Consider the following 72,089-nt stretch of genomic DNA (forward strand, 5'->3'; position numbering starts at 1 on the left):
ATTTCATTCTAGCTGTTGTTACGTTACATTCGGTGGCGGCAGTCAAACAACTGAGCGCAGGGTGGGGTCAGCAATGGACTCTGCCTGGATCTTAACCTCATCACCTATTCCTTGGTGCTGTTTTATTAGTCTAGATCAGGTTTTGGGGGGCATCTGCCAAATGCGCTAAATATCGTAACTTTTTTTCGGGGCTTGCTTTTGAGGTCTTAGGCAGCCTTCAGTGCCTATGCTGCCAGGGGAGCCCAACCTAAGACCGCATCTCGGTCTGGTGAGCCTTTCACCTAATCTCTGATGGGCGGGAAGTGGAAGGCCTCTGTGAGTTGTGGCATATCTGGAATGCACAGGCACACACTCCACGCCCTCCTGCGCTCACTGACCCACTCTGGTGACAGATCTGGGCAGGACTTCTAGTGGCTCGAGCCCCAGTGCCAGAATGATTCCTCTCACTCCTGTGGAGAGCCAGGGCTTGCTTGGCAGGCTCTGGCAAGCCGAAGGGAGGAAGCAGGCGTACAGACCGACCAGCAGACTGTAAACAGGTGACGCCGAAAAACACAAACATTTAGCATACAAACTGAAGCATTTTGCAGAATATCAAAGCGATATCCACATGCAGCAGGCCCCCCTTGAACCAACCGGGACTCCCTGCACAGAGCACAAGGTCGCCATGGAAAAATGGCGAGTGCCCCCAAAATGTGATGCTTGCCTACAAGATTGTACCCCATAAAACTACCGAGCACAGCCTATTCAGTGCGCACCACAAACTGAGTTGTTATTAGGTGCTTTTAATATTTAATGAAACTACCTATCTGTGGGGTTTCCATTTTATTGAGCTTTGCAAAAGGAAAGGCTGACGTGCCCGTGCTATGATCCAAATCTGAAAACCGCAGATTATACACAGATCTGAACTATACAGCAGGTGGGTGGAGCCTTCTAAACTAACTTACTAAAAAGCAGCAAACCATGACCTGCAGGTTACACAGAGGTCTCTGCAGTGCACACATTAACCAACCAAGCTATCCTACTAGGAGTTCAACCTGGGCCCTGTAAGTGGCACAAATATCTCTGGAGTTAGAAGAGAACCGGCCATAGGAGGTCACCAGGGAGCGTGACTGGGCTGTACTTGAAGGCCATGCTCCAATCCTGATGCCTTGGGTTTTGTTTTTCGCAAGCGAATGAAATCAAATTCTAATTTGCGGGTGAACAAAAACAATACAGAGTTTGCTTGTTCCTCTAATATGGCGGACTTCTCTGGCTTCACGTGGCTGCTGTAGAGAGATCAGAGTTTTGTCTAGTGGCAGTTTGACTCATCTAAGGTAGTGCAGAGTAGGCGCAGAGGGTTAATATGCCAGCTGCAAAGAACGTGTACTATACAGAACAGTATTTTATGGACAATGCTCAGTGGGTTTCTGCTGTTGTCCTAGAGATTCTTTTGTTACTGTGCAGTTCATAAGCTACAATCATGATCTAGCACAGTAAGCTATGAACTGCCATCAAAGCGCTAGATGCAAACAGCGCGGTACAGATTAGAAGTTATGTGTTTTTTCTTAGTCTTTTACTATCCTAATTTTACTAAAACGTGTTTGCATAGGTAGAATTTAGAATTACATAGTTATTAGTAAAGTCAACTCAAACCACTGTGTTACACTGCATAAGTTGCATTAGTGGCATTAGCCATTTTAGACAATTTATTCCAAAAGTGCTACTATGCTTTCATTTTTTCCAAACTTTTCTTAGATCAAGTATTACATTTGGCTTTCAGCAGTAGCAGTCGAGGATGTCGATTAAGCCCATCATGGAAGTGGGTGGAGCCAGTGGAGGAAGTGGGTGGAGCCAGGAGAAATGGGTGTGGCCTCCCCCAAAAAAGGAGAGCACCTGCACTTAATATTTTACAAATTAAGCACTGGTGTCAAGGGCTTAGCACACCCTTTCTACAACTCAAGAGAGTTTAGTAGGCCACACTAGAGTAGGTAGTGCATACACCACACCTCACTAGTAATGTCGTCAAGGCCAGGAACCAGTGGGTCCCTGCCAGAAGCCAGTGGGCTTCTAGCCTCCAAGTATGACAAACTCCCATTCTTGGAATTGAGAGCATTGTGTAGTACTAGGAAGTTGAAGACAGGCGAGAGTGCAAACACCCAACGCCTCATAGAGGTACTCCTCCTAGATGATCTCAGGAAGACCTCAGGGTGTGATGGGGTAGGTAGAGTGGGTGGGGCAGCTGATGAGGAAGGGCCTAGGGGTTCAGACACCCCTGACCTGACCTCTGGAGCTGGCCAGGAGGATGACCATGATCCTAACCTGGAGGATGCAACTCCTCCTGAAGAGGAGAAAGATGGCCATGAGGGCCCTCTCTTTACTCCAACTGGAAGAGTTGGGAGTGTGCCTAGAAGGTCCAGATCTCCTTATCAGGAGTCTAACCATTCTGACACCTCCATAGGGACCTCTATTTCCTCTCATAGGAGGGAAACCTCTCAGGAGAGGAGGGAGAGACTGCTCCAGTACGAGGAAGCTCAGCTTAAGATCAGAAGAGAGCAGATCAGCCTAGAGCTCCAAAGAGCTAGACAAAAGATGAGACTAGAGTCCCATGGTGGCAGCAACATCCCTATTGTTATGGAGAGGTCTCATGACCATAGAAACCTAAACAAGATTGTCCCTCCCTACCAGAGTGGAGATGATACCACAAATGGATTACTGCACTGGAAAGGGCCTGTAAAGTAAGAGGGTCCCCCAGGAGCAGTAGGCAGCAATCTTGTGGCTCTCCTTTGCAGACAAAAGCAGAGATAAGCTCCTCACTGTAAGAGAAGAGGATGCTGATGGTTACCAAAGGGCGAAGAGTGCACTGATTGATGGGTTTGGCCTAACCACTGAACAATATAGGTTAAAGTTCAGGGATACCCAAAAGGCACAGAATCAAGATTGGGTGGACTTTGCAGATTGTGCCAAAGGCTCTGGAGGGCTGGTTGCTTGGCAGCAAGGCGTATTATTTCAAAGGAGTATACAACTTGATTATGAGGGAGCAGATCCTTAATAATTGTCAAAATCAGCTGTTGCATCAGTACCTGGTGGACTCTGATCTGACCTCTCCCAAAGAATTGGGAAAGAAGGCAGACAAATGGGTCAGAACCAGGGTGAAGCAGAAGGTTCAAATAACTCTGACAAGGGTGGGGAGAAGGGTAAAGACCAGAAGTCTTCACAAGGTCCCCAAAAATCTTCTTCGGGGGGGGGGGGGAGTCCCAATCTAACAAAGGAAAAGGCCAAAAGAAACCATGGTGCAAGATATGTAAGCAGAAAACACATTGGACTAGTGATTTCACCAAACCCAAAGACTCTAATCCAGCCACAATTGCCCCTAAGGCAACTGTTCCCTCTAGTACAGCTACAAGTGGTGGTGGTAATACTCAGAATAAGGGTGTAGTAGGGTTAACCCTGGGATCTGAGATGGACTCTGGCCTAGTCAGAGTTCCAACTCAGGCTGTCCTGATCTGTGATGGAGGCATGGACATGTCCCCCTTTGTGAGTCCCAGTAACTTAGGCAAATACAGACAGCAGCCTTTGATTTATGGAAAATAGGCGTTAGCATTCAGGGACACAGGAGCAAGTGTCACAATGGTGACAAAAGATCTTGTGGATCCTGGGCAGATTATACTTGGTGAAATGTACCAAGGGACAAATGCTAGCAATGTCAGGACAAATCATTCCTTGGCAGTTGTGAATTTCTCCTGGGGAGGGGTAACTGGCCTCAAAAAGGTTGTGGTAAGTGCAGACCTCCCTGTTGAATGCTTGCTTGGCAATGATCTAGAAACTTTAGCTTGGGCTGAATTGGAGCTCAGGACACATGCAGCAATGCTAGGGATCCCTGCACATGTATTTGCTGTGACCAGATCACAGGCCAAAATGTCTAAAACTGAACAGGCCCTGGATTCTGGAGGAGGAGCAGTAGGGTTAAGGCAGTGCATTCCCCCTGACTCAGAATACAGATCAGCCTCCTGAGGGAGATGATCTTGAAACTGAAGAGGGAACTGTCTCTGAGGAGCTTGAACCTGACCAGGTTGAGTTCTTGGGGACAGGGGGCCCTTCCAGGGCAGATCTGAGCCAGGAGCAGCAAACCTGTCCCTCTCTTGAACCCCTCAGAAAGCAAGCTGCTGATGAGGCTGCTGGGAATGCTAGTGGCACCCATAAAATGTATTGGGATGATGAACTCCTATATTCAGAGAGGAGAGACCCCAAGCCTGGTGCTTCCAGGAGGTTGGTAATACCTTTGAAGTTTAGGGGCTTATTGACACTAGCCCGTGATATTCCCCTAGCAGGACACCTGGGCCAAAACAAGACTTGGGACAGAATTGTTCCTCACTTTCATTGGCCCCACATGTCTGAAGACACTAAGGAGTTTTGTTGCTCCTGTGTAACCTGTCAAGCCAGTGGAAAGGCAGGTGGAACCACAAAGGCCCCCCTGATACCACTACCTGTGGTGGGGTTTCCCTTTGAGAGGGTGGTGATTGACATAGTTGGTCCCATGGATCCTCAGACGGCATCTGGGCACAGATTTATCCTGGTGGTGGTGGTGGACCATGCCACCAGTTACCCAGAAGCCATTCCACTTAGGACCACTACAGCCCCTGTGGTGGCAAGGGACCTCTTGGGTATATTCTCAAGAGTGTGTTTTCCTAAGGAGGTAGTATCTGGCAGGGGTACACACTTCATGTCTAGTTACTTGACTGCAATGTGGAAGGAGTGTGGAGTGAATTATAAATTCACCACACCCTATCACCCACAATGCAATGGTTTGGTTGAAAGGTTCAACAAAACCTTAAAGGGCATGATTAAAGGTCTCCCAGAAAAGCTTAGGCGCAGATGGGACATCCTTTTGCCCTGCCTTTTATTTGCCTACAGGGAGGTGCCTCAAAAGGGGGTTGCTTACAGCCCTTTTGAACTTTTGTTTGGCCATCCTGTTAGGGGTCCTTTGTGTCTGGTGAAGGAGGGATGGGAGTTACCTCTCAAACCCCCTAAACAGGACATAGTGGGCTATGTACTTGGTCTCCACTCCAGGATGGCTGAGTATATGAAAAAGGCAACTAAAAACCTTGAGGCTAGCCAGGAATTACAAAATGCCTGGCATGACCAAAAGGCTGTGCTGACTGTTTACCAGCCAGGGCAGAAGGTGTGGGTGTTGGAGCCTGTGGCCCCAGCAGCCCACCAAGATAAATGGAGTGGCCCCCATACAATTGTTGAACAGAAGGGGGAGGTTACCTAATTGGTAGACCTTGGAACCCCCAGGAGTCCCCATAAGGTATTTCATGTCAACAGACTAAAACCACGGTTTTCCAGCCAAGATTTTGACAGAACTTTGAACTTCATTGTATCATCCCAGTGGCAACGTTGCTATTAAAAGATTTAATTGCACAGTAAAAGGATTGATTCAGCTTGTGTGTAATGGAATACACAATTGCATGCAAGAATTGAGGAGAATTATGTGCTATTATAGAATAACTCTGCATAATGCCACAGGTTATAGTCCTTTTCCAAAATGAAAGGTAGGAAAAGATATTTTAAGGCCAATCCAGGATGAATGAAGAAAGCTGGCATTATATGTTAGGATCTGGAGAAGGTTAAAAAATGCACAAGGGGAATGCAAAGATTTTTTTCCAAGTTTTTAAAATTAATTTTCCATACATGCAATCCCGTAACTGAGAGAATAAAAGCATGGTTATACATAAGCATCAATCACGAAGGCTGATGCAACTGTAAGTATCCACAAGAGCATTAGACCTATGAGGTGAATCAGGTGAATCAGGGCTCTACAAGATGGCCGGCCAATCATCAAATTGTACTGCATGTAGTGTACTAGGGAAATCTAGAAGTTATTGTAGCAACTGGTTCTGTCCATTTCATACATCAGGATCTTTCACAATTGACTACCCCATTTTTCTTTTTTACTGTTACTTTGAGCCAGTCTCACCATCAGTCTCATTCATGGTACATTCACAGTAATTGGACTGAGCGTGCCAATTGCCAGTGTCTGCCTTATAATATAAGGCTGCTGCTGCACAGGTAGGGCAAGAGACTCTGGGCTGTTTACATGTGAGCACAAATGTGGGCTGCACATCTTACCATTGTGCACCACCCAGTATCTGCAAACAGGTGGCATTTGGCAAAAGAGACTCTTCAAGAATTGGTACTCACTTTGGGTAGGACTTGGGAGGAGGAATCGCCATCATCCACAAAGACTCCATCAAAATCTCAACGAACACCGACGACACCCTCCCCACCGCCGAGCACATGCACTTCCAGATCCACACCGACCCCAACACCACCCTCAGAGGAACTCTCATCTACAGACCTCCCGGACCCCGCCCACAGTTCAGCGAAACCATCGCCGACCTCATCAGCACCCACGCCCTCGCTTCCACGGACTACATCCTCCTCGGGGACCTGAACTTTCACCTCGAGAACAACAACGACACCAACTCCACCGCCCTGATCTTTAACCTCGCCAACCTCGGATTCAAACAGCTTGTAACGACACCTACTCACGCCGCTGGACACACGCTCGACCCCATCTTCTCTGCAAGCCCCCACATCTCCTTCAACCACACCACCGAACCACACTGGACCGACCACAGATGCGTCCACTTCACCTTCAGAAAACCCACCACACACCACCGCACCCAACAGCTACCACGCCGCTGCTGGGGCAAGGTCACCGAGGACCAACTGATTACCGCCCTCGCCCGGAGACCACCCACCGACCCAGACACCACCGCGACCAACCTCACACAGTGGATCAACGACTGCGCCAACACCCTCGCCCCTCTCAAGACCTCTACAACCAACCACACCAACAAGAAAGCCGCCTGGTTCACTGAGGACCTCCGGATCTCCAAGCACACCTGTCGAAAGCTGGAGAAGAAATGTCTCCACGACCGAACACCAGACAACCACACAGCCCTCAAGAGCGCCACCCGCAGACACCACCAACTCATCAGGACCGCCAAGAAGACCGCCTTCAAGGACCGTCTAGACAACAACGCACACAACATCAAAGAGCTCTTCAGCATCGTGAAAGAACTCTCCAACCCCAGCTCCAACACCAACGACATCCCGCCATCTCAAGACCTGTGCGACTCCCTGGCCACCTTCTTCCACCACAAGATCACCGACATTCACGACAGCTTCAACTCCGACCCCCCCACCACCCCTGCGACTACCACTCGCACCAGTCGCCTGACCGTCTGGTCCAGCGTCAGCGACGAAGACACCATCAAAACCATGAACTCCATCCACTCCGGATCCCCATCGGACCCCTGCCCTCACCACGTCTTCAACAAAGCCAGCACAACCATCGCGCCCCACCTCCGGAAAACAATCAACTGTTCCTTCGAGACAGCAACCTTCCCAGAAAGCTGGAAGCACGCCGAGATCAACGCCCTTCTAAAGAAGCCCAAGGCGGACCCCAAGGACCTCAAGATCTTCCGGCCCATCTAGCTGCTCCCTTTCCCGGCAAAAGTGACCGAGAAGATTGTCAACAAACAGCTGACCCGCTACCTCGAAGTCAACAACATCCTGGACCCTTCCCAATCCGGTTTTCGCAGCAACCACAGCACCGAGACCGCCCTCATCGCTGCCACTGACGACATCCGGACCCTGATGGACAAAGGAGAAACAGCCGCCCTCATCCTTCTGGACCTTTCAGCAGCCTTTGACACGGTCTGCCACCGCACCCTATCAGCACGCCTCCATGACGCCGGTATCCAAGAGAAGGCCCTGGCCTGGACCACATCCTTCCTCTCCGGCAGAACCCAGAGCGTCCGCCTCCCACCCTTCCGCTCCAAAACCACCGAGATAATCTGCGGCGTCCCACAGGGATCCTCCCTCAGCCCGACGCTGTTCAATATCTACATGGCCCCCTCGCCCACGTCGCACGACAACACAACCTCAACATCATCTCCTACGCCGACGACACCCAGCTGATCATATCCCTCACCGAAGATCCCCACACCGCCAAAGCTAACCTCCACAGAGGAATGAAGGCCGTAGCCGACTGGATGAAGGACAGCAGACTGAAGCTGAACTCAGACAAAATGGAGGTCCTCATTCTCGGACCAACCCCATCAGCCTGGGACGACTCTTGGTGGCCCACGTCACTAGGCAAAGCCCCGGAACCCACGGACCACGTACGCAACCTGGGGGACATCCTCGACTCCACCCTCTCCATGACCAGGCAAGTCAATGCCGTCTCCGCGTCCTGCTTCAACACCCTCCGTATGCTCCACAGGATCTTCAAATGGATCCCCCTCGACATGAGAAAAACCGTCACCCAGGCCCTCATCACCAACAGACTCGACTACGGGAACGCCCTCTACTCAGGAACTACAAACAAGCTCCTGAGACGACTCCAACGCATCCAGAACGCCTTGGCCCGACTCATCCTCGACGTCCCCTGCCGCAGCCACATCACACTCCACCTGAGAGGCCTGCACTGGCTCCCCGTCTACAAAAGGATCACCTTCAAGCTCCTCATCCACGCACACAAAGCACTGCACAACACCGGACCCACCTACCTCAACAACCGACTCAGCTTCCACACCCCCACCCGAAGCCTCCGCTCAGCCAACCTCGCCCTCGCCACAGTCCCCCGCATCTGAAAAAGTACCGCCGGCTGCAGATCTTTCTCCTACCTCGCCGCCAAGACCTGGAACACTCTCCCCACCATCCTACGACAGACCCAGGACCTGCTGGCCTTCAGAAGACTCTTCAAGACCTGGCTCTTCGACCAGTAGCACCCCCCCCCCCCCCCCTAGCGCCTTGAGACCTTCTCGGGTATGTAGCGCGCTTTACAAATGCAGTGATTGATTGATTGATTGATAATATGAATGGGCATTCATAATGTAGTTCTGTAATGCTTATTGAGGCTTTGTGATGATTACACTGTCTACATATTATAGGGGAAACCTGCACTAAAATTCAGTTTCACACCACTTTGGCCTACAGAGTTCAGCAAGATCCCAAACTAGGGTAGAACATGCACCCTGAGTATGAATTTCCAGTCTACATGTACACCTTATGGCACTTTTAGATTTGCCACATTTGTCTGGCTCAGCTCAGGATGTGGTTCAAGACTTTTGTTCCCACTACTGGGCCAAGTCAAATATTCTGCTCCTAAGCAGAGGAATCAAAGGTCTCCCCACACAATATAGCAATTATCAGTGCTTGACCCAGTTACTGGGAAAGGAAGGAGTGAGGATGAAATCTGCATCTGTTAATTAGCTTGTTGCACTGCACCTGGGCTAATACAGCCCAGGCACAATTGAACAACGGAGGAAGGCCACACCACTGAAGTCAATATAAGAGGGGATCTTCTTTGAACTTTTAGTGGAAAGGGATCCGGCAGCTGTTGCATCAAGGGGCGGAGCTCAGGGTAATTCTTTCCATAGACAACTAGAAGTTGCCAACTTGGTTTGTCCCAAAATGCTGTGCAGGAGGGTCGGGACAGGAGTGGAGGGATGATGTGGCATCCTAAGATTGGCCAGGGATGCATGGCTCCTAACACTTTCCAACCCCCCTTAAAAGGCCCTGCACAAGTGATAGGCACATTAGAAAACCCTGAACCTGGGAGCAACTACGGAGAAAGAATTCCCAGCTGAAAGGAGAAGTCACCTTATATCCTTCAAGGTAGAACTTTAAGGATTTAACTCCAGGAGACCCCCAGGACTAGGATGGATCTCCAGGTCCAGTAGAGCTGACCCCCTTATTCCTCCTGAGGAACAGCTGCTGGGGGACTCTGCATGGCTACTGTGAAACTTTTGTGGACTGGCCGTTGCCATCGCTGCCACCCAGGTGCTCTTCAAGAAGCCAAGAGGCCCTGGGGAGTGTGGCCAGGAGGGTGTTCTTCTGGCTGGTTGTGGAGGGACAGCGCAAGATGTCTCCCCCTCCATCCACTAGCAAGCAAAGAGTACCAAGAGCCAGCTTCTACCCGCTTGGAGCACGCTGAAATTACCAAAACAGCTCCAGTGGTGGCTGATACCCTCCACGATAGCGTGTGACACACTCACCCGGCAACACGCTTTTCCTCCGTTTTTTGGGTAAGGGATCCAACGGATCGAGATTTAATCGCTTTGCGACTAAGGCGTACAGATTAGGACGCGTGTTTGTTAGGACCAGGTTTTCACACTAAACCCAGTTTGATCTAGATAATAACGATCAAAATCTGAGAGGGGTCTTTCAGATGGTCCTACGCAATACATGGTCAAATAACTGGGGTTTTAATACACTTAACAGTGCACTCATGTTCCACCTATCAGATTAGACACTATAAGACCCACCAGCCTGGGCTTAATGCACAAGTATAAGATTATGCATAGAATAATTATATTAAGGAACTTTCCACTATTTAATTTCTAGGAACTTCTTATCTCTCCGTAGAGATTTAAATCCCTCCAATCCCACAGATCCATTGATTGATGGGTAAGTCCCCCCTTAGATTTTGTTTTAAATTAACCATATGATATACAGGACAGACTATTAATTATAGGCTTTTTTCTTCTTTTCTTGTGGGCTTTCTCCAACTAGTAATAGTAAAATATCCAGCTTTAAAGATCTGAACCAATAGTCGATATATTCAACAGTTGATATTATTAATGAGCAGTCATGGCATCAGTGACCGCATGAATCCTTAATAAGGTAAATATTTGGCTTCAAACACAAATGTGCCAAATAGTTGAACTAGACACTGAAATATAGTCACTGGGAGCTAAGGTACATAAAATGCATGGGTTACTATCATATCTTTTAATCATCCCTTGACCCTCTTCAATTCACATTCCCAGCAAACCAACGCCCTTTCAGTCCCTGCTCATTCTTTCTTCTTCACTAAACTTTTTCCTTTCAAGCATCTGCTGAACTTTTTCCCTGTGACACTGTGAATATGTAGAACAACTATTCACTGTATATAATGTATATTTTAGTAGGACTGTTATTATGTAACCCCCCAAAAAGATTTCCCTAATTTTTAAAGAATAAATTCCCTTTCACCTTTTTCAATTTTTCAGGTTTCATATTTTACATGGCTACCTGATGAAGGCATAAGGCCGAAACGCGTGTAGCATTACATTATTAGCCATGAGATAAATGAATATGAATGTCCTTGTTTCTATTTATGTATTCCTGTAATTAATATTAAGAATATTCATGTCTGATTAAAGAGACACTATCTGTATAGAGTAAATGAAATTATTTTATACAATTCATGGAACTAATTGACAATTGTTTGCAATTGATTGACTGTACATTATCATTAATCTCGATTGAACAGTTACTAATTGAATGTAATTAGCATCATTAGACAGACCAGTACAACTGTAAATGAATGTCGATAACATACAAATCAACACTTGATCTAAAACGTATGTTATATATATTATTGTTGGGTGTCTCTTTATATTAGAGAAAATAATAGAAAAAAATCTTTTTATCAAAAAAATGAATGAACAAACCTTTTTTATATAAAAAATCAATAAAATATGAGTCTTTGATCAATTAAGTTTTGGGTGTTTACATAATTGTTTGTGATGACTTGGTAGTCCACTATTCATTGTGTTTCCTATATGGCTTTTTCACATATGTTATGTAGACCCTGATATAGAAACGTTATTAGGGGTACCCCTTTTTGTACAAACTCAAAGAGATGTTTACCAAAGGAGATGGATAGATAACCCAAGAGATATTTGCTTACAGTTTAGGCATTTCTGGAGCTAAAACTTTTCCTCTTAGGTTCTGGAATGCAAAGACTTTTACTGTGGGTCTTACAGCATTGTTCAGCCTGAGTGTAAAAGAAAAACCTTGACACAGGTGTCTTTGAATTTCAAATGCCTTATCAATTATCCTGCCTCTAACAGTGCAATGTTTACCATTATAATGAAGACTTGTGGTACTATTTTCACTGACTCAAATGTTGCTAGCTTGAATCAAGAGATGGGACTGATTGTGTTACTGTGTTGACACCCTGACAAAGTCAGTAGGTCACCCCCTAATATAGGTGGGGGTATTGTGGTTATAGGATTGAGGACCCACTAGGAGTGTATTGTGATATAAAGGTGTCACCAAAGGTACTTCCATCTACGTGATGTACATATTTGCAATTTAATGCATATTAATTAATAGTGTGTTTAATAGAAGTACTTTTCATTTTTAAAAGAAAAAGCAAAGACTGAACAATAATTTAGTCAGTGTTGTTGTATGCCAGTAAATTGGGATTATTATCCCACACCACCTTCCCTGAGGTGGCCTTTAACTGTCCTGCATTGGTTCTCCGAGACAGGCAAGTGCTATAATACGGTACTTGGTTCCCAGTAAAAAGACAACTGCACACTTGGGACTTTGATGGGTATCGGAAGGGATGTTGGAAATGGCAGGGCTGTGGAAGGAAGCAATAAAGACATTGTGTAATGGTTGGAACCCTTGCAACTGGTTTTATCTATGGAAATTGTTTTAAGTCATATTTTTTTTTAATGTAGGTGGTGTATGTATGTTCCTATTGTTTTTATAAAGGGGGCAATGTGCAATGTTAGTGCATGTGGTGTATTGTATTGTAGCTATGGACCGTTTCAATGCTGGTTTCCCCATAAGGATTAGTTTGCTAGAAGGGGTGGTAGGTAGAATGTGGAACAGCTGCCTGGCAGTGTTGTAAGAGAAGTGCAGGGAGGCTATGCAGGCAGTGGGCAGATGGGAAATGTGTTTTAGGGTGGGTTTATCAAGAAGTACAGTAAGGAATACTTCCATTTGGAATTAGAGTTGTTACAGCACTACTATAAATGTCATAGCATCCAGGAAGGACGGATCACTGACGGTCACTGTTTTTATGGAACTTATAGGGAAACAATTGATGTTGGGCACCGAGATAGGCCTTTGCTCTCCGTTTGACTCACCCTCCCCACGTCCCCCCGCTGCACCGCGTGAGGTGAAGACTTTGGTCCTCTTTTATACTTTTATACTTTAGTTTTATTTAGTTCTAAGAGTCGTTCTTCAGTCAAAAAGCACTTTGAACAAACATTTCAGGACTGTCACTGTCCTTTTGTTAACTCTTGTTTGAATTTAATATTTTTTTTTGTAGACTGTCACTATATCTAAGCAGCAAAAATCTAGTGTTACCCGAGGTCACCTCTGTCTTATAATGTGTTTTTGCTTGTGAACCGAGCATCTATCCTACCAGTGTTGCCTCCTAACTGAATTTTTACCAGCCTGACCTGTATTTTCATATCCATGTCATTAAAACAAATTTGGAAGAAGTTGTGACATTTTGTATTTTTCCCTTTTTGAAACCCAATCCCAAAACAGCAAATATGTGAAAAATCACTTAAAAGTATTCAACAGCTGTTTACTTTTTTTCTCACTTGTTTTTATTAGCATTTTCCATAGCAATACACAAAACGCCAATACAAATAAACATAGCAGCAGAATTGGATACAAAGACAATTTGCTGAAACATGATGCTGATGAGACTCCTCGAGTAGCCCCCACCCAATGGAGGCTCGTCATCCCAAAAGACAATAAGAATATTCAATCTAATCTAGACTCAGAGGGTCAGGCCCGGACTACCAGCCCACTACACACGTAAATCCCCAGTGTGCACCCCACAGGAGTGTCACCGTACTCGTCGATCCTCTGTATTCATAGCTAAGTTGGCCCCTGTGACAGCACTCGGTGCGACCGTGGTTTGCAATCATGCATCTCAGTCACTTCACCATCTTACCTCAAAGTTCAAGATCTCGCTCTGCATTCTCATCCGTCCGCACTCACTTCAGCTGATGATCCTCGGCTACAGACCATTTACTCAAATCTGGCAACCATTTGCGCTGCGCTGGGGGTGCTGGGCTATCCAGTGTGTTACTAAGAATCTCTGTGCCAACACCAGCCCCAGCAATACAAATCGATATCCCATTTTTCTCCCCACCTTCGGGAGCGGTCTAGTTTATAGCCCATGATCTCCTCGAGCGTCCGCAGCACTCTGACCCAGTAAACCTTTAACTGTGGACAACTCTACGTCATATGGAGAAAATGTGCCGGGGACGTCTTACATCTAGGACATTCATCTGCATGATCAGGGAAAATCCTATGCAACCGCTGCGGCGTAAGATACGTTCGGTGTATGTAAGAAAACTGTGTTATTTTAAAACGCGCATTACTAGCAGTGTCCACCTAGGTGCAGGTTTGTGAGACTCCTCCAGTTCCTCAGGAAAGGTTGACCAGATCTCCCAGGCTGTACGGAATAATTTGGCATACTGGAAAAAGTGACCCGGAGCTACACTGACTAGGGTGGTTGCATCCACTATCGTAAGAAGGACCCCATTCCAGTAAAAGTCACATGCCGCCCAACAGCCATCCTCCAACCACTGAGACACATCCATCAAGGACTGTATTTGTCGTAAAGGCGTAAACCACCAAAGGGGGAAAAGACAAGCATATGGTGCCCTACGCAAAACTCGACGTACCACCTGCTCCAAGGCTACAGCCACCTGTTTCACTATGTGAGGGCCCTCCAGCACACCAACGCCACACATCAACAGCTTGGAGAGCTCACTGTCATCCACTAAGCCAGCCAACAGGCGTTTCTCATCATTGGTGCCCGTGGCACACCACAGGGCCACGTACTGTAGAAGGCCTTCCAGATAATAAAGCTGGAGGCCCGGGAGTCACAGCCCATCTTCATCAGGGTCTGATTTCAAAATATCCAATTCAACCCGGCTCCTCTTGCCAACCCACACCAAGGACACCAGCAAGCTGTCGAGCTCCGCAAACATAGTCCTCTGCAAGTCTCATAAAGAATTCTGCATCATAAATAGACATCAGGGCAAAATGACCATCTTGCTCATGGCGACCTTGCCCATCAATGAAAAAGTTAGTGCGTTCCATAACCGAACCGAAGTTCGTAGACCCTCTATCCTCCTCCCCATATTCAGGGTATATTGGGGTCACCGAGCTGTGTGCAATCTGCTTGCCCAAGTATGAAAATTCTCTGACTCCTAAGGCAGACCCACCTCAGGAAGTTCCCACCTTGGACGCCCCAACAGGCCAGTTAGCAGGAAGAGCACCGTCTTGAGTGTATTGACCCACAAACCAGATGCCCTGCCAAAGTACTCCAACATTGCCAGCTATACCAGAATCGAATCACCCGGTCTGCACAGATATAGGGGAGTGTTGTCAGCATAAATTGACACCATATGCCTCACGGTCCCGACGCGTATACCCCCATTCCGCCAAGTCCTGCTTTAGGCATACAGCCAGGGGCTCCATTGCCAGTGCAAAAAGGATTGGGAGCAGGGGGCATCCCTGCCATGTACCTCTCTCCGCACAGAAGGCCTCAGATATCACTCCGCCCATCCGTACCTGTGCCGTGGGTGCAGTATATAGAAGGTGCACCCAGGATTAGAACTCCAGCCCCACATGCAGCAACACTTCCCACAGGTACTCCCAACCCAAGGTGTCGGGCCTCAGGCCCACATGGTAGAAATAACGGATACAGACACTGGGTGGTATAGTACAGTAACTGGCCACGAGCACGTGCACCCGGGCCCTTTTATTGGCAGGGTCAGGTCACTCGTGACACCCATGATGGATGGGTGGGGGTGCAAGTGTATCCAGCCCTCAAGGGAGTGGCTGGGAATGCAGATGCCTGCCAAACACTAGAACGTGTCCTGCAGGACACTACAGTGTCGAAGGCCTTCTCGGAGTCTAGTGCCACCAGAGCTGCTTCGAACCCAGTCCCCTGAGTCGAGTGCATCATGTGTACAAAGGTGTAAGATTCATATGGGTACCACTCCCCAGCATGAACCCACAATGATCACCCCCTACCAGGGTCGACACTATCAGCCGCAGCGGCATAGCTAGTATCTTGGAGAGGATTTTTGTGTTCATATTCAGCACAGACAGGGGCCGATAACACACCGGAGCTGGCTTAGAAAGCACCACAATGAGTATCTTGTACATGGGTGCCGGTAGAGAGCTTCAGCTCCTAGCTTCCAGGAGCATTTTGAGGAGTTTGGGGATCAGTAAAGCAAAAGAAGTCTGATAATGCTCCACTGGCAGGCCATCAGGTCCCGGGCTTTTGCTATGGGCCAAGTCTCGTAAGGCTGCACTGAGCTCCTCCAACCAGAACTCCCCCTACAGGAGCTCTCTCTTTGCTCCTCCGTGAGGCGGGGCAGTGCCATTATGCCCAAGATGGTACCTACTGCTCGGTCCACAAAGGTGTTTGATACACACCGCCAGATGATCCCGCTATAGAGCGTTAATGCCCAGTTGACTGACCACCAGTGATCCGGCAAACCTGGAAAAGAATCAATGGTGGGGGCCTTTCCCGTTCAAGGAGCCACGCCATTGGGCGTCCGGATTTGTCCCCCTCTCGATGTAGACGCTGTCGGTATTTTTTCCGGGTATAACGATCCAGCTGTTTAATTTATATATTATTAAAACAAACATTAGGATAATTGCCATGCTACAAAATAACAGTGCGAATTGTACTTAAATTCACCTTCTGCACGTTGCCTTTCCTTAATAGCAAATATACACAACCACACGTGGCCTGTATTTATTCTCAGGAAGGTGGAAGCCCTGCTCTGTTTGTATTTTGATTTTATTTGCCAGTGGTTTGAGCTCACATTAATCTTTTAGGCTCCCACGCTCATCTTTGGCGCTGGTGAGTAACCGCTGTCTGAGGTTGTTAGGTGCCATGTTCAAGTTATCTCTGGGGGGCTGGCGGGTGTCTTTCAGCACGCCCCCCATCAGCTCCCAGCTCTGGAGGTAAATCTGACAGCTGGCGTCATTAAAGGCGTGCACGGTTGTAGTGACGTAATTCCCTGCGTCAGCGCGTGCCGTTGGCGTCTCCCAGCAGGGTGCCGAAGACGTGTAGCTCCCTGGGCTGAATGTTTCAGCGTGAGTGGCAGAGTAGTCAGGGCCGCTTTTGGTGCCACGGCTTACAAAGCCGTTTTTGGCACAAAGATGGCATATTTCCTTTTTAATTAATACTTACCGGGCAGTTCCAGGGAACGTATACTTTAGCTAAATGTCATGTTACCGTCTCCGACAGTTTCCCTTTTTCCCTGGCGTGAGGTTCCACAGCTAAAGCCTCCAAACACGGTGAGAAGGTGAGAGTGGGCGTTAGCAGGCACCAGCGAACCAAGCAGCAATGCTATGCCTGCTATCGTAATATTGCTAAATTTGACCAGTGTTTAACTGCCTGTCCGGTATTTCCAAGCCGAGACAGTTGAGAAGCAGGAAAACTGATATATTCTGGTATGTTTCCCCTTCGAAATATAAACGTAAAACGGCAAGATAGAAATATGTCGGAAAGAATGCGAACGCTGTACAGACTCTTAGAGTTTTTAAAGCAAACGGAGACAGAATTGCAGTGCTAAAAGAAACGGAACAACATTGATTTTAAACCCAGTGTAATTCAAGTACTGGCTCCTGGCTCTTCTGGATCACCAAAACAAGCTCGAATGGCGGTATGTTTCGCTGTCAAACGAGGCAATCATAAGTGTGTATTTAGGCACAATTGGGTTAAAAAAACAAGTTTATTTAGATATTTGTCCATAAAACATTCTAAAACAAGCATTGGCATAGCCAATAGGTCTCGCCTTTGGGACCTTATAAGTGTTTAGCCATGCAACGGTTGCATAACTAAATACTTATAAGGTCCCAAAAGCGAGACCTATTGGCTATGCAAAGCGGCCGTGCGGCCGCGAAAGTGAAAGTAATCGCGGTAAAGCGTGGCGCGCGTGCCCTCGCACATGCACTGTAGCTCTAGGCTGGCCTGGTAGCACTTTTTGGAGCCCTCTCAATAAGTCTCGCCAGACCAGCGCATGTGCTGGGTCAGGCGAGACCTAAAAACACACTTGGCAATAAAACATTTAAGAGGGACCCCTGCTGGCTACTACGGGATCAATTAGCACTTCTGGAAGGAGAGTTAACTTGCTGGCCTTAGAGTGCCACCTTTTTTATTAGTGAACTAGATGCTGGGAAAAAAAACAAAAATAGCTTTTCTTTGGTGCATGGGGAGTGTTACAACCGGGAAAATAAAATGTTACTTGGAGGGCTTTAAATCATCCAGACAGGCCTAATTTTTCAATACCTGCACGGAGCACTTGCTGATCCCACCACCAATGAGTTGGGCGTCTTAGAGTAAAGAAGTAGCTTCTGTTTATTACTTCAGGAGTTCCACAGAGTGCCGACCACGCTGCCTTTCACAGTCTTTGTTGCAACACTGAAGGGTGCTACAGGATGCAAAATGCCAGCAAGGGCACGTGCCAGCTGGGGCTGCTCCAACACCCTGCAGCATAAAACCGCATGCCCACAAATCTACCCTTCCTGATTATTTCATTCTTGAAGATTCTTTTTTGCGCCTGCTTTCTCCCTATTCACTGCTTATTAGGTCTCGCCTGACCCAGCGCATGTGCTGGTCTGGCGAGACTTATTGAGAGGGCCCCAAAAAGTGCTACCAGGCCAGCCTAGAGCTACAGTGCATGTGCGCGGGCGCGCGCGCCACTTTTACCGCGATTACTTTCACTTTAGCGGCCGCACGGCCGCTTTGATGTTTGATTGCGATCACTTTCGCAGCCGCTTGGCATAGCCAAAAGGTCTCGCTTTTGGGACCTTATAAGTGTTTAGTTATGCAATTGTTGCATGGCTAAACACTTATAAGGTCCCAAAGGCGAGACCTATTGGCTATGCCAATGCTTGTCTATCTTTCTCTTTGTCCTTCTTCCCCTTTTTTCTGATTCTCTCTCTCTCTTTCTCTTGTTCCGGGTCAAAGTCTCATGGTAAAACATAAGTTCCAAGTTCCAGAAAGGAGTGCAGGTGCCATACGCCTGCAACACTTGCACAGATGAAACACCATCTAGGTTGCCTGGTTTTAAGACCTCACGTTACGCTCCCGACATAACTTCTGAAATGAAGCCTGTATACTTTTGCCCTGATGAGGGCTGAGACTTGCATATGGGTGAATTTGGGACCTGTGGAAGGATGCCGCACATAGATCCCTACCCAATTTTGCTCTAGGGTTTTACTTCAAGGAGTGGGAGGTTGAGTGAGTGAATTCATGAGTTCAGTCTGTGTCGGGAAGAATTCTTTAGTGATACCACATGGAGGCAAAATAGAAGCATTTCATAGTTTAAACAAGTTAAGGAATAAGCAACCGAGTTAACGTATAGGTGTATCGTTTTTGTGGACTGAGGTGTCTTAGGGAGAACAGTAGTAGTTGGAGGTACCAATAGGAGGGAGCGCGCGCAAAGGAATATTTCAGTATAAAATTCCTATTCTGAAAAAGGCACGCTTCACTGCATTTACCACTTCACAGGCTCAAAGATTGGTGAGTTAGAAGAGAGAATTCTGAAAAGTTGAGACAAAAGAGCAGAACAAACATTTAAGACAACCCCCCTACTTATTCCTTTGGCCTTACTGTTAACATCTATAGTTAAAAATATTGTCTTACAATGCCATGGTTAAAACCTAAGCATACCTTTAGTAATTTATCTGCAATGTCTGCATTAGTGTTGGTATTGCTGAATGCATAAAAGATCAGGTGCCAGAACTGCAGGATGTCTAGTTGCCAATGCAAACATTGCTTTGTACCAGAAAGAAATCGATGGAAATTGTTTGCTATTAGTACGATGTCATCAGTACTTAATTTGTAAAAAAAAATATATATATAGATGTTTAAAGTGTAAACTATGTATATATATATTGTGCAGGGTTTCGTAGTGTTTCTTAGGAAATCAGGTTGCCATTGCTGAATGCCACAATTAAATACCAAGGCTGCCCATAGTGATTCCACCTAATGCCGCTTTCTCTGACCACCCTACCCTTCATCTTTTTTTTTTTTTTCTTAAAGTTCAAAAGCCTTTATTTCAGCATTCCACAATCATACATTCTCACGCCTACAACCTCACGGGCCGGCTATAATAGACATTTTACCGAAGTAACCATCCACCCTGTACACAGCCAACTACCGACAACCCGGAGGTCCGGCGGCAAGCAAATATATACCTTTCTAAATGTCAGTCATGTGAAATGCATTACAATCCCGGGCCTTGAGATGAGTGTTTGTCCATTAGGCACATCTGCTCCATGTGCCACCAGCTATCAACCCTTCATCTTTCACTATCTCACTTGTAGGCTCTTCATCATTGAAGCTTTTTTTTACTTTTGTTTACCTGTCTTTCCTTCCTCTCTTTTCTGCCTCTCTCTCTCTTGCTCTGGGTCAAAGTCTGATAATGAAAATTGGTCCCACTCCCCCAAAATGAGTGCTAGTCCTTGCAGTTGCCACCACCTGCAAAAATTGGACACCGAAGTTCAATGCCACCTACTCAAGCATACTTTTTGATGCTGGGCAAGCCGCACTATGTCCAAGTACTTTAAAAATCAACTGACAACAATGTTGTGGGTGCTTAGAAACAGTCTGAGGCACTATTTATGTAACTCAGCACCTTTTTTCACCACAAAATCAAGAGCATCTACGACAACTTCGACAGACAACCAACACACTGAACCCTCACCAACCACCCCGACACCCTGAAGCCAGCGATCGACAACTGGACAGCCCTCACCACCGAAGACACACTAAAGACGATGAAGTCAATCCACTCCGGGCCCCCCACGGACCCCTGCCCCCACCACATTTTCAACAGAGCCGCCAACACCATCGGCCACACTATCAACCGCTCCCTGGCAACTGCCTCGTTCCCTGATGACTGGAAACACGCTGAGATCAACCCCCTCCTGAAGAAACCCTCGGCGGACCCCACCGACCTCAAAAACTACAGACCCACCTCCCTGCTCCTGTTCCCAGCAGAAGTCATCGAGAAAGCCATCAACAGCCAACTCGCCACATTCATCGAAGAGCTCAACATCCTCGACTCCTCCCAATCCGGCTTCAGAAAAAAACACAGTACGGAAACCGCCCTCCTAGCTGCAACAGATGACATCTGTACCTTACTGGACAAAGGAGAAACAGCAGCCCTCATCCTCCTCGACCTCTCAGCGGCGTTCGACACAGTGTCTTACCGCACCGTAATACGCAGACTCCACGATGCAGGGATCCAAGACAAGGCCCTGGACTGGATCCACTCCTTCCTCTCCAGCAGAGCGCAGCGGGTCAGACTCCCCCGCCCCCCCTTTCCTCTCGAACCCTACACCTACCACCTGCGGAGTCCGCCAGGGATCCTCCCTCAGCCCTACGCTCTTCAACGTCTACATGGCTCCTCGCGCCCCCATCGTCAGAACCTACGGACTCAACATTGTGTCATACGCAGACGACACCCAACTCATCCTCTCCCTGTCCAATGAACCCAACACCCCCAGACACAACTTTCGAGAAGGCATGGAAGCCGTCGCCAAATGGATGAAAAACAGCTGCCTACAACTAAACACCTACAAAACGGAAGTACTCATAATGGGCCCAAACCCCGACGCCTGGAACGACACCTGGTGGCCCCCGCCCTCGGAAGCCCGCCCACCCCCACGGACCACGCACACAACCTGGGAATCATCCTGGACTCAGAGCTCAAAATGGACCACCAGATCAACTCCATCTCATCCTCCTGCTTCCACACCCTCCGCCTCCTACGTAAGACCTTCAAATGGATCCCCTCGAACACAGAAAGACCGTCACTCACGCCCTGATCACCAGCAGGCTCGACTACGGCAACACACTCTATGCCAGAATAAACAAAAACCTCAGCCGCAAGCTACAGAACATCCAAAACGCCGCCGCAAAACTGGTCCTCAACCTGCCAAGACACTGCCACATCTCCCAGCACCTGCGCACACTCCACTGGCTCCCCATCGAAGCTAGAGTAACCTTCATGATGCTAACCCACTCTCACAAGGCCCTCCACGACACCGGACCAGCATACCTGAACAGCCGACTCATATTCCACACTCCCCAAAGGACCCTACGATCAGCCCAGCTCTCCTACGCCGTGGTCCCCCGCACCAGAAAGACTGGATCGGGAGGCCGCTCCTTCTCCTTCCGCGCGGCCATAGCCTGGAACGACCTTCCGCTCCACCTCAGACAGACAACATCGCTCCCTATCTTCGCAAGAAACCTCAAAACCTGGCTCTTTGACAGACCCCCTCCTTGATGGACTGGAACCTACGACCCCCACCCCCCAGCGCCTTGAGACCCTTACGGGTGAGTAGTCGAGCTTAACAAACACCTGATTGATTGAATGATATTTAGGAGATAATATTTGCCATTGGTGTTAGTGCAATTTCAATTCTTAATTTGTATGATTAATAAAAACCATTTAAAAAATCCTCTAATTCCACATACTAAAAACATTAGAAAGTAAATTAGCATTGTTTTCAGGAATGTTTCTCAAAGGAAAAAGAGAAAAGCAAGAAAATTATTACATGTCTTAAGGACTAAAAGGAGTGACAGATATGAAGAAAACATTCTAGCACTACCTCTGGATTCTCTGTATACATATGGTGCAAATGTCTACCAATAATAGCTAATCACAACCCGATAAAAACATACATGTTAAAACATACATATTGAAATATAGATTTCAAAACATACAAATCAAAGCATAAGTATCCTGACATGCACCTCGCTAAAAGAGTATGTGGACCTCAAAGTGGGTAAAAAGGTTAAAGTGCTGTCATTATTACTACAGCTTCCAATAGAGTGGTGTTTCAAATCACTGTATTTTCCGGCCACTTTTACCTTTTAAATAAATGCAAATAAGATCTCAGTTCAATTAAAACAGGCGTGTTAGTGATACAGTGGGTCTCAGGCCAACCAAGACCTGCATTTCCAAACCGGGCCTCACGGAAGACATGTTGAAGCCCCCAAAAGGGCATAGAGTGTATAAGGTGCTGTCTTGACTGATACTTTGCAGATCACAGGCATGTTTCACAAGCCCCACTAATTAGATGTTGACCCACTAATGTGCCAACAATGAATAAAGTATTGTCTGGACTGTGGTGTTGAGGGTCACAGGCATGTACCTCACTAAAAGAAACTTACCCCCCCCCCCCCCCCCCCCCCCCCCCCCCCCCAAAGTGCATGCAGAGAATTAAGTGCTGTCTAGGTTGCTGTGTTACTAGCCCATTTCATAATCCGTTAAATTAACACCCCCAAGACTGCATGAGATAAATATAGTGCTATCTAAACGGCTACTTTGCAAATCGCAGGGCCAATTCACAAGATTCACTAAAAAGATGTTTTACAGCCCCAGTTTGTATGCAGTAAATAGATCACTATCTAGACTGCTGCATTGCAGATCATAAACACGAGCCTCACTAAGAAAGGGTCGACCCCCCCCCCCTATGCATTCAGGGAATAAGGTGCTTTCTAGAATGCTACACTGCGGGTCACAGGGACATTTCATGATGCATTCTGTTAACACAATGATGACTATTGCAATACACAGGACCACTTAAGAAAAAAACCCGATTGCAGTCTTATTTGAGGCGCTTTCAACCAGTTACAGACTTCAGAGAAGAGATGTAGGGCCGGTGAGAGCCTGAAAGATGCGTTAACCATGATGTACTATATTGTTATTTGTCCTCTCAAACACCTGCATAATGTTCACGAATTTCCCTGCCAAGATGAGATGCTCATCATCAGAGAGACATGCGATTACTGCAGGTCTGCAGGAGCCACTGCCCAGTGCTAGGAACTGAGGTTCCAAAAGAGCCTGTCTTTCTTTCAGCAGGGCAGGACAGCTACAGGTGATGTGCGCAAGTGTTTCCTTGCAGGATAGACAGAGCCTGCGAAGGTTATTTGGACTTTCTGTTCTTTGTGCAGGTGTACAGTCCAGTCGGTAGCACTCCGTGCCCACATTGAATAAGTTGTTGTTTAACGTGTGTTGACATGCAGATGTTTGTGACTGGTCGTGGTCCCAATTTGATATAGTTGCTTGGAACCGACTAGGCATGCGAATGTGAAGGGAATTTTTGTTTGTTTGCTAGTCATGATATCTGGTGCACCATTTTGAAGATTATCTGTTTGAAGTTAGCAAAGGGGGTGGGGGTTGCACACAGTGCGGCTGCTTGAAGGTTCTGGACCGATTGTTCCAGATAAGCCCAGGCTGCTTAGTGGCTGCCCATTTTAGATATCTCTAGCTAAAGTTGGTTTTTCAATGTATCAGTACCTGCTGTGCATAGCTTTAAAACATATTTTCAGAAAGTCAGCTTGTCTTTATTGGACTTGGCTATACAGGCCAAAATCTAACCGTGGTTGCATTGGAGAGGTGCATTTTGGTAGACCGAAACCCTTTTTATGAGTACTCGCTACTAGTTTGTCCAGCAGGAGGGAGCACATTTGTTACATGACCTCTGAACCATAAGCTATCCTGGGAAGTAGCTTAGCATGGCTCACCTTCATTAGGGGGGTCAAGTGAGGATCTGTTGAGCTTTTTGGAGAGCTTGAGCAATGCATGTAGCCTTGTCTGCATACAGTAGACAGCAGATTGATTTATCTCGCCTTTTAGGGGCGTGAGCATTCTCCTTACTAAGGGCTACAGAAAGATGCGCAAGGAATATATTAAAAAATAGGGGAGCGGAGGTGCAGCCTTGTTTGAGCCGTGTCGATGTATGTATTTTCCGTGACCGGGATGTGCCGTCCCCTAGTTTTACTTGAGCCAAGTGTTTGAGTACAGGGTAACAATGCTTTTAGTAAATGGAGCGAAATATTCCTTGCTGCAAACTTCTGCCATAGTATTTGTTGTTTAACTGAATCGAAAGCCACTTTGAAGTCCATGAAACATAAACAGATTTTTTAAAATTGTTTTATCCACTAGTGATGTCAGCAAAAGAAGATTTGCAGTGGTTTCCAACCCCTTTCTAAACCCTGTTTGGTTGGGGGGACAACTCCTTTTTTCTTCGCTCATGACTCCAATTTTCCTAGTCGAGATCCGAGTTGTATTTGACCCCATTGTCCAACAGGGAGATTTGTCGATAATTTCCTAGATCAGAGGGCTTCCATAGTTTATATATGGGGTGAATTATCGCTCCTCTCAATGACTCAGGAATATATTCTATGGAAATGCAGTGATTAAATAATGGTGTTAATAGGGACGCCCAGTATTCTCGGTTATCTTTGAATCAATCAATCAATCAACCAATCATTTGTAAAGCGCACTACATACCCGCGAGGGTCTCAAGGCGCTGGGGAGGGGCCGCTACTGATCGAACAGCCAGGTCTTGAGTATCCTCCTGAAGGTCAGCAGGTCTTGGGACTGTCGTAGGCTCAGTGGGAGGGTGTTCCATGTCTTGGCGGCGAGGTGGGAGAAGGATCTCCCGCCGGTGGTTGTTCTTCGGATGCACGGGACGGTGGCGAGTGAGAGGTCGGCGGAGCGTAGCTGGCGGTTGGGGATGTAGAAGGAGAGCCGTCTGTTTAGGTAGGCTGGGCAGGTCTTGTGGATTGCTTTGTGTGTGTGGATGAGGAGCTTGAAGGATAGTCTCTTGTTGACGGGGAGCCAGTGCAGGTTTCTCAAGTGGGGGGTGATGTGGCCGTGTCGTGGTACGTCAAGGATCAGTCGTGCCGAGGCGTTTTGGATGCGTTGTAGTTGTTTGATGAGCTTGGTCGGGGCTCCCGCGTAGAGGGCGTTTCCATAGTCGAGTCTGCTGCTGACGAGGGACTGGGTGACTGTCTTTCTTGTATCTGTCGGGATCCATCTGTAGATCTTGCAGAGCATGCGGAGGGTGTTGAAGCAGGAGGAGGAGACAGCGTTGACTTGCTTGGTCATTGGGAGGGTTGAGTCGAGGATGATTCCCAGGTTGCGTGCGTGTTCGGTGAGTGTCGGGGCTGCCCCCAGTGCCGTCGGGCACCAGGAGGCGTCCCAGGCTGAAGGGTTGGAGCCGAGGATGAGGACCTCCATCTTGTCCGAGTTCAGCTTCAGACGGCTGATCTTCATCCAGTCGGTGACAGCCTTCATTCCTTCATGGAGATTGGCTTTGGCGGTGATGTGGTCCTTGGTGAGGGAGAGGATCAGTTGAGTGTCGTCGGCGTAGGAGATTATGTTGAGGTCGTGCTGTCGGGCGACGTGTGCGATCAGGGCCATGTAAATGTTGAACAGTGTTGGGCTGAGGGAGGATCCCTGGGGTACGCCGCAGATGATCTCGGAGGCTTTGGAACGGAATGGGTGGAGTCGGACGCTCTGGGTTCTGCCGGAGAGGAAGGAGGTGGTCCATTCCAGAGCCTTGTCTCGGATCCCTGCGGCGTGGAGGCGTGCACGTAGTGTGCGGTGGCAGACGGTGTCGAAGGCGGCGGAGAGGTCTAGGAGGATGAGTGCTGCGGTCTCACCGTTGTACAGCAGGGTCCTGATGTCGGTGGCGGCGATGAGGGCAGTCTCGGTGCTGTGGTTGCTGCGGAACCCTGACTGGGAAGGGTCCAGGATTCTGTTTTCTTCGAGGTATCGGATTAGCTGTCTGTTGACGATTTTCTCCATGACCTTGGCCGGGAAGGGGAGCAGAGAGATGGGCCAGAAGTTCTTGAGGTCTCTTGGGTCTGCCTTAGGTTTTTAGAGTAGGGCGTTTATCTCGACGTGTTTCCAGCTCTCTGGGAAGGTCGCGGTCTCGAGGGAGAGATTGATGACGTTGCGCAGGTGGGGTGTGATGGAGCTGCTTGCTTTGTTGAAGACGTGGTGCGGGAATGGGTCTGACGGAGAGCCGGTGTGGATTGTGCTCATGGTCTTGATGGTGTCATCGACGCTCACGCTGGCCCAGGCTAGCAGGGGGTTGTGGTCGATGGTGTGCGGAGGGTCTGTTGTGTTGCTGTCTGTTGGAACAGTTGTTGCATTAGGCGGTTTGGTGCTGGGGCACCTTTTCGTCTGCCTCTGGTAATTGTGCAATAACCTGATTGCGGTAGTAGCCTACCGATTCTGTGGATTCTTGCAGCTAAGCCCATCTCAGTAGGTTCTAAGAAGGTGTGACAATGTCAGGGGGGACCCCAGACCCCGCCGTAGTAGGTCACCCCTGTCTTCTCTTTCCCCACAGCCTCACGGGGACCTCTCCCTCACGCAATGGTGGAACAACGAGGGAGAGACAGAAAGAAGCGACTGTTTCTTTAATTGGGCGGAGTTCGGAGAATCCGGACCCGGCCCTCTTTGTGACGTCACCATCCCGGGACCAGAAGTAGCCGGACAGGAGACCAAGCCGGGGTGTGTTACACCTGGAGGAGCGGAGTGTGGAGCGGAGCGTAGCGATCGTGAGAGCAGAGGAAGCGGAGCAGGACGAACGACGGGAGGACGAGGAGGAAGTCGGGACAGCGGAGGAAACGGAGGAGTGACGGGAGGAGTCGGAGGTGAACCAGCGAAACTCGGAGGAGGAGGAGACCAAGAGCCCGTAGAAAGTCGAGGAGGAGAGGTCGAGAGCAGACCGGACGTCCAGAGGGCTGAGCCAGGAGGCCACCGACCCGGTGAATCCCCGTGCCACACTTCAAGGGAAGTGTGGCTACAACAGGTACGGGGCCAAATCAAAGCCTGGGTGGGAGGAAGGGGTTGGAAACCTCCTTGACCCTATCGTCCACGGCTCTCAGTGCGCACCCTACCCCTGAGCACTTATTTTCCTCACAGTCTGGGTTGTTTTTTTTTGGAGAGCACTGCGTGACCCCTCACCTCCCCTTCCCTATAACCAGTACGTACTTCCAGGAACCTGACCCCCCCCTTTTCTTGTTTGTTCCTTCCTTGGGCCCGCGACGAGTCCGGAGACCCCATCACCGTCCCGGCAATCTGGAGAACGCTCGCCCCTCGAGAGAGAGAAGAGGTCGTGTCAGCCCAGAGCCCCGCAGCCTGGATATCCCCCTACCTTATAATCGGAGCTCACGCCTGCGCAAACGTACTGTGAAAACAATAAAACCCCTTGAAAACACCCCTCTTGTACCCGTGTCTCCTTGCGACCCGCTACAGAAGGGTTTTGAGCAGTTTGCATAGTTTCTTTTAACCATCCCTTACATAAGCCGGAAGCAAAATCTTTTGTTTCGTATGAGAACCCTGGCCCTTTATGACTGGGAGGGGAACTCCTTAATCAGATTTGTAGCTACCAGTTTCCAGACTCTACTTGGGCTCAGGCCACTTGATGGCAGATTTTTCATGGACTGTCGTCAGTGCCCTTAAAATCCTTTGCTGAGACACCTTTCCATTTTAATCTTTTTAGGCTGGTGGTTGGTGATGCAGAGCCCAAATGGGGCCTTTGGTTAGCAGAGGGTATTTATCAGTTAAGTTCAGGATTTGGGGGCTTTGATCGGTTTCTGGGTGATCACCGACCCTAAATGCAAAAAGTATCCAAACAGGGAGAGGCTTATAAAGGTGTAGTCTATAATCGAGCATGAATTCAAGGCAGTGTAAATTGGTGCCAGAGGCTGATCCTCCCTTGCTCTTCGGTTTAGTGATCTAAGGCCAGCTTGAAAGCATACACCCAGAATCTTTTCCCCCAAATTATCACGTTTCTCAGTAGACTGAATCACTGGATAGCATTATGTAAGCCCCACCATGCATTTGGCTTACATCTGTTATTATTGATTCCAGCTTGGGTATGATCTTGTGTTTTGAGCGAGGGTGTGGATGAATATAAATGTTTATTAATATACTGTTAATTAAGACAGCCAGGATCCATGGTTCATGAAGATTGATTTCTTCTGTGCCAAATTACAAATCTGAGGTGATATAAATATCCGGGCTACCTTTAGGTCTACCTTTTCCATTAGTTTTGATTGCTGCTGAGCGAAACTCCAAGTGCCCAATCAAGGGACTTGAAGTGGTGCTCCATGTTTCCTGCAGCATAATTATATTACATTTTTGCCAATATGTAACCACTTGTATATCATTGATTAAGCTGCTCATACCTCTTGCATTGTGGGAGCATATTTTTAAACCAGTGTGTGAACTGGAGAGTCTATTCAAATGTGGCTGGGAGGTAACTTTCCTGTTTGTTTAATTAAGGCAGTTGACAATCGCTACCAGTCTGATTCGGTGTTGCAGACTTGAAACTGCCTATGATGCCTCCCTGGCATACCTTCCAGCCTTGTTGTTGTTTCTTTGGGCTGGCTGCTACCGCCTGCTGCATTTCTCAGGATCGAGAATGTTTTATTTGCCCGGCCTCTGATATGGTTAGTGGTCATAACAGGGTTGCAGAACTGTCTTGGGTATGCTTCAGTCCCATATCTTCTTAGCTTTACTCCCCAGTTGTTAAAATGATCCTCTTCATGCCACATTTGAGGGGCTTGTTCAGGAGTGGACAGTGTTATTAAAGTTGGTTCTTTTGAGTGCTTCCCTTTCTGGGAAAGGAAAGCTATTGGTATTATGTCTGTGCTAGAAAAATGAGCCGGGGGGCATGACTTGCCAGTAGTTTTAAGATATTTCCCCTGTTTAATATGTCTTGGGTGCATTTTGAAGCATATTCAGGATACATAAGAATATTGTTACTGGATTGGTGAGATAAACTTGTGCATTGGGCTGTTGCAGCTGCCAGTAAAATCTTATTAATTGCATCTGAGATTTATGGTTGTGCGTTCCCACCTGAGCTCTTCTGTACTGCGAGCGAGGATACACTGCAGGGAAGTTGGGGTCGACTGCCCAATCATTAGGGAGATACAGGTCTGACTGGTTCCTATTGCTTATAGTGATAATTTTCCACAATTCATTTCGAGATCCGCCATGTTGTACAAAGGGATGTCTGCTGCAGTTTTAGAGTTCCTTAGTTTAGGGTGATCGGTTGTGGTGGTGGGCTCTTCGTTTAATACTTGTAGGTCGCATTGGCGTTTAGAGTGGTTTTTAGTGTCTGGTGGTATAGCATTATAATTTCCTACCATGGAGGTAACATTGATGACAATTGCCTCAAGCTTTTGCTGCTCGAAGGAAATTTTACTTTTTTTTTAGGTCAAGGCCACTATCGTTTGTGGGGAAACTATATTGGTGGAAACCTGTGCTAGAGTCCCCTGCAATATGTTTTGATAGCGGGGGAAGAGATTAGGTTCTGTGGGAAGTTTTCAACTGTTAGCACTAGAGCCTGATGTGCCCTTAGGCGCTTCATTCTTTTTCTCAAAGATTGGGTATATTTTGTTAATTTTGTTGGTGGTTCTGTAATTAGTGGCTGTTGGCTGCCTGAATATCTTTGTTTCTTGCTTTCCACAGTCTTTTGTGCTCTCCCTTTGTTGGAGGTTTCCATTTACCGGGAGTTTTTAATGAAGTTGAAGGGCTTACTCCAGATGGGTTATGTTGTACCATAAGCTCAGTACTTGCCACTTTATCTATGATTTTAGGGGTTTCCATTTCCAGTATTGCTGTCACCATGCCTGGCTCTTATTGGCAGTGCACAGAGTCTTACGTGAGCCCCACATTGAATGCAGCGGTTGGGAAGGGTCCTCTGATTCAGAGCTCTGAGTACCCTTTGAAGCGATTAAGGACACTGATACTGATGGGGCCTCCCAACTTTATCCATTTCAATTTGCTTTGGGGAGACCTTGTTATTGACTGCACTTTCCGTGGTTATGTTGGTATGAGCAAGTGGAAGCGTCTTGAAGAAACTAAGTATTGAGAGGGCCTGGTGGCCACCCACAGAGTTATGGTTTCAAGGTTGTTGGGTGCCCATGCTGGAGGAGTCTGCCGAGCAGGGAGTGTGTATATGGGCGTGATAAACTATTTTGGTAGCTTAAATCCCCCTTGCCTTGGGTCTTACTAGTGCGTTCTGTATGTTTCCCATGCAGCCCCTTTTGGTGTTTTTGTCCATGTCTTTGCCCATTACTGTATCTAAAGTCAAGTCTCCAACAGTGATCCATGAAGAATACAGTCAACCATTGTCATACTGCTGCCCATTTCCTTTTGTTGTATGTTGTCCTTGTGTTATCCCATATTGTCATGCGTTTTGTCATAATGACAAAGTTTGCTGATGATAATGTGCTCTTTTGAGCTCTTTAGGGCTCATGGTTTTGAGCTGCACAGAAGAAGTGCGGCTGAGGGTCGCCTGTTAGCCACAGAAACCCTTGCCCGTGATGCTAAAATGGCCAGGAGGTGGGTGGGAGGCAGCAGCTGGAATTACTTGAATGCCATGGCAGGGCCACAATAGGGCCGCACTGTACTACGCTGAGCACTGTAGGTGACTAGAGTGGCCGCCTGCTAAGGAGTACAGAGGAGAGCTGAGAAATGCAAGGCTGGTGAGAGCTGTGCCGGGAAAGCAGGGAGAGGCGTGTGGCAGCAAAGAAAGCAGTGAGCGTGGTTGTGAGAGTAGTGGCGGTGAAGCTCGCAGATGACATGAGCACATCTGCATCGGCCTAATACAGGCCGCTTCCGTGCAACGTGCAGTGTCGCAGCCTAGTGCTCTTGCTGCCTCTCACCATTTGCCTCTCATTGCTCTCTCACCAACCACTCTGCACTGTGGTGTGGCTGCAGGATCTCCCCCCCTTTTGCCACCAGTGGGACCAATGGTCAGGCAGGCCGTGGCTGTTGCTACAGTGGTTGGCCACAAACCTCCATCATCTCCCTCCAGTGGAGCCGATCACGAGCCAGCACTCAAGGAGGGAGCAGGACCGAGCAGGGACCAGTCTGGGTTGGCCTGGAATAGACTGCCCTGCCCTTGTACTTGCCCTCAGCAGCAGCGGTTTCTTCATTGGAGTGTGGAGGCGTTGCCCCCCTCGCCCCAGGCCCAATATTAAGTAATTACTTGATTTCTGATCCCCGGCTGATAGCTGATACCATTCCATTGTTCAACAGCCGCAGCTGTGCAGTGCATGTCACAGGCAAAGTTTTCCCCATTGCAGTTGTCAGGAGGTAAGGGCGGGTGGAGTCGGACGTGGGTGGAGTTGGACGTGGGTGGAACTTGAATAGCTGAGTCAGTGTGACACAGCTGGGCCTCTTTGGGGTGAAGTGCGCATGTCGGGTTGGATGGGTACCTTACTCTGCCCAACCCGACATGCACACTTGAACCCTCACCTACCACAATGCTAGGAGCCTGGGGGACTTCATCCACAGCCCCAAGTCTCTAAAGGTGGGTTGGAAGCCGCTGACCCAGCCAATCCTTGAGCTGCTCTATTGCCTGAGATCAGCATCTAGATTGGCTCAGAAGTCGCAGGGCAGGTGAACTGGAGGGCCGAGCTGGACAGGGAACCGAGGAAAAGTCATGAGTGTTCTCTTCTCTGTAACCACCACCGCGATGGACCAGACGAGGCGGTAAGTGCCTGCTCATTTGTGTTTATAAAACTAAAAAAGTGGCTGCCTGATTTTAGAGTACAGCCTGTCCATTCTTAACTGCTGGACTGTGAGATTAATTCCAGATCACAGCCTGGCCAAACTTGTCACGTTGTCTTGTTTTTAGTTAAGTACACAAATGCTTTTTTGCTAACTTGAAAATGTAAATTGTTTTGTTTCTATCAAGTTGGTGTTTTTTTTGTAAATTGTGATAAATATAGAGGTCTGGGTGCAGGGCGAGGTTTGATTGGTTTGCATGGTGGGATTTTTGCAGTTTACGAAGACTGTGCTGAGCCCTTCCATGGAACACTGTCTTGAGTGAGGGCTCTTTATAGTGCTTTCTTTAGAGTGAACTGTAAGCTCTCCTTCTCCAGTGCCTTCTGCAGTACTAAGAGCCAACTGATTGCAAGGCTTGATGTACAGAATTGTCAAAGCCCGAAGACACAGAGTCAAATTTTTTCAGGCTGTGCTGCTGACCTGTGGACGAACATCTGACTCCAGACTCCCCGGTTTGTTTAGAAAACAGATCAAGACTTGCTTGTTTATATGGTACCTCTCTTGTTAAATCTACAGCACACCGCCTATCCAACACCCACAAGACTCCAAGAACGTGGTAGTTGGCGCCTGGCTGACAACAAAACTTGCACCGTGGGGCAAGGCCAACTGCCTTCTGAGTAAGTTGTGGTCATTTTAAGTTGAGCTGCACCAAGCAACGTACTTCTTCAGAAATTAGCCCGGAGCTCTCACTGCGACAGCGACAGAACTAACACGGACATCCCTCCCCACTCTCAAGCAGCCATCCTCACCAGTTGCTACGCAGACCATCTTGAATCAAGCTTGATGCTGACTATTGTGGTCATTATGTAGATGCTCCCACCTGCTACAGGGTTGGGCTGTGTAGCTTTTAAGAAGCTGGGTTCCCTCTAAATAATTACTCATAGAACTTTAAAAGAATGCCTCCGTAACCCAAAGACAAAATGACTATCTGTACAAGGTTATCGTGGAATGAAGGGCAGTAGACACCTAGTAGCCGAGGCTGTAAGAAGTAATCATAGGAGTCTGCTAGGAGTCACTGTGGCCTGGTGTTTCACTCGTCGCTCTCTTGGGAGGTGGTTTTTGCTCAATAGAGCCTGGGAATTGTAGCATTTCGCCAGCACTGGGAAATGGAGAGCAATATGGCACCACAAAAGAAAGAGTACTACTTCTGCAGCTCTTCCTTCATTTATCGCTGTCTCTTGAAAATCTGATTCAAACTTTCCTTCCAGAACAGGGGTCTTCAACAAGTATCTCAGGAGCTACTTGTAGCCCACAACTCCCTGGAAGTAGCTTGTGGAAGTGATGCCCAGACCAGGAGGTCAAACTGAGGGTCTGGGGCCATTGAAGGTGGCTGCTCATTCCCAGACCCTTGGAGTCATAGCCAGTCAGACCAGTCGCAGGGCCATACACTAACACATAAACAAACAATATGACAGCCTACGGGGTTAGAGCAAAGCCCGCCTGCCTCTAAATATAGCAAATTTGCATGGAGATTGGTCATGGTGCAGGCTCCACTCTGTCAGTCACACTTCATGTGTGATCCCTGGGCCGGGAAAGACGAACAGCTGTAGGAGCCAGAGTAGAGTCTCTTGAGTGCTGGCTTGCACAGGGGTCGCTATCAGTAAGCCTAACGGGGGAAGTCACAAATTTAATGTTATCAGACTTGGCTGACTCCAGGGGTGTAACTGGATAGCATTCTGTCCATACTAATCCCAGACTTTGAGATAGATGAGAGCACATTTTGTCCACACTCTGACTCTTGCGGTAAAGCTGGAGCATAGCCTGTCCACACTGCCCTCGATTGTGAGATAGATATGAACAAGCTCGTCTTCACTCTTGCCCGTGGTGTCCAGTATGACTGCCTTTCTGACTCGGAGATGAATTCTAGATCACAGCCTGTCCACATATTGACCCTTGGGGAGGCACTAGAGCTCAGCTTGTCAATACTATGTCTCCTTGACCATGAGAACCTAGCTTGTACATAGTCTGACCCCTGGACTGTGAGATAGATTCTAGAGTACAGCCTGTCCATACTGACCCCCTTTAAGTTGTGAATTTCATGCATTTTACAAATGCCAAACTGTCACTAAGTTTAACAAACATGGCCACCATTTATAGTGCACAGAAGTGACCATGCCCGCATGCGGCACTATAAAAAAAACACTCCGTCAGTTAGCTTCTTCCCAGGTGGATTTCTTCCAGAGTAGAGGCTTTCATGATGATTCATGGTACACAAAGCGGCACAGACCTTTTCAGCCCTATAGTAGGATTGTCATCCGTTTAGGGAGAAAATTCCAGCAATTTTCAATGTTTAACTATCGTGGAAGGAGTTAAAGCTAGTATGTAAATAAGAATTTGTGTAAGATCTTAACAATTATTTTTTAAATGGCAATATTGCTTTGTTTGCCTTAATAATCATTATTAAACAATTTAAACAGCTTCTTTGTAAGTGTGCTACATGTATTCTGGCATCCTGCGGCGTCGTGGCGCTAAGGGTCAAGGTCTTAGTGCCTCTACCACAAAGCAGAGTTTATTCAGAAAGAACACTAGTTTGCCTTAAAGCCATATGCTTGGAAAGTGTGTGATGAAACCCGCTGAGCTAGCTTGTCAGTCTGTAAATGGCAGCCTGAAACAGGGAGCAATGTCTGGATTCTGAAAACAAAGACAAGAGGGCGTCTTTTGCAAAGTGTGCAAGCATGTGGCGTGCTTAGAGAAACTCCCAAGACTTAGAAAAAATGATGACACGACAAAGACCAACAGGTACAATCAGTCTTCCATTTTCATCATTCACTGAGGCCCCTCAAAACCCTCCTTAACCATCAGCTTTACCATGGCTGGCTCATCTTTTGGTCCATTGTGGGCTATTTGCCTCCTGCCAATGAACACATGGTCCTGGCAGTCTGATAGGACAGTGGAGCTGGGGCAATGTCAGTAGATTTACTGAAGGGCCTGGGTGTCTGAGAGGACGGTGGAGTTGGGGCAGTGTCAGAAAACTTACAGGCAGGAAGTCTGAAGAGACAGTGGAGCTGGGGCAGTGACTGTAGACTTACTGGCAGACCTAGGAGTGTGAAAGGGCGGATTGGGAGTCTGAAAGGACAGTTGAGCAGGGGCAGTGCCAGTAGATTTATTGCCAGGCCTAGGAGTCTGAAAATACACTTTCACAATTGCTTTATTAACCTTCTTGCTTTCTCAAATATGCTTGAAAATGCACCATTTGCCCACTCTTTTTTTAAACCCCACTCCATGCCCGCCACCCTTATAACAGTTGGAGTCGCTCGTTTGCCAGCCGAACTTTTGGGCCGCACCATCCTCAAATGTCACCAGCTGCCACAGGCCATCAGCTAGTGGTAAGCCTTGGCGTTACTGGTGTGCAAAAAATTACTTTAGCAGAATATCAGTTGCCTTACCGGCATCGTCTTTGTTTGCCAGAATCTATTCTGAAAAATGAACATGCCAGTGAACCTTCAGGATATATTTTTGTTGCCGTATCCATCTTGTGCACCGCCGGTCTTGCTACAATAGCCACAGCATCCGTTGAGGACAGATCACTGACGGATTACCGCTCATATGTAACTTGTGAGGACTCCATTGATGTTGGTCACTGAACTAGGCCTTTGCTCTCTGCTTGATCTCTGTGCTGCATTAATGGGCGTAGCTTAGTCAGCGAGATTCGGGTGATGTGATTTGCAAATTGCCCAACTAAAACACAGTATGCCAAAGGGCGGAGGGATGACCAAGGTCTGGGATACACACTTCCCATTTGGAACAAATATTCAGTTAAAATCTTTTAGTCAAACGAGAAGGAAGAGCAAAAGAAGCATTGGCATAGCCAATAGGTCTAGCCTTTGGGACCTTATAAGTGTTTAGCCATGCAACACTTGCATAACTAAATACTTATAAGGTCCCAAAAGCGAGACCTATTGGCTATGCCAAGCGGCCGCGAAAGTGAAAGTGAAGGGCGATCATTATCAAACATCAAAGCGGCTGTGCGGCTGCGAAAGTGAAAGTAATCGTGGTAAAGCGCGGCGCGCGCGCACATATGAACTGTAGCTCTAGGCTGGCCTGGTAGCACTTTTTGGAGCCCTCTCAATAAGTCTCGCCAGACCAGCGCATGCGCTGGGCCAGGCGAGACCTAAACAACAAAGGCATAGAAGACCTGACATGGGGCCCCTAAACCAAACACTGAAGCCAAGAATGCGTGCATTTGGGTGGAGGGGGGGATTTATCCCAAACACCCCCTGAAGCTACCCCCCTTGCTGCATTATCAGAGCTGTAAACCTTGGTCCTTATTTCTCTGTTAGTTTTATATAGCGCAGCGCAGCCACACTGCACTTTGGACGAAAGCTCGAGACCTGACGCTCTTATTGTATGCTTGCTTTCAATAGTGTCTTCATTGTTTCGTTATTTGAGAATATCTTTCTGGACAGCTCAAGTCTGTTGTCAACTGAGGTTACCTCATGAAGCATTTGTGTTTGTGTGTTTTAAACACAAGGCAGACGTTCTGTATTTCAACCAGCCTGCTTGGATTTTCCAGAGATTTGTGCTCCATCAAGCTTACTTTAATTCTTTCTTCTAGGTGAGAAACCCGCTCTCTTTTTGCATGTCTTTTACAAGTTGTCTCATTGCAGGAGGCTAGTCGTAGCAGGTCCGTCGCATTAAGGTTGCAGTCATGCATTGTGAACATAATCGCTAACATCAGCACATGCATGCAGGAGTCTCTCTCGTTGCGGGAGGAGGCTACAATTGAAAGAGCAGAGACATGGACTTCATGCCAGTGAGTGGAACAAGAGGCCAGGCCGCACCAGGCCACCCCCAGTTTTGGAAGACTGCGAAGTAGAGGCCAAACGTCTTTAAGTAGCAAATCCTTTATTCGCTGCCCTGGGCAAAAGCAGGAATCCTCTGTCGAAGCTTAAATCTATCACACTCTAAAGACATAACATTCTGTAAAGGAATAGGGAGAGCCGTGCTTAGGGTAAGGCTTGGCTCTAAGAGCCCGTGCATGAGCAGAGCTTTGAAAATCTTTGGCATGTAAATTATGCAACAAACATCATATAAACAATTGATAAGGTTGCTTCAAAAATTATTAAAATGTATTTAATTAGCACACAGAAGTGTTACATCTTAGTACATTAGATTATTGTAGTGTGCTGATGACCACGCAGCAGCAGGAGGGTTTGCTCGAGAAGATTGAACCACAACTGGAAAGCGGTCTGGTCAGAGCATGCAAACTTTCAACTACTGGTTTCAGAATCCAGCATATCCCAACCATTCCCATTCCAGAACATGACATGCAGTAAACTGAGAGCTTGAATGTTAATACAAATGCAAACATATAAACTTGGACATTACACGTACCGCATCACCCCCCCACCCCCATAACAAAAACCAAACCTATATTCCTTTTATCTAATACAAATAAAAACAATTGTACTTAGAAGACAGTTCAACAGTTCGGATACCAACCTCCCAGGGCAATTCACCATCAGACTTTCCCTGGGAAGAAGTATCCAAACTATATTGGTTATACACGAGTGATTTCCCACATTCAGATGTGCACTGAGTTACTTTTGATGGACCTGGCAAAGGAACATGCAATTGTGATAAATTAAAGCTTGAAGAATGTGATGGTGCAACCTGTGAACCTGATGAAATTGACGCTCATGATAATCTTTCTACAGGATAAGAAATGTATTCTCGAGCTTTTGATCTCTAGCCTTGAGCAATAGACTCTGCCTACTATTATTTATGCCACGTCTGACTTCATCCATTCCAATAGAAACTGTATTCTTCTCTCCCCAAAACTCAAGTTCAGAATCTGTGAACATCAATAATGTTTGACTGCTAATCATTTTAGCCTGTTCCTCAGTCATTCGTATGATATTTCATCATCTCACCAACCGTTACCACCAAGCAAAATCGCAGCCTTGTAAACCCTCATAACTTTGAAAAGGTCAGAAGTTTTTGCCTACTCTTTCGCTGTTTTCTTGAGAGTTTCAATCAAAATCAAGTCTCATCTTTCACCTCAATAGGTTTCACCCTTTTCCTCTTATCAAAATAAGACTCATATATGCCAATTGCTTGTCACACACCCTTTCACAAACCTCCTCATGCACAGGTTCTTCAAACACAGATTCAAACCTTTTACGATTTAACCAACCTGGACACAGTCTGAATCTGTGAACCATCTTCCATAACACAGAAAAGTGTAAAGTGAAACTTCTGTGGTGAAAACATCATAGCTCCATACTTCGTTTAAAATATTCCTTAACTTTAAACCCATCAGCTAAAGGAGTTTAAACTCCCTCTTCCAGGAAACGGTTGGCTCTTTCTACAAGACCATTAAATGAATGTCTATACTGTGCTACTTGCAAGTGCTTAATGTCCTGCACAAGGAAATACATCTGCACATGTTCTGACACAAAATGCATACCATTGTCTGTATCAGTCTCATTTGATTCAACTTCAACAGAGAAAACTGATGTAAAAAATCTTATTACATTATCAGTATTGGTTGCTTCAAAAGAAAAATATAACCATTTATAGTAGTAGTCTATTAAAACAATCCTATATTTTGAATATGCTATGAGAAGTTTGAAGTGGCAAGCAAAGTCCAGTGAAACTTTTACCTGTGGATGAAAGGGTGTTTCTGAAGGATGAAGGAGTTTTTCTCAAGTCTTGCTGCATTGACGTCACGAAACTGGGTGACCTGTATCCCGGCGGACATATTTTCTCCTTCACGGAGGACGACCGCTTTCGCGATGCCACATTCATAGACAGCTTTGTGTTGGGTCGGATCCGCTCGGCTCACCGAGCCGCAAATCCAGGGTTCCCCATTGAGCCGGACTAGTTTCCCCCTCTTACACTCGTCATTGAGAACGAAAGTAGGGTTCACCTTATCTCTAAACTTTACAAGGCATGCTCCGGGATGCTACCGGTTTGCGATGATAAGGTCCGTAAGGACTGGGAGGGAGATTTGGGCTGCACCATTACTGACGACCAATGGGCTAAATGTTGCGCAGTCACAAAAGATGTTTCACTGAACAGCAGGCATAAATTGCTGCATTTTAAATTTCTTCTTAGACTATACATCACACATGCCAAAATACACAGGCTAGACCTGACTAGTCCTCATACCTGTCACAAATGCAGCACCCCACACGCAGACTTCGCGCACCTCACCTGGACCTGCCCGGCTCTTCAACAATACTGGAAAAAGGTGCATAAAATATTGGGCGACATGACTGTACTGTCTCTTATTCCCATACCGTCGGTGGCACTAATGGGGTACGTGGTGAACTTTCCCCAAAAAGTTAGAAAACTCGCTTCTCTTTGTCTCTTACTGGCCAAGCGAGAAATAGCGATCCACTGGGGCCGCAAGACAGTTCCCACTGTACAGAATTGGTTGAATAGTCTTGTATATTGTAACGTCAATAGTGAAGTGTATTCCAATACCCTACCTAGCTCCTCTAGGCCCAAAGACATTTGGGGTCTCTACAGGACATATGTGAAGTCCATCCGATATAACACTGACTCACTACTGGGGTGGGGTAGGCTAAATACTACTCCTGTACCATCTGTTGCCCTGAATGAATCCTAGCCTAGCGGTACTCGACTCCCTATTTCTGCATAGCCCCGTCTATCATTACTGGGTTTAAATGGAATTGTGATCACGCTGAGGGAGCAGCTGGGGAAGCTGATCAGAGGAGGGGAGGTGGCCATAGAGACTGCTGTTTCTATTCATTGCTCATATCCTTGCCGTTATTCTTTCGATTGTAAATATTGACCGCCCCAGACTGTATATTGTTATTATATGCTTCGCAGCACCTGCTATAATTGCTCTGTAAAAAATTGTGACAAGCTATGGTACTATTGCTATGCTATGTTCAAACCTGATAAATAAAGGTTTCATCAGGAGACTCCTGGTTGAAGATAGGATGGGATGGAAAGCTAGGGTTCTTCATTGTCCAAGACACTGAGGCTCGAGTTAAGACCGTCATCCTGGTAAGAGAAGAAGCTTTCTGCGTGTGCTGAAGGCTTGTACTTAGCACTCACCTCACTAATTTAGTATGAACTGGATTGGTCTTTCAGCAATCAAGACGTCACACTTGGTTACCCATCTGGTGTAATACCCAAAACAACGGTCGGGGTAAAAGGTATACCGGTAGAGGCTACTGGAGTACATAAACTAATGGTATACCAAAATCTCACATGATGGTGGAGATAAATAGGTCCAGGAACTATTAACAAAACTTACAAAAATGAATGCTGAAAAAATTAGGTAAGACTACATTTCCCATGAACCACTGCAGAGGTTCTGTTACGCTGCTCGTTTTCAAATTGACGACCGGTGGGGAACCGAGGCAGATTATTCCGGTTTGGATCCTGTCCTGTTCCTCTTTGAATCTGGCTGTCCCGTGTGGCAGGGTCGGATTGGTAAGGCAGGCACTCGAGCAATGCCCGAGGGGCCGGTGTCTAGTTCCAGCTGTGGGCTGCTTTTTTGAGCAGTCTGGGGGCCGATCTGGGTGGTTTTTGCATTGTTCGTATACCGCCAGCGGCCCAGTGGGTGCCTGAGTGGCCTTTCTGGAGACGATGGGCGTCCCTCCCTTTCTTTCGCTGGGAAGGCCCATTAATGTATGTTTAGTGAGCGGGGGCAGAGGACCTGAGCAGAAGTGGCCTCACTTGTTTTCAGGTGTGTTTCACCAGTGTAAACTAATCCGTGCATTTTTTTTTTACCCCCCCTTTCCCCCCTAAAATGTTGCTGAAGCAGTGTTTTGTGGAAAGGCAATATGCAAATGCAGGCCACTTTTTAGGTCTTGCCTAGCGTTGCAGCGCAAAGCGCTTCTCGCTCGGCGAGAGATTTTGTGGATGAGGGGTTTTCAGAAAGGGACTGGACGCCCCGCCCCTCATTTCCGTTGGCTGGCGTCACCGTTTATGCTAAACGGTGACCTGCCATTGGAAATGAGGGTTTTTTGTAGACGCCCTTTCGCCTCCAATCCGGACTGGGTCACTTGCTTTGCTGCTGTGGCAAAGCACTTTCTTATCTTTATGGGGCCATGTGTTTCTAATTAGAAACACATGGCCCCATAAAGACAAGAGATCGATGCTTGTTTAATATACAATTGTGGTTCTTGCTGTTGATGTTAACAGCGCCTCTTGTGCCAACTGGCCGCCTCTCTGCGCTTTTTCACGCTGCACGTTGGGGATGTCTAGAAATGACACAAATATCTATTCCTGGCCCTGGCTATACAAATGTGAGCAAAGAACGCCATGTAAACCTCAGCAACGTCGAATAAATGGCTAAGCAAACGCAACAGCAGGCAAGTGACCGATTGTGTGAAACTGAAACCAACTGTGTGCACTACTCAGGGTGTCAGGATTCCTTCGATCAAAGAAACAATTGCACAGCACTAACAATGCGGTGTGGGCAGAGGCCAGGTGCTGTGTGTGTCACTTCTGCCGCCGAACAGCAGATCTAACACTAGTGGCTGCGCTGCAGCGTGTAGCTGGGTCGCCACTGAAGTTCCCTCTCACCAAGTCTGCATGGCCATTTTCGAATGGCTGAACCTCCCAAACCTCTCGTATCACGCTCGTTATGAGACTCAAAATGTTGAGCTATGGCATTAAATATGACCGTAAAGATATGCCACACTACTGAGTTCCTCTCTTATGACACAACATACAGCTCTGCCTGCGCAGTGACTCGCAATTGAGTACCCGAGTCTACGGCCTGTAGGTCTTGACGTGGACGATTCGTGTCCAACACTCCTCGTGTGGCTGTCAGTAAGCTCCTGCGCACCGCTGAATCAGGCTAGGTCCGACCCTGCATTGAAGCGTGGCCTGCCGTGTATCTGGTGGGCGCCAGGTGTCACTGAACTGAATCGGTAAATCTGGATGTTTTCGGCGTGGATACTCTGGCCACGCGAGCTCTCGCTGATTTCACAGAGTGGCAGCAGTAGCACCAGAAGCTGCACACTGCAGACCCGGCGTAAGGCATGCGACGGCAGCCTGGAGGGCTCAGTACGTCGAAAGAGACCCCCACACACACAGGCAGCATGGTTCGGCACTGTCGAAAGGATCCCCTAGCCCTTGTGGGCGCAGTTTCAGCGGCACATCGGTTCCTGGTGCTGATCTTCTGGTTTACGGGGGGCGCGCGCCGACACGGAAAGTGAGTAAGGAATGTGGACTGTGTATTTGTGCACCAGACTGCACATACCAGCGTGTTGTGTGTGTGCACAACACTGTATTATTATAGTGTGTTTACAGCTTTCTTTGCGTGACAATGTTTGTGAAACGCACACTGCTACACTACAGCTTAGTGTGTTTACAGTATGGTGTGCACAGAATTGAGTATTTACGGCTTTGGATGTGCACAACACTGTGTATAGCTGTGTATTGATGTACAGCATGGTATGTAGCTTTGTATTTGCACCCCAGCGCAGAGCATTGCAGAGATACTGTATTCTGTGTGACAGACAAGTGGGTGTATAGCTCTTTATTTACATTATGTTTACAAGCTGCAGAACTCAGTTTACAGCATGTACTGCTTTACCTAGTTACAGTATTGCTTCCAACGTTGTGTATGTAGTGTGAATGCAGCATTACGTATGTGTGCAGCATATGTGGCTGTGTGTCACTGGCGGCCCTCGTGCGGCAGCACCCGCAGCATGTGCTGCACTTGTTCAAGGCAGGGCCCGTTTCAGACCCTACACCTAATTTACCCCTACCTTTAGGGCGATGATGAGCTCAGGAAGACGTGTGGCAGCACATTGTTTTCTTTTCTCAGTGTCTCTTCAGACACTTTGCATTCCACTGCCCGCATTGTTCTGGTAAATATCTCTTTAGCGAGCTCACATGTTTAAGGAGTTTTAATGTTAGCTCATTGGTATTGAGATCCTGACATTCTTATTCGAAAAGCTATCAAGCTAGATCTTTTCCTAACACCCACTGGGCTGTTTACCTTTGAATGACAGCCTACCAGAAAAAAAGACAAAAAGGCAGGAACTCAATTTTAATTTGTGCATTTCACAAGGTTGCAAATTGGCAATGTGACATAATTGGGGCCACTGGAATGCGACTTCGGTTCCTGCTTTTTCTGCATTATCCTTGATTACCTCGTTTGACACATAATGCACCATCATCTGCATGATTTAAATAGTAAGCCAGAAAATATATTTTGTTTCTAGCTCAAACGGATGAAACGTTATTAAACAAAATGTGCTACATATAATTCTGAGCAGGAGCAGATCCTATGCAAAGTTTAACCGGTCACCTTTCACTTACTGATGGCCATATTCCTTTGTTAAACTGTAACTAATGTGGTACAACCATGTGCTGGCACTTAAATAGTTGTTAAAATGACCCAATAAATAAATAATACTAATTATGCCACATAATTTCCCTTTTCTGACTGCATAATTGTGTCGACCACTGCAGAATAAATCCAATGGCCTTGCATATAATATTTGTCATTCCTGACTTTTATCCAACAGCATGTTACATTGTTGTCTTGCAATTTTTCAGTCCAGCAGCAGTGAAACCTTTTCTAACACAAAGAATAAGTGAAAGAAAAGTTGCAGAAGCGATATTGCAGAGTTTGCTCACACATGCAGAACAGGTACAATACAGGTGTCTAACACGCAAAGTGAGAAGACTACTGTGCACTCTCCGTAAACAGACATAAATATACACACAGTATAACAGTCCAGGAAGAAACAGCCAAGCCTCTTGCAGAATTACTATCCAATTATGTACTCCTGTACTAGGATGATGAAGCCTTGCCTACTTAGTATGATTTAACCACCTCTAGCACTGGAAGCATCCGTAAGTACGCATGTTCACTGGTTGTACAGTCACCTAGTTAGGGGTTTCCTAGTTTGGCTCAGGTTATGTCTCTGAAGTCGACAATTATGTTCTCCCTTTGTTACACTCTGACCTAAACAAAAATTGAGTGTGGGATATCTAAGGATTTTTTTTGGTGGCATCTCCCTACTTCAAGATTAACAAGCATTAGAAATGCAATACGTCTCGCCTTTCATTAAGTTAAAGCCATTTGCTTTGCTATACAATACCATTAGCAAAGCAAATGGCTTTACCTTAATCAAAGACGAGACCTATTGAATTTCCAATGCTTGTTTTTAGCGTGCCCGGGCTGACTTTAAAATCCAATCCAACCCTGCCGTGTGGTGCGCTGGTAAGGGTGCTTGCACCAAACCTGTATTTCTGTCCGTTTTCAGCAGTTTCCACTCAGCGGGACCCACCCCGATCCTGGAAAGTCTACTTATGAAGGCTCTCCTTTGAACTTTATTGCATTTTATGGAAACACAGGGTTTTCTGCCTTTTTCAACGGGCTGGTGTCTTTCCTTTTCATTTACTACATTGGATTCATAGAATTTTGAGGTGCATTTCGGATGACACTATCTTGGCTGCATTTTATTTTTCGTATTAAAATATTTTGGCAATGCAAGTTATTATACTTTGGGTTTATATTCGAGCGAACAGTATCACGTGACTTGGTACAAGGATTGCGTGGTACTCGGATTGATACTTTATGTTGAAACAAACATGAAACTACACAGCAATAATGAGGCAATAATTTGCTGGTTAACTGAACAGAATATGCTCATGTTAAAAGGAGTATAAATATTGGAAAATTCCCTCCGTTTAGGTGATATTCATTTTGGTTCTATTATTTTGCCATTTTTAACAGGGGGGTCGCTATGAAGTCCACAAAGTTGAATCTCCCCCCTGTGATACACCGCATCTATATGTTTTGGTGGGTACTGCGTGTTTTTTATATAGCAATAATGAATACAGGAAAAGTGAGTGATATATATATATATATTCACTGAAAAAACCATAGGTTTCACACATGTTATAGTTAGCGGAAATTTTAATCATAAAAAACCATTGAAATTCCCCCGTTATAGTTAGTGCAGGCAACTATAACTCACGCAACCGCAATCCTCTGCTGATGCTAATACTGTATTTAGACACTTATTTGCCCATGTCTTCTTCCATTAAATTTTAGCTATACATATATTGCAAATATTTTTTTTTTATAAAGACACATATGCATCAGCAGAGGATTGCGGTTGCGTGAGTTATAGTTGCCTGCACTAACTATAACGGGGGAATTTCAATGGTTTTTTATGATAAAAATTTCCGCTAACTATAACATGTGTGAAACCTATGGTTTTTTCAGTGAATTTGCAAGGTTTTTTAAATGCTAATTCCTAACTATAACGTGTGTAAAACCCATGGTTTTTTCAGTGAATTTGTACGGTTTTTTAAATGCAAATTTTTTTTTTGTGATTTTTTTTAAATCTATGTTTAAAATAATATATGTACTATATCCTGCATTATAGAAAGGTTTTTTTTTTTTGCATTTTTTTCCGTGCGCGTACGGTAAGATGACGGTACGCGCTCCGTACGTCATAAGTACGGTGCGCGTACGTAATAGGATACGCGTACGGTAAGCTGACGATACGCGCTCCGCACGTCATAAGTACAGCGCGCTTACGTGATATGTGCGCGACGTACGCGTACACGCGGAAGCAACGTCGCGGTTACGCAGGGGCGTGTAATGCGCATGCGCGAGTGCATCTTACGTACGCGCTCCGTAAGCGCTCCGTAAGCGTCACGTTTGCGCATGCGTACTTGTTTACGAGTACCGTAAGTTTACGGAGCGCGCACGGTAGGTCATGTGATCCACAAAGAACACTTTTCATTGGTTGAAATTACTTTCAGTTCCAGAAACTTCCCACAACACACCCATTCCCCTCATTACTGCTTGAAAGAACACTTTTCATTGGTTGAAACTACTTTCAGTTCCAGAAACTTCCCACAACACACCCATTCCCCTCATTACTGCTTGAAAGAACACTTTTCATTGGTTGAAACTACTTTCAGTTCCAGAAACTTCCCACACCACACCCATTCCCCTCATTACTGCTTGTGATTCTCTAGGAGCAGGAGCTGAATTGTCTTTGGGATACAATGGCAGAACAGCAGACCTCTTCTGAGAGTGAGGCTAGCAGCACCACCATCATCCAGAGAAGGAGGAAACAGAAGAATTCTTTTATATGGGAGTATTTTACTCTTCCAGAGGGGGAGAAAAAGGTCAATGCTCCACTGGTCACTTGCACACTTTGTGACCGTGTTTTATCAAGAGGAAATCCTAGGAAAAAGTATTCCTTTGGAAATCACTCTATGATGAGACACCTTAGGGATAGACATCCCAGGACCTTTGCTCGACATACTGGAGAAAACTCTTCAGTAAGTCACCTGAGCCCAGCCTCAGAAGCTCAGACGAGTACATCATCGGCAGCTCAGCTGAGCCCTTCCTCTGAGGTGGGAGCATCACCTTCTTCTGCTCCTCTGGATGTTAACCCTCGATTTGGGAGGGTTGTAATGAGGTGTATAACATGTTCTGATCTTATTGTTTTTGGGGAGACCAGTGTTCCCCTTATTAACAATAAGATAGACCAGCACGTTTGTAGACGCTCATAATATTCCCATTCTTTCTTTCCTCCATCCCTCTATGAACCCAACGGCTCTTTTAAGAGCCAACCTTACCTCACAATTTTTTTTTTTTAAGCTTTCCTTTTTGAATTTTTTTTTTTTACCGTGCGCGCACGGTACGCGTAATTTCGCGAATTTCGCGGAATTTCTCCGTTTACGCCGTGCGCGTACGCTGCGCGCATTCGGCGGTTTTTAAAAAAAAAAATTAAATTCATTTTTTGCCCTTGGGGGTCCTTCTAAGACCCCCTGACAAAGGCTAGGGGGTCAGGAACTGTCCAGCCTGCCCCCTTTTCACGTTATCCACCTTTGTTTTACACCCCCTCAGACTGCGAGAGACAAAATGGCGGCCGACACTTCCTGATTTCGACCGATTCGAATGTTTACTAAGATCCAACAACCAATCAGAATCGCGCTCGCGCACGGCACCGTGCGCGTACGGTAAGCTTACGGTAAGCGCACGGAGCGCGCCTATAGATATATATATTGATTTAAATGCTATTTTCTCAGGACCTACTGAACAGATTTACACCAGACCTACAAAAGGCACTTCCTTGACCTGAGGACTACCTCTCTGCCAAATTTCAAGTAATTCTATTCAGCCATTCGGGCTGTAGCTGTGTCTAAAGGTCCTATGGAAAAATACATGGGAAAAACGCGTTTTGGGACCCCCCTTTTTTCTCAGCCCCCGCTTGACGAATCCCCCCGAGACTTTCAGGGTAGGAGCGGAGCGTAGCGCCCCACCTATTTTGAAAATTTCGCGAGGATTCGTCGACCGGCGCCAAAGTTATTCCAAATAGAATGTTGCGGATTTCCTATGGAAACAGGGTCCTAACTATAACTACCTACTGGCGATATATATATATATATTGTTCCAAATGTTATGATGTGATTCACGTGAGCAAGGCTTGTGAAAGTCGAAACGCGTTGTGAATTAACACCCGTTTCTCTGCTATTTGTGTTGAACTATTTTGTTCCTGAGAGCGCACGACATCATAACATTTGGAACACTTAATTTCCGGTGTGCTCCGCCGGCGTGTGTGCCAGCTCTCTTGGGTCCCAGCAATCGGAAGGAGCGCTGTCTTTGGAGGTTATATATATATACATTTATCATAACGGCATGCTGCGAAGGCGAATCTAGTCGCTGAAACGCGTCTGCTAAATAAAGGAAATAATGCAATTTTCAACAAACCAGTGAGTGCCTGAGTCTTTGGAGCTTTAGTTTACAAGCATGAATGCTAACCTCACGCATACAGAGGCACCCCCTGTGAGTTCGGTAGCTGGGGTGGAATTGGAGCTGGATGTTAATTTGCTACTGAACTGCCACTGAAAGAGTATTCTGCTGTCCATCAGTGACGTGAATTATTCGAATTCAGGGAAATCGGTAATTTGACCGATTCCTGCAGCCTCTTCTTGGTGGCCTATCCAGTGGCAGGCGAGGGGATGTAACGGACAACATGGAGCCCGAGTGGGGCATTACGAACTATTGCACATGAATCATAACGGCATGCTGTGAGTATGGAGCATATCCCGCACTTACCTTTGGAGAGGTGGAGGCATTGGAGCCGATATAGTGACTAGCACAGTGTAATCATGGCAGCCGTTGTTTGAGAGAATATCTTGAGTCCTCTTTCTGTGTTAAGCACGGTAGTCAACTAATGAGGAGAATGTGCTTAATATTTAAATGAACTTTGAATGCTGGACGTTTGAATCATGCATTACAAGCACTGAGGAAGGCGAATCTAGTCGCTGAAACGCGTCTGCTAAACAAAGGAAATAATGCAATTTTCAACAAACCCGTGAGTGCCTGAATCTTTGGTGCATATATATATATATATATATATATATATCTATATACATATACACACACACACACAGAGCTCTTATTTGTAGCTTGATCAGGAAGCAAGCACAAGGTCGCTGATACTACTTTTTTTGTCCCTTCCATATCTTGGCAAAAAAAAAACAAGGCTGTTGCATCCCTCCGAGCCCAGGCACTCATTAAAACCCACAAGACCTTTTCATGCAAATCAGGAGGCCTCTGCCACCAAACAGAAAGATAACATTTTAGGGTCTGTTTTTAGAATGCTGGCGTCATCCCACCCTGCTTTCTCTCTTAAGTGCTTTAAAACAAAAGTGGCATGTGAAGCAGAAGGAGCCCAGGGATGTGAGTGGAGAAAGGCCGAGTACAGTCCTGAAGTGAGGGTTCTTCTACAAGAATTCCAGAAGAAGGAGCGATCAGACAATGGGAATGGAGAGTGCTGGGGTGAGCGAGCAAAAAAGCTAGAGAGACGCCTCATAGGAAGGAATGGGCTCTATAGCAAACAGAAGCTTGCTTAAAGCGTATTCTGTCTTTATGAATTTAAAAGGCATGGCAAGAAGGTCAGGTTAGGCATACAGTGACTCGCTAAGTGCCATCACCGCAATATCCATTCTGGATATTAATGTGAAAGCTGAGTGACACCCTAGTGCAATCTGGGATTAGTAATCCCTGATTGTACCATGGATGTGATCGGACTCCATTAACTGATGAAATTGACTTATGACAAAAAGCCCAGAACTTTCTGAATAAGTAGGCTATGTACAAGCAGCCTGAAAAATTGCCAGCTATGCGAGGCATAACTACAAATGAGACAAAAAGCTTGTACTCCCAAACAAACAATAAACAGCCCCACCCACACATAGTTAAAGAGAAAGTGCGAACCTCGTCTCTGTGGGCTGCGAGCAAGATTTATGATGCAGAAGCTGCCTGGAGCTGTAAACAAGGAGGAAAAGGCACAACTTGGTTGCTCTGCTCCACTTCCTACTTCAGGGGCACAGATAACATGCAGCTGTTTCAGAGCTGTCCGTTTTTATCAAGCATAACATTTAAACCGTTTATAGTTGGAGGAGCGGGACCTGCAAGTGCAGTTTACAGTGAGGCACCAAAAACCTTGTCTTTGCAACCCAGGCAGCAAGTGAGATCGAGGAGAGCACACATGCACTCGTCGAGCAGCAGAGCATCCCTGTTGCAGCAGCTCTGATCGAAGCACAACAGCTCTTTTCCAGGCTACGGGTGATGACAAAATTAAAGGGGGCAGAGTTATAGGCAAAGCAGAGCACAGGGGCACAAGGATTGTTAGAAGGGCAGTCTTTGCATGAACAGCAGATGCGACAAGATAATAATTACTGCCATTTATATAAAAGCTCAGAGAAAGTGAAAACACAGAGCTCTTGCTCTTGTGAACGGCTCTTAGTCAAAGAAAAAAAAGTTCCTTTCTCTGTTGCTTTGATGGGACAAGTGAAAGGATGCAAGTAATAGGTCACTGCTCTGTTGGTGTGAGTAAAACACCAAAAGGAAGCACAAAAAACAGATTAGCAACATACACGCAAGCTTTTGAGGAGGGCTGCAAACAAACAAATGAAATGTGATGGGCGGGCTATAAACCCACAGAGTAGATACAGCATTTCTCAAAGAGACAGCGCATGCGCTGCCTAGGCGAGACCTAAAAATCCCAAAACGAAACAGAAAAAGTACAATTTAATAAACAAAATGAATCCAATAAGGGGTACCAGAGAGAAGAATGTTTTGAGTTTTAAGTAGATATAGTGCCAAAAACACAAAATGCCAATGCTAATCCATGGTCGTGGTAGAACAAGACCTAGGTGCAATTTGACGCTGACTGTGATTGAACGTGGGTCCAATACACCATCCAGGTTCTTCCCGGGCAAAAGATTTTGCCTTCCGACATAGTCCTTTAAGTCCCAATCCACCACAGGCATACATTTCTAAAGATCCCCATGACCTCAGAGGAGACACTTAGAGACTCAAAATGTGTCAGAAAGAGAGCAAGCAGCAGGGTTTAGACCTGGTCTAGTTGCCACTGGTTTGGTGGGCAGTGCAGGAAAAGGCCTCTTGTAACTTGTTGTGTTTCTGTAGCTTTAACAGGTCGTCCGCCTTTTAGGTCTCACCTAGGCAGCGCATGTGCCGTCTCTTCGAGACATGATGTATATCATCTGTGGGCTTTGAGTATGCCCATCAATTACCATTCATGTTTTGTGTGCCATTGTGAAATATTGACTTTTCATTGGCACATTGGTAGTATTTGTCCCTCTTTTGGGTTCTTGGTTCTCTCCCATGGCAACTGGCCCTATTACATGTACTCGTTCTCTCTTGTCATTCATTTCATTTAAGAAAAACAGCCATAAAAGATCAAAAAATAAATGTCATTCTTATAATTACAGTGACAATTATTACAACAATTCTTTTGGTACACTATAACACAAAACATTTCCTTGCATTAATCAATTACAGGATAAACAATGCAACATTATAGCATGCTAGAGGATCATCTAGTGTCACCAAGAATTTCATTGCTACTTTGTGTGACTTAATGTTATGGGCAGTAAACAATGGTTTAAGATAAAGACACCTAAAATTGTGATAATAGTTACAGAACAATAAAAAGTGCAATATGCTTTGTTTACTTTTGGTATCACAGGGGCATGGTTCCGTATCAGATGGACAGGACTTCATATTTGGAAGTGCACCAAAATAATGAGCAATGCTGCATCTCAATCTCAACAGTACAAAACGATGTTGTACATAAGTCACATGTTACAAGTAATTATTAGCTCCCTCCTCTAAATTAAAAGATTTGTACAAGGTGATAGTCGGTTTATTCTGCTCAGCTATTGCTCTAAGATCCAGTCTGTGCTGCACAAAGGAATCTTTAATCTCTTTCTTTGTATGAGACAATATTTTTGAGGTATCTGACCAGACTGATATTTCAAGCAGCCTTTCTAATGTGGAATTAATATATGATAGCCAGGGAATTCTTAATGCATCATTCAAGTTTAGACAGTCTAAAATAATTGATCTAGTGAAGGACGTTTCTTCCCTCATCCAAAGTGAGGCCCACAATAGCAGCGGTCTAACAAATAAAAGATCTTCTAAAAACCCAAGTCCCGCCTCATGATGTACAATAGTATTTAATACAGGGGATGGTAGATATAGTAAACTTTTTTAAAAACAAATTTCTTCTGTTTGCAATGCCGTGCTATTTGCATAACCCCAGAGACCTGCCCCATAAAGGGCTGTACTTACACATTTTGCTTTGTATGTGGCGACCATTCCATTGATTGGTCGATTCCCTAGTTTTGAGGCCTTTTGCAATCGATTCTCGAAAACCTTACATGCACACGTAGGGATGGACAAAGATGGCTGCTCTCGCCATTTGTCCAAACCTAACAGCATGCGCGTGTACGTACGGACAGTGGACAGTCCGACACCATCTTGTGGCAATAGCTTTCTATTGTCATGGCAACCAAGCTTCTTATCAGAAGCTTCGTCACGCTGCCTTGTTTTCACTGGCCTGTTTCGAAAACTCAATTTGGCCCGCCTTACAAATAGCTACTTTTGGTTTTGTTCTGTATGGCGTAGTTCATTTAGTAGTTTCCTTCTTGCTGTGGAGAACATAGTTAACAGTTTTCAAAGTAGTTCGTCATTTCCTTTGTGGTGAACCGGAAGCTTGTCCCGATCGTAGGTTCACTTTGCCATTTTTGGTAAGGACACTTCATTCCCTTCTGTAAAATGACTAAATATGGGTAAATGATTGCGTGAATCCTCCCCATCTAGCATATGGTGGAGATAAATGCGTCTCTTAATTAGTTTGATTTTTGGGAGTACATCGTGTTAGTTATGACACAAACCAGAACTGACATCCGATTTCGAAACTTCTTTCTCCTTGTGTCGTACCATGACAGAGTATATTTACAAATGGCAAACATGGTGCCACGCCACAGGATTCTGGAAAAGAAAGTGTTAGAGATCAGAGTGCACAAGAAAAGTTAGGGAGGGGTTAACGGACATAAGGAAGCCTATTACCTCCACACATACACAAGAAGTAATTGCCGTGAATGTTTGTTTGCTTGTCACAGTTGTTTATTTTGTGGTGCGTAAATTCAATATTGCCCTGTGGCCTGTATAGCTACATTGACGTCTGCTCCTGTCCTCCGTTTGTCCTGACCCCGAATTTTCAAGGAGAACACCAAGATAAACAAGTGTGAAGGTAGTCTAAGAGTGAGAACTGGATAGTGTGAGATGGTCCATCAAGGTTGATACTCTACGTGGTAGTCAAAAGAAAACAGAGAGGTGTCACGTCAGTGTGAGAGACTCCTCATTTGCATGTAACAAGGTACCTCCGAATAAAATGAGGTTTCAAAGCTAGGAATCGTAAGCTGGCATGTCACACGACAACTCTTCTTTCATTGTTCGACTTGCCTTCTGAACCAAACAAAGCTTCTGCCTGCCATTGTTTGGCGTGCGCCTAGATGATTATCTCTTTGTAAGCTTCGGAAAATACTGAAATATCCTCCCCTATACCATTGCTTTGGGCCTTTTCACTGTGGTGGAAAATAAATTATCCAAATACTTTTCACCCTATTAACCTGAAAACCGTGTACAGGAAATCTGTTCTGCATGAAAGATAACCAGATACCTTGTAAATATGGCACTTGTGAAATACCGTACAAAATGTTGACTTCCTGCTTTTCATCATCTTATAGTCCATCATAAACGGCAACTCTAGAGACGTTTTTCAATTTCCGTTCATCAGACCTTTGGTATCCTGCCCACAAGAATTCATAACGGTCCTGAGAAGCTACTTTTTATTCTGCGGTGGTGGAAGTGTCTTCTATTCAAGCTCCTCTGACAATTTAAGCAATATAACGACAGTTACACATGGAGCCCAATGTAAGATCATTTACTCCTATTTCTTCAGTTGTTAACGCACAGCTTAACTTTTAAAGTACATTTTCCTTCTCCAGCAATAGCTCTCTCCTAATGAGATGCTTTGAATACTTTCCTATTACAGGCTGTAAATCCTGAATACATGTAACAGCGGTGCTAAAGGCTTGCATTTTGATAGAAAAGTTTAGTCTATCTACTATATTGTTTGGGTGTTCAGGGCAGCAACTTTGGGTGAGGAACGTAAGCTCTGCTTCCTTTCCTTGCCCAGGTTGTTAAAAGGTAGTCCTTGGAGGGAGAACTGCATTTTCCAACATGTCCCACCTTTACGTTTGCTTAAGTGCATAGCATGTCGCTCTACTTTTGAAAATAAACTTTTGTGAGATTCTTTCTACTGAGAATTTTCCCACTTGCCTCCATTTAAGATTGTCTTTTTCTCACTTAAAAGGGTCTCCGGGTTGATGGGCCATGGGAATATTTTACTTCGTACATCTTGGCGTTAACATTGCTGAACAAATCTGTGAAGCAAAATTATTTTCATGACATGCATGACTGGTGACATAAAGAAGACTTCTGACTAATGTCATGAGGAGTGAATTTATTTCCTTCACCACAATCCTATCACTGGATTTTGAGAGTGGCCAATCCTTTGGCAACAGCGCCTTCATGGATATAATTTTTTCCTGTCTGAGGGAGTATAAAATTCCTTGAAGCAGGAAAAAAAGTCCTTCAGAAATGCCCCTGCCCTCTTGCCTTATTATTAAACTAAACTTCAATCTCGATCACTTAAGGTCTGACTGACTTTTTATTTGCTTAGTGCCTCAGTGACTAGTTCCTAGGTGGCAAACTCATTGATGAGCTCAATACTAATGAGTCTGTCACCTCAGCTCTTGTTAGTCCCAGGAAGACATTCATCAATGAGGACCATGCCGATATACCCTTTTTACTGCAAATGGTGTCTTCCACATCTAGTGTTCCTAACATGTAATTAAGAGACCTGACATATACTGCTGGTCAATTGGAGGACTTTAAGCAAGTTCACAGCTGAAGGTCCCAACTAACTATAGCCTATGACTACTTCTTTACCTCTCACTATCCAAGTTGGATATGGGATGACAACAATACTTAATTAAACCCTTCCTTGCCACCACCTCGGCCCATCTTCCTACCTACTAGCGCACAGATATCCAGGCTTTTTAATGTATAAAGCTACACATATATAACCTGCTGGCTTCTTTCTATCGATTTGATGTTAAAATCAAATTAAACAATGTATAAATAACATACATAAAACCTCCTTGCCTCTCTCTCTCGTTATGATCTTTTTATCTGCACGTTATTGGGACACTTTTGATCTTTCTATCACTCTGCTCATCTGGTCTCTCTTTCTGCTGATCACTCTGTCCATCTCTCTATCTAATCTGTCTGTCTTTCTCTCTCAGCCGATCTGTCTCTTTCACCACCTTCTGGTTGTCCCCTTCGTAGCCTTTTTAGTCACCACCCTTCTTGATTTGACTTCTGCTGTCATATCCAATTTCCCAGTCATTCAAATCTATTCTCACCTAAAGAATTATCTTTCTTTATCACCATTGGATTTCTCGGTCTCTGGTCTTTGTCACCTTGTGAGAGCCTCACTTACAGATGTTTCCGCGTGTTGCATGCACCTAACAAGTAACTAACATGATAAAGCAACTGCTCATATACAGCAAATGTTCAGTAAGTGCCAAAATTGGGCACATTCACATGTGCTCTAGTGCACATTACAGAATCCAACAAGGCGCCAGTGAAACCGATCGTGGTCAAGTCAGGCCGCACTCACGCCCTCACCACAACTCACTAACTCTCCAGTACTCACTACAGCCTCACGGAAATGCCCTATCACTCCAACACTCACTAACCCCCTCACTGAAACACACTCGCACTCCAGAACTCACTGCAACACACTCACCCACCAGCACTCATAAAACCCTCACTGCAACACCTTGCCACTCCAGCATTCGCTAAAACCCCCACTACTTCAATCATCATACTCAAGCTCACTGCACACTCCTTCCTTGACCCTAAACCTTCAGTCATTGTTGCCCATATCTGATGCTCGCTCTATTCCCACCCACCATGCCATCATGGTCCTTCTCCAACCCTTGGTGCATCAACCCAACCCTCCGTAAATTCTTCCCCCCCACTACACCTACTTCACCCACATCGCACCTCCCCACCCCTTTTACGCTCGCCCACTCCAACTGGTAACCCTGTGTTTCTCACAAGGCCATTTGTTGGGTAGGACCAGACTCGCAGGTAGCAGCTGGGGGATGCCACCTCCATCTTGCCCAGTAAGTCCCCCATTAGCCTTTACTGGGTGGAACCAGTGCTCTGCATACACCTGCCTGTGGCTGGTGTATGTGTTTTATAATGTCACTGCGTGGCGCAGACCGGTCCAATTTGAGGGCCTAGTGGGGACCAGGGGGATACTACTTAATTTCTCTGCTGCACCTCATGCTCCCCTCACACTATAACCATTTACTTGCGGTGCACTGTGGATTCTGGCGCACCCAGGGGAAGGTTGTGTTGCATCTAGTGTAATTGTGGGTGCTATAGAAACAATTCTGATGCTCGGCAGTAGTCTTTCGTTTCAGGACCAACCCCACCTGATTGCCAAAGCTAATAGCTCGCTCATGGGCGAGACCTATTGGCTTTGCCGATGCTTGTTATCCTTGGTGTCCATTTCTTTGTCCTGGGTAAAAGAGGAAGACGATGTCCGGTCTTCTACGCTCTTCCCAGGTCTCATACAGTAGGTGAATTCCTCTTCTGATCTTCCACAGGTCCAGGAGTGTTCTGAAGTAGGTGCCTGGAAGTGTCACATTTATCTTGGCACAAAAGGACCACACACTGGGGGGGGTTGAGGGAATGAGACAAGAGAGTTGGCTGTCTATGCTTGCATTTTCCCACATAAGTATCACTATCAGATAAGGCAAACTTATTATGTATGAGGCTAGGTAGAAAGCCTTGTTGTGGGTAAATATCCTTGTACTGCGGACCGAACTGTGTCAAAACTCACAACCCTGAGATTTTTTATGAAAATGTACAGGGTGACCTCACACAACCCCCTGGATGTCATGCTTCATCACTGGTCATCCCGCGTTGCCTAGGAATTCCCTAATGGTGAGTGGGCGCTCGTCTGCATTAAAGATACTTTCAGGGAAATGAGGTTGAGGATCCAGATAGGAAAGAAGTAAAAATCTCGTACTGGGTACAGAATTTGAAAAAAGAGCTGAAGAAGATAGGTCTGGAAGAGGCTTGGGAAACCCAGCTCCCCCCACCCAAGTCAACGATAAAAAAGATTTATTGGGAATGGGTTATGACTAATACCCTTAGAAATCAGGGAGGAGAGCTAACTGTGAATTTCCTGGACGTGAAACCTGTACCTAGTATGGAACTTTTTATGGACCTGATCGAATCCCCTGAAGATAGGTCCCTTTATCTTAAAATGAGATATGGTACCCTCCCACTTTATGAGTTCCAATCTAGATGGAGCAAGGCACCTGTAAGCTTGATAGGCTGCCCAGGTTGTGCCTCGCCCATAGAGTCCATTGGCCACTTTATGTTTGCTTGTCAGGCATACCGAGAACCAAGATCAAGATGGCTGATACCGGTCTGTAAAAATCTGGGAACTAGCTCTGCCAGGGAGGCACTGCGCATCCTGACGTATGAAACATCAGTCCCTAGTGTCATTGTTGGAACTGCCAAATACTTGGGTTGGGCTTGGAGGTTAAGACGCAAGCTCCTTAAGGTGTACCAATTATAAGATAAATATTTACTCCCCCGACCATCAATGAGCACTATTGTTTAAACGCATTACCCAATGGGGGTCTATGAAAATGTTGTATATATATATTTATTGTTTTTATTCTTTTTAATTGTATAAGGACTAAAGTCCATAGTTGTAGTGGGTTTTAAACTGTTTTTTAAATGTACTGTATCAAACTTTTATGATATTTTTTTTAAATATCGAATAAAGTAACTACAACAACAAAAAAATCTCGCTCAGCCACCCTGGGATTTCCCTCTTTAATGATCTGGTGGAAATAAGACAATTAAAAGCAGATGGGATGTGCAGGAGAGTTTTTTGCTTCTACATCCAACTGGTCAACATGTTTCAGTCCTACAATTGGCCCAAACGGGGCCTGAAGCTTTTGTCAAAACCGGCATCACTATCTTTCCCTGGCCTAAGCTGTATCCCTGACTACATACATACACCACCAGCATACATGCACTCAATGCCAGTAATAAGTTTCTGCTGGTGAGCGAAGCTTCGCTACTCATGTAGTATTCATGGGTTCCTGTTACACACAAAATGAAAAGAAAATAGAAAAGAAAAATTAATGATGCTTAGACAAAACATCTAGTAAATAACATAAAGGACATGCATACAAACATAGAGAGGGCAGCACTACGCTCCTCTTGTAAAGATGCTGTGCCAGCTGTGTGTACACTGCAAACATGACAACGCAGTGGGTACTCACTGTAATAGGTGATCACACATGGTTGGGTTTAAAAATCATGTTCCTACATCCACTCCTTACCCTCACTTTAGGACTAAAGAGCACCATGGAGGCGTTAATGAGGGGAGTCTTGCAATTAGACACTAAGAAAAAGTGTCTATCCTTTTTTTTAGGTCTCGTCTAGCGTTGCGACGCGCATGCGCTACTTGCTCTGCGAGAGCTAATGTGATCAGGAGATTTCAGAAAGGGACTTGAAGCCCCACCCATCATTTTCATTGAGTCGCGTCAGCGTTTATGCTAAATGCTGGCTTCCCATTGAAAAGGATCCTTCTTAGTTACCGCCCTGTCTCCCTTTTGGACGACCCATCCGGACTGGGTTATCAGCTTCACGGCCGTCGTGAAGGTATTTCTTATCAAGGAGGCATGTTGTAACAGATCATGTTTCCGCGTCGTTTGACTTGCATCAAGGTTTAGGCAGAGATCACGAAGCTCAGCTCTATCAGCCCCACGCCCAATTTTGCTTTCCACTGGGCTTGGCCCCGATTCTGAACTCTGCTTTTTCGTGACATTTCATTTGCCAGACCTGGGGTAGATTTCAACAACTGATTTACTTTCCCAGATGCAGCTGGTTCTCCACTCACTGATTGCTGCATGTAAACAGGGGAGCCAAACAATCACTATGTAACTGGATCTGCTCCAAACCTGGCAGGGAGGCGGCTCTGTCTGTCCCTCTGCCACAGCTGCGCTTCCCAGCTTCGGGTGCTGTGTTCAGCAATCCCTCTTCCGCAACCCTGCGTCCCTGCAGCCCCCACCATGCTCCGATGAGCAGGCTCCATGGGGGCACACCGGGGCTCCGAGCATGCCAGTGCAGGGGGTGGGATGCTCCGCCACCTTCCTCCTCATCCTCCTCATCTTGCTGGGCATAGTCGGGCAGGGCGGGGGGCACTCCCTGGCGGATCCTCCGAGAGCCCAAGGTGAGTGTAAAGGGAGAGTATGGGGGAGGGACTAGCTATTGTTTGCTATAAGCTATGGGGCACCCTGGATAAGAAGAGACCCCCCTACCAAGGCCACACAATGTTTTGGAGTGTATGCTCATTCAGTCCTTGGCCTCTGTGCCTGTGCAACTGGTGCTCATTTAAAGCACTCAGATGCCTTCAGGTTTCGTTTGCGCTATATAAAACCAATTTCTCGCTTACCCGCTGCTGCTCATTCCCTTTATAAATATCATTAATGTGCTCCGTGCGCGAGCAGTACCTGTCCTCTTACCTTTGCTCCCGCCCCCTCCCCCATCCCTCCTCTCTCCCTTTCAGCAAGCTCCGCGGTATGCCATTATTTGCACTTCTAGTCACGTGAGCCCCTCGCCTTTGCACTCAATGGCTCAGAGCTATTCCCCAAGAGTCCTGTCTGGGCCCCCAAACTTAAGCACAGCTGTGAACACACGGGGAAAGGAGATACTGTGATGAGGCATCCTGGGGCGATGCTGCGGCTCATGAGTACGTGGCCATCAAAAGCAAAGCCGGAAGCGCACTCCACTGTTTCTGTTTGTTTCAGATTACCATCCATGTTTGCTTCTTCTTACCAGTAGGGTAAGGAGAGACCTTGGGCAGGAAGCTCAGTGTGCGAGTGCACCTACTGCTGAGAGCTGCGGCAGACTCAGCCAGCTGCTCATCAATCAGTGGTATAAAAACACGGAAAGAGTGCTGTGGAGCTGGGAAGCGCCTCGCTCAGAACACTATTTAATGCAGGCGTCTAAATCCGAAAGTATGGGAATTTCCACAAGCAGGCTGCCGACTGACAAACCTACAAAATATGCTTAAGTGGAAACAGTAACTTTTGAGAGAAACAGCACGACCGCCATCAGATGCATATCGCAGTCTGCCCTCAAGACGAGGCTGAGCTCCCGTACAGTCCTTTCATTTTCTCGATCTCAGAGAAATCAGAAAAATGTGCAAAGCGCCCTTTGGAAGGCACTCGTCTGTAATGCAACTGATGCTCATGTAAAGCGTTCTGATACCTTTGGGTCGGGTTCGCACTATTTAAAACTTAAAAAAAAGTTGAGATATTTTCAGTGATGAAGAGGTAGATGGAAAGAGTTCTATAACGTCGTAGTCCTCTTAAAAAATATATGCTACTGCTGCCTGTATATTTTTGTGCAGTTTGCTTCTTGTGCACATGTGTATCCTTAATGCCAATCTATAATGTAAACTTATGCGAAGCATCATTGCCTTGGTCCCTTTTTGACAAGAAATGCTGCGTTTCCTATATTTCTTTGTTAACTACAACATAAAAGAAAAAATGTGCAAAGTGTTCTTTAAAAGGTACTCGCCTGTAACACGCAATTTCTGCTTGTTGAGGCATGCTGGTAGCCGGCTTGGCTAAGGGTGGCACTGTGCTGGTGGTAATGTTCGATCTGTCTTTACCATTTGATAACGTGGACAACCCAATCCATACTATATCGATTGAGGAAGGTGACTAGAGCATCCAAACAGACCGTCAATTGGTGGTTCTGGTTTCTAAAGGACAGGTTGACTCTTCATCGATACCAACCCGTGGGAAGCTACTTAGTTCTCCATTGTCATCTGTTTGGTAGTTAGGGAAAATGTACGTGGATACCTTATCGCAGGGGTGTCGTGTGTATGACAGAAAGCCACACCTGCAAAACTTTCAGGTTACCCACTGAATATTTAAACTAGTTTTATTTAGATTAAATGTATATACCTTTGTCGTGTCTAAATCTAGAAAACCTGTTACAGGGAAGTCTTCCTGGTACTAAGTTAGCAACCCCTGCCTTATTGGGTCGATACTATGCAGAATGGCTGTATAGCTGCCAAATTGCCTGCTCTGAATGGGTACACAATGGATTATGGCCCCAAAAAGAGTCTTAACTAGCTTACCCTGCAATAGGTCTCGCATTACGTGAGTTTGAGCTATTGCAAATAACAATGCCTTTTATTTTGTTTTTGTTTTTAAAACATAAATAAAAGGCATTGTCATTGACAATGCCAATAGCTTAAACTCGCGTTAATGCGAGACCTATTGCATTGCAAATGCTTGTGTTAATGTGCGAGTTAGTATGCACAAAAGCTCAAAAAGCAAGCCTTTTATTTTATTACTTACTTCGTCAAAGGTCTTCTCCTGTTTGCAAACCTATTTTCACTCCTCTCGATGGTAACTAGGTTCGTCTCGTGTCAGCTTTTAAATTAAACTTGGAAAGGCTGCCCTGCGGCATTCGGGTGACGTCATTGTGCGTGGCACAACGGCGCCTGGAATTTGTAGTATGATGCTGTTGGACCCGGCCTCGTAGAATGGCCCTCCGTGCCCCCGCACCACCGAAACCTGGTACCTGCAGCCCAAGCACACGGCCCAGCCGAACCTCCCCACCAGGACACACGCACCGACCCGGACGTCCCCGTCCATGGCCTCTCTCCTTTCGGCCACCCCGGGCCCGCGTGCCCACTTCATGCACCAAGATGGCCGCCCGGCCCCAGCGCGACCCGGGCCTAGAGGCGCCACTCCGGCTGGAGGACATCACGCTTCCAGGGGATGAGAGAGGGAGGAGCAGTTTCTATCGCACCTCTGAACTCCCCCAGGACGATGGGTTTCGATCGGCCCTCCGGCCTCCCTGAGGGCTGGCTCCGGGCCTGCTGGGTGTCTGGGACTCCTCCCGACCCGGCCCTGAAAGGATCAAAAGACTATAGCAGGAAATCCCGACAAGCGACCCCCAGGTGACAAGACCCCTGCCTGCACAGACTCCGGACATCAAAGAGGGGTCGACCTATAACAAGGGGTGCTCTGGGTCTGTCCGGCAGATTCGACGCTGGAACAACGAGAGCCTGCCGACGTGGTCGCGGCTCCTGGAACTTGGACCCTCCTGAGCCCTGCTGAGTGACTCGCGGCACCCTGAAGATCGTAAGACCTCCGAACTTGTACCTGAGCCCTGCTGAGTGACTCGCGGCTCCCTGAAGATCGTAAGACCTCCGAACTTGTACCTGAGCCCTGCTGAGTGACTCGCGGCTCCCTGAAGATCGTTAGACCTCCGACCTTGTACCTGAGCCTGCTGAGTGACTCGCAGCTCCCTGAAGATCGTAAGACCTCCGAACCTGTACCTGAGCCCGCTGAGTGACTCGCGGCTCCAACCGACTCTCACGGTCCCGCCGGACCCCGACTACAACATCGTATCCCCCAGCTCGAGGATTGTGAGCTGTGCGCCGGATACGTCCCTGCTTGAACCTTTACCAGAGACTGTCCCGCTACCCCCTACCCCTTCCGAGACTCTTGAGCCCGTGCTCACCTTGTACATATTTGCAGTGATAACCTACTTGATAAAGATTGTTTTCTCAGAATACCCGGTGTGGTCACTCTGTGTCGTGTGGTGCCAGAAGTACGATCCTAGATACGAGATTCCTCCCCCTGGGGAGTCTCCCGCCAGTGCCCGGCTACGATACTTTGAGGGTGGGTCTCAGGGTAGTCAGGACCCCTTCCAGGCTCCTCTGAGGTCGCCGTCTAACATTGGTGGCAAGCGACGGGATTCGGGCCCATCACCTAGAGATCGTACCGTGAACAACGGAAGCACTACCGACAAAGATGGCAGAAGGAAGCGCCGTGAGCCCCGCAGAAACCAGCGCCAACAGGGTGTTCCAGGTGGAGCAGCTAGAAGAATACACACACAAAGAGCTAAAGCAATTTTGCAAAGAACTTAAAATCGCTACCAGTGGTCTCAACACTAAAGAGGATTTCCAGAAAGCACTGAAAACTTGGGTGGAGACCGGGGCCTCCCGCCCGGAAGGCACGGGGGAGCGCCCCGACGAAGCCGAACCCCCCCAAAGTGAAAGCAGTAGCAATCAGGTGCGAGGCATCGTACCAGACGGGGGCCTATCCCCGGAAGAGCTCGCGGACAGAGAGAGAAGCCGCAATCATGAACTCGAGTTAGCCAAACTCAAAATCGAGGGCGAATTGAAGTTAGCGGAAAAAAAGCTAGCAGTAGAGCAAATGCGTGTACAAGGCGAACTAGAAGAAAAGAAGCTCCAACGGGAGCACGAAGGAAGGAAGCTCCAACTAGAGCACGAACGCAGCTTGAAAGAAATCGAGCTCAAGGCCAGAAGCGAGGAAGGAAGGCCCCCGGGAAACCGAGAGACGGCCTCCCCAGCGGAACAGAAGGTCCACATCCCCAAGGATGTGGTCAAGGAATATTATAAAAACGATGACATTCAGCAATGGTTCAGGGCCTACGAGGTCGCCATGACCTCCCATCGGATCCCGCAGAAGGACTGGGGGGCGGGGTTGTGGGGGCGGTTTCTGAGCGAAGGAAGGGACACCCTGCTCGACCTACCCCTCTCCCTGCAGACCTCCTACAGCCACATGAAAGAGGCTCTACTCACAAGATACGGCCTCACCCCAGAAATGTACCGTCAGCGATTCCGGGACTGCAGGAAGATCCCGGGCACCACCTGGGTGGAGTATGTAAACTTTTTCAGTCGGGCCTTTGATGGGTGGATCAAGGGCAGCAAAGTCACCACCCTTGCCGAACTCACTGACCTCATGTTGTGGGAACATCTGGCTGCGAACTGCTTCATAGAACTACGTCAGCATCTGCTTGACAGCAAGCTCACAGATCCCCGGAAGCTGGCTGTGGAGGCCGACCGCTGGACCAACACCCGGGTCTCCCGGGGCATGGTAGGAGAGTACCCCCGAGCCAGTCAGGGACCACCCCACCAGAGAGGGGGAGGGAACCAGGGAGGGCCGAGAGAGTCCCAGCCTAGCCCCCCGAAGACACAACCTCCACCTTTCCTGGCGCCCCCCCCCCACCGGTGACAGGGCCCCCTGGGAGACGGGGACACCGGGTGACCGTCACATGTTTCCGTTGCCAGAAACCCGGGCACTACGCCAATGACCCAGAGTGCCCCATGGCCACCCAAGTCTCCCCTACCACCCCTGCGAGACAGATAGCCAACGTAGCTCTGGGGGAGGAGGTTGAGGAAGCCGAGGAGTGGGAACCTGCAGCGATGGCCCTAGTATCCCTGGGAGATAGGGAGATGATCCCTGGTAGCCTCCTACCCTCCAACACACAGAAATACGGGCAGCTCGTCAAGATCAATGGCCACCAGGTAGAGGCCCTGCGGGACACCGGGGCCAGTATCACCGGTGTCCTCAGGCACCTAGTCCCCGAGGAGCAGATCCTCCCCAACGTCTTTTGCCCCGTAATATCCGCAGACAATAGAGAAAGTATGTGTCAGGTAGCCCTGGTGCCGTTTGAGTGGGGAGGGGTGATAGGTAAACTCAAGGTGGCCGTAAGAACCTCCCAGCCGGTCGACTGCCTCTTAGGGAACGACCTGGAGAGTTCTCCCTGGAAGCACGTCGAGCGCAAGGCCCACCTAGGAATGATGGGACTCCCCGAGTGGGTGTGCGCCACCACCCGATCTATGTCAGCCCGACTCACTCCCCGGAGAGAAGTCGAGAACACCCCGATCGAAGAGACCAGTACAGTCCCCGCCGAGGGTCCTCCCGTCCCCCCAACAGAAGGGTCCGTCGCCCGCGACGAACCCGCACCATCCGACCCCGCCCCGGTCCCCGAGTTGGGAGATCTACCCGAGTTGGCCCATTGGCGCCACGAGGGCGGGCCCACTCGGGAAGAATTTTGCCGGGAGCAAGCCACTTGTCCTTCCCTGGTCGGGCTGCGGCGCCAGGCCGAGGGCCAAGCCGCAGGTGACCAGACCGGGACACACCGAATCTATTGGGAAAATAACATCTTGTACAGTGAGCAGAAGTCGGTGGAGCTGGGATCCGGACGGGTACTGGTGGTACCCCTCCGCTTCCGAGATTTCCTCCTGGGCTTAGCCCACGACGTCCCCCTCGCCGGCCACCTGGGTCGGGACAAGACCTACAGCCGTCTCGTGACCCATTTTTACTGGCCTAGAATGAGAGCAGCGGTAGAAGCCCACTGCAAGTCCTGCCCCACGTGCCAGGCTAGTGGGAAGAGTGGGGGGAAGTGCAAGGCTCCCCTCCAACCCTTCCCGGTCGTCAGTACCCCTTTTGAACGAGTCGGAATCGACATCGTGGGACCACTGGACCCCCCCACCTCCCAAGGCCACCGTTTCATCTTGGTCCTCGTGGACCACGCCACCCGCTATCCTGAGGCTATTCCCCTACGCACCATTACGGCCCCCGTGGTGGGCCGGGCCCTGATGGGGATCTTTTCCAGGGTGGGTTTTCCCCGCGAGGTCGTGAGCGATCGCGACACTAATTTTATCTCGAAGTATATGACGTCCCTGTGGCAACAATGTGGGGTGTCCTATAAGTTCACCACCCCGTACCATCCCCAAGGGAACGGCCTAGTAGAAAGGTTTAATAGGACTTTGAAAGGGATGATCGCTGGCCTAGAAGAGCCCCTCCGGCGTAAGTGGGACGTCCTGCTCCCCTGCCTCTTGTTCGCTTACCGGGAGGTCCCCCAGAAGTCCTTAGGGTTCAGCCCGTTTGAATTACTCTATGGACACCCCGTCCGAGGTCCCCTCAGTTTGGTTAAGGAAGGGTGGGAGGCAGCACCCCAGACCACCCCCCGAGATGTGTTCCAATACGTCCTGGCCCTCCGGAACCAGACCAGGAAGTTCCGAGAACTGGCCGAGGCCAACCTGGAGGCAAGTCAAGAAGAGATGAAGCGCTGGTACGACCAGAATGCCACTCTGGTCGAGTTCCAGCCGGGCCAGCAGGTGTGGGTCATGGCCCCCGTGAAGCCTGGCGCCCTCCAGGACCGATGGACTGGGCCCTACAAAGTGGTTGAGCGGAGGAGTGAAGTCACATACTTGGTGGACGTCCAGTCGCCTCGGGATCCCCTCCGGGTCCTGCACGTGAACCGCCTTAAGCCTCACTTCCAGCGGACAGAACTGAGCCTCCTGCTGGCCACCGATGACGGGGCCGAAGATGAGTCGGATCCCCTCCCGGACCTCCTGTGTGTCAAGGAGCAGGATGGCTCCGTAGAAGGAGTGAACCTCTCCCAGCCCTCACTGCCCAGCAACAAGCGGACTGCCGCCAGCTCCTAAGACAATTTTCCGACCTCTTCTCCCTGACCCCCCGGGTCACCAACTGGTGTGTTCATGACGTGGACACCGGGGACAGCCCGCCGGTGAGACACCGAGCCTACCGGGTTCCTGACCGGGTCCGGTCCTGCATTCAAGCGGAAGTCTCGAAGATGTTGACCCTGGGGGTGATCGAGCCCTCTGACAGTCCCTGGGCCAGCCCCGTGGTCCTGGTCCCGAAGGCAGCGGCCCCCGGTGTCGCCCCCGAGCTCCGATTCTGCGTGGACTACCGGGGGCTCAATGACGTTACCCGAGCCGATGCCCACCCCATTCCACGAGCCGACGAACTCATTGACCGACTAGGGGCAGCCCGGTTCCTCAGCGCATTCGACCTCACCTGCGGATACTGGCAGATTGCGCTCACCGAAGGGGCCAAGGAGCGGTCCGCTTTCTCCACCCCCGATGGGCACTACCGCTTCCGCGTAATGCCCTTCGGGATGAAAAATGCCCCGGCCACTTTCCAGCGACTGGTGAATAGGGTCCTGGCCGGGCTAGAACAGTTCAGCGCGGCATATCTGGACGACATCGCTGTCTTCAGTTCAGAGTGGAGTGAGCACCTCCAGCACCTCCGGAGGGTGCTAACCGCCCTGCGCCAGGCAGGCCTCACAGTAAAAGCCAGCAAGTGCCAGATCGGGCAAGGATCCGTGGTCTACCTGGGGCACCAGGTCGGGAGCGGCCAGGTCGCCCCTCTACAGCCAAAGATCGACGCCATCCTGGCCTGGGAACCACCCATCACCCAAACGGAGGTCCGAGCCTTTCTGGGACTCACGGGCTACTACCGAAGATTCATTCAGGGGTATGGCAGCCTTGTCGGCCCTCTCACAGAACTCACGTCTAAAAGACAGCCAAAGAAAGTGCAGTGGACGGCTGCCTGCCAGGAAGCTTTCGATGCCCTAAAAAAGGCCATGTGTACTGCCCCCGTCCTCCAGGCTCCCGACTACGCCAAGGAGTTCAGAGTCCAGACCGATGCCTCCGAGCATGGCATTGGGGCCGTCCTATCACAAGTGAATGACCAAGGCCTAGACCAGCCCGTCGCCTTCCTCAGTCGGCGGCTGTTGCCCCGAGAACAGAGATGGAGCACCATAGAGCGCGAAGCCTTTGCCGTGGTCTGGGCACTCAAAAAGCTACGACCCTACCTGTTCGGCACCCATTTCAGAGTCCAAACTGACCATCGGCCCTTGCGATGGCTCATGCAGATGCGAGGAGAAAACCCCAAGCTACTGCGGTGGTCAATCTCCCTCCAGGGGATGGATTTCACCGTAGAACACCGCCCTGGTACGGACCACGCCAATGCTGACGGCCTCTCCCGGTTCTTCCGCCTCAGCGAAGAGAACCCCCCAAGCTGATGGGCAGTTCTCTCCGGCTTTCAGCTGGGGGGGACGCGTGTTGGACCCGGCCTCGTAGAATGGCCCTCCGTGCCCCCGCACCACCGAAACCTGGTATCTGCAGCCCAAGCACACGGCCCAGCCGAACCTCCCCACCAGGACACACGCACCGACCCGGACGTCCCCGTCCATGGCCTCTCTCCTTTCGGCCACCCCGGGCCCGCGTGCCCACTTCATGCACCAAGATGGCCGCCCGGCCCCAGCGCGACCCGGGCCTAGAGGCGCCACTCCGGCTGGAGGACATCACGCTTCCAGGGGATGAGAGAGGGAGGAGCAGTTTCTATCGCACCTCTGAACTCCCCCGGGACGATGGGTTTCGATCGGCCCTCCGGCCTCCCTGAGGGCTGGCTCCGGGCCTGCTGGGTGTCTGGGACTCCTCCCGACCCGGCCCTGAAAGGATCAAAAGACTATAGCAGGAAATCCCGACAAGCGACCCCCAGGTGACAAGACCCCTGCCTGCACAGACTCCGGACATCAAAGAGGGGTCGACCTATAACAAGGGGTGCTCTGGGTCTGTCCGGCAGATTCGACGCTGGAACAACGAGAGCCTGCCGACGTGGTCGCGGCTCCTGGAACTTGGACCCTCCTGAGCCCTGCTGAGTGACTCGCGGCTCCCTGAAGATCGTAAGACCTCCGAACTTGTACCTGAGCCCTGCTGAGTGACTCGCGGCTCCCTGAAGATCGTAAGACCTCCGAACTTGTACCTGAGCCCTGCTGAGTGACTCGCGGCTCCCTGAAGATCGTAAGACCTCCGACCTTGTACCTGAGCCTGCTGAGTGACTCGCAGCTCCCTGAAGATCGTAAGACCTCCGAACCTGTACCTGAGCCCGCTGAGTGACTCGCGGCTCCAACCGACTCTCACGGTCCCACCGGACCCCGACTACAACATCGTATCCCCCAGCTCGAGGATTGTGAGCTGTGCGCCGGATACGTCCCTGCTTGAACCTTTACCAGAGACTGTCCCGCTACCCCCTACCCCTTCCGAGACTCTTGAGCCCGTGCTCACCTTGTACATATTTGCAGTGATAACCTACTTGATAAAGATTGTTTTCTCAGAATACCCGGTGTGGTCACTCTGTGTCGCGTGGTGCCAGAAGTACGATCCTAGATACGAGATTCCTCCCCCTGGGGAGTCTCCCGCCAGTGCCCGGCTACGATACTTTGAGGGTGGGTCTCAGGGTAGTCAGGACCCCTTCCAGGCTCCTCTGAGGTCGCCGTCTAACAGATGCAATTATGTTTTTCCTGTATGAATGTGGTCTCTTGGCCGCATGGAGAGCCAAATAAGCAGTCAAATGATTCTACCACGTGTGATGTAATCATTCAGCTTGGTCTGATCACATGGCAAGGTTTCTTCTACTTAGATAGCCACACTACTGAGGGGAGAGACACCTGTATCAGCGTCAGCTGCGGCGTGTGGTAACACTTGCTGCTGTATCTGTTTATTGTATAATTAATTAAAACCATTACAATACATGCATACAAAAAAGAAATCAAGATCAATAAATAAAAACTGTTATCACAAACATGTTAAAAAGAGTTAAAATATCTGATAAAACCTTTAGAGGGGTTTGTATAAATATTAGTTTTAAGGCTCAACATAGGACCTAGGTTGGGAGCAAGCCAATTCAGTACTCCACGGTGGCAAGAGTAGCCGTAAAGTGCATTTAATTCAAAGAGGACCTGAGTACCTAGCAACAGGCAGGTGTCTTATTAAGAAATAAAGTGCATGGTGGTGAGTAAAGTGCATAGTAGGAAATTAATTGATTGTGTGCTAAAAGATACGATATTAGTAAACATTAAAAAAGAGTGAGTAAAAAGGAGCATTAGGGGCAACCATTGATATGAGACGTGTAAGTGTTGCACAAAGAGCGGTCTATGCTCGCCATGGATGGCTTGGGTAGAATGTACTATATCCAGTCTGCACCTTTCCAGTCTCATCAAGTTCTTTAAGGAGTTCTTGCAGTTGTCTAACATATTTGCCAAATTTAGCCACATCGCATGGCTCCGTCCTAGTGAAGACCAAGTTCATGGCCTCGTTGCAGGTTTGTATTCTGTGGGCTAAAAAAAGTGGCTTCAGCAGAGTGCGCCAGGCGTGCAACAACATAATAAATTACTAAACGACTCGGGTTTATAAGCACAGAGCCAACAATTTTTTATTTTTTTTTAAACTTTATAAGTTTTCACATCAAACTGAGCGGTCATATACAGAATCCTTCGAGACAATATCCATCAACTTATTTACATTGCACGTATCACAGAGCCAACAGTTAACTATCATAGAAAGAGAGTGCCATTTTGGAATCATTTCTTTGATCTGGAGGCACATCAGTCTTGCAGCTATGATTTGTTTGAGACAAGCCTTTCTTGTCGAGCACTGAAGGTACGATTGTGGTTTCAAACAGGGTGGGCGCTTATTGAGATTAGATGTGGCCACTGCTTAAAGGGCCAGTGTGCTGTTCAGCGTTGCTATATCGGTTAACATTGACAGTGAGATTTTGTATGTCTTTTCAAAATGGTTTTGAATGCTGTGAGCGAGAGCAGACAAGTGTTCACTTCTGACTTGTCTTGAGGAGTCTTCTGAAGGCGAGTAGGTCTTGGGTCTGTAGTTGGTGGGTAGGGAGGGTGTTCCAGGTTTTGGCGGCGAGGTAGGAGAAGGATCTGCCGCCGGAGGTTGTACGTTGGATGCGGGGGACAACCGCGAGGGCGAGGCTGGCGGAGCGGAGCTGGCGGATGGGGGTGTGGAAGCTGAGTCTGGTGTTCAGGTAGGCTGGTCCGATATTGTGGAATGCTTTGTGTGCGTGGGTGAGGAGCTTCAAGGTGATCCTCTTGTTGACGGGGAGCCAGTGTAGGTCTTTCAGGTGGGGCGTGATGTGGCTGCAGCGGGGGACATTGACGATTAGTCGGGCTGAAGCGTTTTGGATGGGTTGTCGCATGAGTTGTTTAAATAGTTGGTCGAAGGGCTCTTCTTTAAACTGAAGATGTATCAGAGTGCTGATTTCAGTGGGAGGGACACCAGTATAATCAAAGATATACTGTGTTTGATGCAACAACATCAGTGAAGTGTAGCCGCACAGCGAGTCACTGACTTACTGTGATTGTGGTCTTTCCATCGAACGGAAAAATAATGTGTAAAATTAATTTGCTTTACCACAAATAATGACATAATGGCTAGAGACTGCAATGGAACAACGATCTGTGGGCTTTACCACCAGTCTGTGGCCACTACCCATGTGGAAGATGTTCTGTTTGCATTGTACTACTGAGCAGGTCCTTGTGCCAGCTCCCCCTGCTACAGTTCTCCTGCCCAGCTTGCCAGCAGTCCCCTACCCACTGCTGCCTTAGGTTTCTGCCTCCTCTGCTTTTCTGTTTGCTTTCTGCTTATTTTATTGCTATTTTCTCCCCACTTCTGTCCTCTGTTTTTGCCTCTCTGCTCGTTATTTTGCCTCTTTTTGCTAATTTCTGACCATTATTTTACCTTGTTTCTGACCTTCATTTTGCTGTCTCCTGCTGGTTTCTCTCCATTATTGTTGCGTCTTTCCGCTGGTTTCTGCCTGTTATTTTTCCTCTTTCTGCTCGTTTCTGCCCGTTATTTTTACTTTTTCTGCTGATTTCTGACCTTTTATTTTTCCTCTTTCTGCTCTTTATTCCCCCTCTTCCTTTCATTTGCCTCCTCCCGCCACCCAGCACGCGCCGGCCCTCTCCCCAGGACCCACGCAATGGAGGCTGCCGAGCAACCCTATTGAGCAGGTACCAGTGCCAGCCCCCCTGCGACCGTTCTCCTGTCCATCTTGCCCGTAGTCCACTTCACCCTGCTGCCTTTGGTTTGTGCCATCCTCTGCTGGTTTTCTGTCTTCTTTTCTGCTTGTTTCTGCTCGTTTTTCTGCCTTTTCTGCCCACTTCTGTCCTCTATTTATGCCTCACTCTTCTCGTTCTGTCCATTTTTTTTACCTCTTTACGCTTGTTTCTGACTTTTGTTTTTTCTCTTTCTGCTAGTTTGTCATTTTTCCTCTTTCTGCTCATTTCTGACCTTTAGTTTTCCTCTTTCTGCTTGTTTCTGACCTGGCTCTTTGATGGAGATGTCACATCCACAGTGCCCAGATACCCCTGGGGTGACAGTGCTGCGCTATACACATGCAGATTGATTGACTACAAATCCCATGCACCTTATTTTTCCTTACTCTTTAGTAAACATCCGACTTCACCAATAAATTGGATTTTTAAGAGCTATTAAAAAAAGTTTTAAAATTATGTTTGTAGCTAGAACCATTCCTGAGATACAGCAGTAGTATGACGAAATGTGGTTTATTATTTGGTGTGGTTGTGCCACCGCCACTGTGTAATAAACTCACAAACCTGTGTTGGGACCATTCAGGCTCATTTGTGAAACTTAGCTCAACCCTGGGTAGCTGTGGCTTTTGAGCAAGCTACAAGTGCAAAGCATTTAGAAGCACCAAAACAATTGAATAAGAAAGAAACACGACAGAAAGGAAATGGGACACTAATTTCTGAGAATAGATCTTATTTTTATGAATTTGTAAACACCAAAAATGAACAAAATACACCGGAGTGTTCCGAAGATATAAATTATTAAGCAATCGTAAATCATTGCTTTTCCCTCAAAATGCAAACAAGCAATGTAAACTACCAGAGATAGCGGTTATTTTGAAAACTTTAGATGAAGT

This window comes from Triturus cristatus, chromosome 4_2 (genome assembly GCF_964204655.1).
Source record: "Triturus cristatus chromosome 4_2, aTriCri1.1, whole genome shotgun sequence".
In the NCBI taxonomy this organism is placed as follows: Eukaryota; Metazoa; Chordata; class Amphibia; order Caudata; family Salamandridae; genus Triturus; species Triturus cristatus.